Genomic DNA, 72089 nt, shown 5'->3' with positions numbered 1-72089 from the left:
TCTCTGTTAAATTATGAAATAACTTGTTCCTTTACTAAGGTTGTTATTTCGAAGTTTTGTGGCTTTTGGACGGAAAGTAAGATACCTTTACTAAGGCGTCCTAATTCCAGCCGACCTTGTTCAAGAGATGTTTAACTCTTTAAGTAAACAACCGGCCAAATCTTACATATTTATCCATTTAAGGATGATAACTGTAATAGCCCTGTTTTTAAGAACCTTTATTTAAAAGCTAAAAGTGGATAAGACCATAATTCTTAATGGTTAAGAAAGCTTGTGGATAAGCATCATCATTCTTAATGGTTAAGAAAGCTTGTGGATAAGCATCATCATTCTTAATGGTTAAGAAAGCTTGTGGATAAGCATCATCATTCTTAATGGTTAAGAAAGGTCAAAGAAGATAAGAACCATCATTCTTATTGGCTAATAAGGCTTTGGAAACCAATAGATAAGTGAGAAAGTCCTTGAGAGCCTTAAACATCAAGATTATGAAAATCATTGGAGATTGTTTTATCGGGTAGCGATGAACTTCCAGTTAAAGAGCCATTTGGGATTGAATCCGAGCTCAGAACCCAACCAAACTTGATATATGACATTCTTGGGATGTCTTAAGGTTAAAATGGTCATTTATGCCCAATAATTACGTGGGTTAATAAGGTAAATTGCTTACATAGTCAAACCTGGCCAGCTAAAATTACAGCTCAGACCTATGCTCAAAGAAAGCTGCTAAGCAGCTACTTAAATGTCGATCTCTCAAAGACCTTTTTATGTATGAAAGCCAACACCTTCGGCTAACACCTCAAGCAAGAATCACCCAAAAACTCCGATAAACCGACCTTGCCCAGAAGAGGTTTCCCTCCTCCTTGGGTACCGCCAGAACAGCCTATAAAAGACTGTTCTGGATTTTTCGTCTCTTTTCTCTTATTTTTTCCTCTTGGACACCCATTTTTCCTTACATATAACTCTTCTAGACATCCATACAAAGTAGTTCAAGCTTTGGTTCCAATCTTTAGACCTTAAACTCATATAGAAAACCTTCCTGAAAGATCACATAAGTTGCTGTAAGTTCAACAGTTTACACCTCTTGTATTTAAGCTTAGTTTTTCATATCTATAGGCTTGTTGAAACTTCTTTAGCATTTTATACATTCAGGGAACTGTAGAGTAGTTAACCAAGTGGATTAAGGAATTTCGTGGCTTTAAGCATCCTTAGTTAAGGTACACACTTAGTTTAGTTTTAATCTAGAGATTTCCATACCTCTAGTTAGGTGATTGTTTCTTTCTAGTGTAAAGCATGTCTATGAAATGAATTTACTTATGATGTGTATTTATTATGTGTATATTGAGTATGTAACATGGATATAACATGCTAAGGTTCATTAGATGTTTTATTTGACCTACACAACACTTATACACTAAGTAATATGATTATGCTTCTTAATGGAATATGTTTAGTACATGGACTTGTGGAGTGATTGTGATGATTAAGGTGGAGTTGTTATGTTATTGTTGTTGTGGAGTTGTTGTGGTGGTTGTGGTGAAGTTGTTGTGGAGTTGCTATTGTTGTTGTTGCTCTTTTGTAGTAGTGTTGTTGGGTTATTGTTGTTCTGTCATTGTGGTTGTGTTGGAGTTGCTGTAAAGTTGTTGCCTATTGTTGTTGTTGCGCCGTTGTTATGGTTGTTGTTGTAGTTGTGGTGGCTATTGTGGAGTAGTTGTGATGGTTGTGGTGGATTTATTATGTTGTTGTTTTGTTGTTGTGGTGATGTTGTGGTGGATTATAGTTAAAATAGTTTACTAGTTTAGAAGATGAATTAGTTTGGATATGATTAAAAAGGTTACGATGATGTGTCCAGAGCTAGTATCATGTGGTTTATAGTTTAAGTATATATATCCAAAGTATTCAGTGAACAATATGGTTCATCTGTTATTATGATTCAAGAAGTTGGAGTGATAAATTTGGGAATATAATTTACTTAGGTTTGTTATGAACATAGTAGGTGGTGGTTTCTGTTGTTGGTTGTGCTGTTGTATTGTGGTTGTGTTGTTCTGTTATTGTGCTTAATGTTGTATTATTGGTGGTGGAGGTGGTATTATTGTTGTATGTGCTGTTGTTATGTTGTTGTTGTATCGTTCTTATTGGATAGTCATTGTTGATGATGCGAGGGCAGTCCTAATCTTAGAATTGGGAAACTGTTATAATTATTGTAGTTGGAGTTGATATGTATGAAGTCGAGTTATGAGTAATGGGAATGACTTCATTAATTTCTATTTGCGGGATTCAGTTTTATTAGCATAATGGTTGCGTTAGAAGAAGATAATTAGAATAGTTAAGGTTGGTTGTTGATTATTGTTATTGTTATGAGGTGATTATTGGAGGATGATTTTGGAACGGAGTATCATTCGGAATTATGAATGAGATTATAATGTTGGAATTGTATATTGGTTAAGGATTTGAGTGCAACATAGAAATCAGTTTATTGAGTTTATTTACGAGTCGAGCTAGCTTTATATTCTCAATATAATTGTTGGTAGCACAATTAGGTGCTTGATTTAGGTACAGTTGTGAGTTATGTTTAGTTTGTTTAGTTATATAATTTGGAATTATGATTATGAATTGGGATGAAAGTCGATGTAGCTAATATCATCGAAGTTATAGATATTAATTAAGGATTAAGAAAATTAGAATGTTAAAGGTTGATAATTTGTGAATTGGGAATGAGTTTAAGTTTGGTTATTGATCATTGATGTTATCGTGATATGGTTGTTGGAGAATGGCTATGTAGACGTATATAATTCAAGATGATATGGGAAATCAAGTTATGATGCTTGGAGGTTTCGTATACCTGTTATAGATTTGAGGTAACCTTTGGGTTCAGCAAAATATATTTAAATGCTCCCGTGGGCTTTATATTGAATTTTGGATATCATATATCGTTTGTGGTAATGGCCATGATTATAGATACATCTCTGTGAGTTAGTTGTGAATTGCTATTGGATTGTTATAAAAGTATCATTTTGTTCAATTTTCGAAATCGTTCGAAAATACTATATTTCTCAAAATATCATTTGGTATGATAATGAGGAAATGATTCAGATATGAGTTAAGACCAGATAAGGTCGAATATGGTGTTATGTTATGAGTATTGAGGATTCAAGTATGAATCATTAAATATCTTATTTTATAAATATGAAAGTGAGGCATGAATAGGCACCCCGAGTTAGGGCGGGTAGAGTCCCTAGCTGTTGCCTTCCAGGAGGGGCGAATTCCTGGCGTTATAGGACATGTCCGGGTAAGTCTTGCAAGCATAACAATAAAAGGCTGGGTGACGACCCTCAATAGTTTGGAGACAGCTGGTACTGCGTGGTACCCCTCTCCACTCGCGTTCATGCCGAACGATCTGATTTTGTGAAAATATATCAACTAAGTTGAGTGTGATTATCTGCTAGTATAACTATGTGTTAGTTTTCAAAATACACCTAAACTTGTATTTTCTATTACACAGTGTGTACTCAGCTTTGCTGATGGTGTTGTCATTTCTGTGGCTGTCACTTGGTGGGTGGCAGAGTCAAACATTGTTGCAGGTTTGGTGTTGTAAGCTCAGGATTCTGAAGTGAAGCAAGATAAAGATGTCGTCGTAGCTTATGAATTGAGTTTGTATTTTAGATAGTCAATTATGGAATAGTCTCTGATATATTTCATTGTATATAATATTTGGGAATATTAGTCGAGATATCGGTGTAATTGAAGGTTATATAAAGGATTTTGTTTTGTGGGCCAATAACCCACAGGTTCAGGATGGTTTTGTAGGTTATGTTTCCGCTCCGAGTAAATGTTTAATTCGAGGTTTATTGAGCATTAATTGTGATTAGTGAATCTTAAGTGTGTTTACCTAGCAGCTCGGGAAAACGGGCTGTTACAATAACATATTCGGCCGACCTCCTAATGAAAGGTATATTGTCTTTTGCTTTGTTAAATCAATTGACGTTGGACGATAGTATATAACTTTAAACAAATAAATCAAACAAAGTCATAGAGAAGTAGAACTGTATTATATGAAGTTTGCTTGACGAATAGTCAAGATACATGTATACATTCTATTTTTTCTTTGTAATACATTAGTAAAAGATTACAATTTAGCAGGATGCCCTAAACAAAGTATTTCTTCAAAGTGTCAGAATTCCACGTCCTAGGAATGGGACGCCCGTCCAAACCTTCTAGACGAAAGGTGCCATTCTGAACTACTTCGATTATTTTGTAGGGTCCTTCCCAGTTAGGGGTAAGCTTGCCTAACTCTTTGGCTCGGCCGACCGCTTCCATATTTCTTAAGACGAGGTCTCCCAGCTTTAACGGACGCCTTGCAACTCTTTTGTTGAAGTCCCTTGCCATTCTCAACTTGTATAGTTGCATTCTCAGCAAAGCATTGCCCCTGACTTCAGGAACTAAGTCCAAAGCCGTCCTAAGAGCTGCCCAGTTAGCATCTTCTGAGTACATCATTACTCTTAAAGTGGGTTCCTCAACCTCAATAGGAAGGACGACCTCAGAGCCATAGACCATCATAAAAGGAGTCTCTCCTGTGGAATTCTTGGCCATTGTCCTTATTGACCATAAGACCAGCTGCAATTCTTCTACCCAAAGCCCCTTTGCATTGTCCAACTTCTTTTTTATCCCGGCCGAAAGAATCTTGTTGAAAGCCTCAACTTGCCCATTAGCCTGTGGATGAGCTACTGCGGCAAAGTGAGCCTTGATTCCTTGGTCAGCCAACCATTGACGGAGCTTCGGTGTCTCAAATTGTGGCCCATTATCAAAGACGATCGACTGGGGCATCCCAAACCTTGTAATCATGTTCTTCCAGATGAACCCTTTGACGTCATTAGTGGTGATGCCCCTTAATGCTTCAGCTTCAACCCACTTTGCAAAGTAGTCCACAGCTACTATTACGAATTTCTTCTGGCCGACAGCAATAGGAAAAGGCCCAAGAATGTCCATTCTCCATTTAGCAAAGGGAAGAGGAAAGAGAATGGGAGTCAAGTAATTGGACGGCTTTTGATAGATATTACCATGCCTTTGGCAACTATCACATTTCTTGGCGTATAGCAGGGCGTCTTCTTTTAAGGACGGCCAAAAGTAGCCCGTCCTGAGAGCCTTTTCTGCCAAAGCTCTTCCTCCAATGTGGGAAGCACAAGCTCCCTCATGCAACTCCTTTAAAACGTCCAGACCTTCCTTTCGGCTGATGCATTTGAGAAGAGGCCGATTGTAGGATTTCTTGTATAAAGTCTCGTTCCACAACTCAAACCACTTGTCCCTTGCTTTCACATACTTAGCTTCAATTGGGTCAAGAGGTAAACGGCCAGTTTTCTTAAATTCAATGATTGGGCTCATCCACTCATCTTCTCGGCTGAGAAACAGATTTTCTCCGGCCTCAATGCTCTTGGCCGCTTTTACCTCCCAGTAGACGGTTCTATCCCTCAGCCGAGCTGGCCAGCTTAGAAAGGGCATCAGCCTGATGGTTCTCTGATCTGGGCACTTGATCTAGGACGAACCTTCTCAAAGAGTTGATCTCTTCCTTGACTAATTTCATATACTTGCTCATGGACGCTTCCTTGCATTCAAACTCACCATTGACCTGACTGACGACCAGCAGAGAGTCAGTTTTAGCTTCAATTTCCAAGGCTCCAGCCGCTTTGCACATTTTTATGCCCGCTAAGAGAGCTTCATACTCTGCTTCATTGTTGGACGCCTGGAACTTAAACTTCATTGCATATTCAAACCTATCCCCTTCTGGGGACTGAAAGATAATCCCTGCCCCACATCCATTCGCAATTGAGGATCCATCTACCATTAAGGTCCAATGACGCTTTCCCTCTACCGGATCTTGGACGGGTTCTATAGCTGGCCGGGTAAGTTCTACAATGAAATTAGCCAAGGCTTGTCCTTTGATTGCCTTCCGAGGCTCAAATGTTAGATCAAACATATTGAGCTCAACGACCCACTTTAACATCCGGCCAGAAGCATCCAATTTATGCAGTACTTGCTTCAGCGGCTGATCAGTATAAACGAGAATGCTGTGAGCTAGGAAGTAAGGCCTTAACTTCTGGCTCGCCATTAACAGAGCCAGACCGAACTTCTCAATGGACGAATACCTGCTTTCCGCATCCTTCAATACATGGCTCACAAAGTAGACGGATATTTGCACTGCGTCTCTCTCAGCCAAGAGAACATCACTTACCGCGAAAGGTGATACGGCCAGGTATACGTACAATTTTTCTCCTTCGGCCGGACTGATCAATCTAGGCAGCTGCCGAAGATGATCTTTTACTTGCTGAAGCGCCACCTCAGCCTCTTCCGACCACTCAAACTTGGCATTCTTCTTGATAGTTGCAAAGAAATGGTGACATTTGTCCCCTGATTTTGAGAGAAACCGTCCAAAAGCAGCCAAACAGCCCGTCAACCGCTGAACTTCTTTGACTTTGGACGGCGAAGACATATTCATAATGGCTTGAATTTTATCGGGATTTGCCTCAATCCCGCTCTGATCAACCAAGAATCCCAGGAATTTCCCAGCAACTACACCGAACACACATTTCTGCGGATTGAGCTTCAACTTAAATTTCCTCAAAGTGAGGAAGGTTTCCCTCAGATCGTCCAGATGATCTTTCTCTTCTTTACTCTTAACGATCATGTCGTCGATATAGGCTTCCATATTTCGCCCAAGCTGCGGCTGAAACACCGTATTAATGAGCCTCTGAAATGTGGCTGGCGCATTTCTTAGGCTTAAGGGCATTCTGAGCCATCCATACAATCCTTTCTCAGAAATGAAGGAAGTCTTATCTTGATCATCCGGCCACATGGGAATCTGGTGGAAGCCGGAATAGGCGTCCATAAAACTCAACAGGGCATGGCCGGCCGTTGAATCCACCAGAAGATCAATTTTAGGTAACCGGAAGCTGTCCTTAGGACAAGCCTTGTTCAGATCCGTATAATCAACGCACATTCTACAAGTGCCATTCGGCTTTGGAACCATCACAACATTTGCTACCCAATCTGGGTAATATGTTTCCCGGATGAACTTAGACTTGAGCAGCTTTTGGACTTCTTCATCAACGGCCTTATTTCTGGCCGGCCCCAGGTGCCTCTTTTTCTGCCGAATAGGCTTTTACCCCGGCTCAATGTTGAGCTTATGGATGGCCACTTCGGGGTCTATCCGAGGCATCTCCTCTACAGCATAGGCAAACACATCTTCGAATTCTCGCAGCAACGCAACTAAGGCGTCCTGAATCTCTATCTCAAAACTGATCCAATTTTCAATGTCCTTTCCGGACGCTCTTGATTTAAGAAAATCTCTACTGGACTTTCCACCAGTTCTGGACGTTCTAGTCCCAGATTCATTATAGCCATGATCTCTTCTGATGGATGTTTTTCTTCATTGATTGCCAAACACTTTCTCTTCTTGCTGGGCAAAAGCGTGGACGGATTGCTTTCAGGAAGAGGTATCTCTTGGACCTTCTCAACTTCTTGCTTAAGCTCAACAATTTGGCCTTTCACTTTCTCGGTCGGATCATCCTCCTTGTCCTTTGGACGCTCTGCCTTCTCTTTCCATGATGATGGTTTAAGAGTGGTGAGGTAGCATTCTCTAGCAGCTTGCTGATCTCCATAGAGAGATCCAATCTTTCCCCATCACACTCAAACTTCATTAACATTAGATGGGTCACAATGACGGCCTTGATGTGATTCAAGGTAGGTCGTTCGAGAATGACATTATAAGCGGTCAAGTCTCGTACTACCAGAAATTTCACAAAAAGCGTCCTGGCAGCATCTTTTTCCCCTACCCTGACGGGCAGAGTGACAGTCCCCATGGGATGGATGACCCCTCCGCCAAAACCAATTATAGGATGATTTACCGGCATCAACTCATTTTTATCAAACTTCAAGCGAGACAAACAATCAGCACTGATGATATCAGTGGAGCTTCCAGTATCAATCAGAATTCGCCTTACCCTTAGGTTGGCAATCTTCATTTCCACAACTAGTGGATCATCACGCGGCATCCTTATCTTTCTGCGGTCCAGCTCGCTGACCACTATTTTTGGGAAATGATCACACTCGGGCTGGTTAGTGAGCATAACCTGACTGAGCTCCCTTAAATAGTTTTTGTGGCCCCGATTTGTTGGACCTCCAGCCGCAAATCCTCCTGAGATGACCATTACTACATCGTCATCCGTGCTATCTCCGTCCATCTTCCTTCCTTGACGGTTATCTCTTTTCTGGAACTTCCTTCCAGACGAAGGCAGGTAATTGTTCATCTTGCCTTTTCGAGCCAACTCTTCTAGTGCTCTCTCAAGTGTTTGCATTCATTGGTTTCATGCCTACAATCCTTGTGGAAGTGACAATACTTGCTTTTATCCCTGTTACGGTAAGGCGTCTTCATTTCGGCCGGTGCCTTTAGCTCATGCTGATCATTTATTTCCATCAAAATGGAATATTGATCTTTGTTGAACTCTATTGGTTCAACTGAGGCCGCCGACTCGGATCGCTTGCTTCTTTTGGACGAGGTGGTCACAGAAGTCATTGCCCAAGTCTCAGCCTTTTTGGGCGGATTCTTCTTTGGCTGAACAGCTTCCTCAACTTTCTTCACTTCGGGTTGTTTTGCCTCAGCACACACCTCTGTGGCATGAATGAATGCCTCAGCTTCCTTCAAAGCTTCCGTCAAGGTAGTGATTTTCTTCTTTACCAAATCAAACTTAAAACTTCCTGGTCTTAAACCCCTGATAAAGGCGTCAAACGCCACACCTGCATTTAGATCTTGGATCTGCAATGCTTCTAGATTGAATCTCTTCACATAACCTCTTAATGCCTCCTTAGGACCTTGGATGACTTTCCCCAAGTGCATGCTCGTCTTTTGTTCTTGACGATTAGCCACAAAATGACTGTGAATAGAATGCTAAGTTCAGTAAAATTATTCACTGAGTTAGGTGGCAAGTTGTTAAACCATTTTTGCGCTACCCCCTTCAAAGTAGCTGGAAAATTCTTACACCAAGTAGCATCGTCCACTCCTTGGACATACATCTGATGCTTGTAAGCTGATAGGTGATCGTCCGGATCAGTAGTTCCGTCGAAAGGTTCAATGGTCGGGAGCTTAACCTTTGGGAAAGGAGGGGACTCCATAATCCTGACCGAGAAAGGAGTTGGCCAATTGATTTGGAGTGCCGCAACCTGACCCTCAATGGGTATGTGCTCCTGACGGTACTCTTTTTGTACCGGATTAGATGAGGTGTTAGCTAAGGCTTGACGCCTGTACACCATGGGCTGCAAAACTGTCTTTTCCTGCCTTGGCTGAAAAGCTGATGGTCCACGGCTTCGTGCCACTGTTCTGGACGGGAGTCTTAAGGACGGATCCTTCATATACGGCGTGGAGCCAGAGGCTAACGCTGCTGAGCTGCCGCCCTCTTAGCCTCCAAATACTCCCTAGCATCAGTCTCCATCATGTGACTAGTAGGAGGGATATAATCTGCTGAACGGACTACCAGCCTCTAGTCCATCTTCCTCCTAGAATCACTAACAGCTGGCTGTTTTCCTTTGGAAGGCGGCCTAGTCAACTCCGGCCGAAGTGGCCGACTAGGTGCTGGACGACCCTCTTGGGATCGCCCTTTGAGCGGTGCAGCCGTCTCTCCTCCTGGATTCAGCTGAAAGAACAACATGTTGTTCTTGATCTGCTCCTCCATGACAACGGTCATTCTTGTCTGGAAGTCGTTCAACACATTCTCCAAGTGACCAGCTGTCACTGGACGGTCTAGATTCTCCTCGATGACTGGAGTTACAGTCCTACCCTCTAGATGGACGGCAGCATGGCCATGATCTCGTCCACGAGGCGGCCTCTCCTCATCCACAGTGTCTTCCACCTGAATTCTAAAACTTCTGTTCCTTGCGACATTCGATGAATGACAATTCGTCATTGCTGCGTCTCCCCACAGACGGCGCCAAATGTTATGTAGTGTAAAACTTGTGCAGCAATGATTGGCTCGAATCCCGATGCTAACTCCTGACCAGCAACCTACAAAAAGGGACCCACCCTGGAGGTTTGGGTGGTATTTCCCCCTCCGATGCTTAAGTTAGATGTCAGGGATGTAAAGGAACTTTTAGAGAGAGAAAGTAGAGAGAGAGAGAGAAGAATTTATGACAGAGTAACAGTACTATGCTCTGAAAAACGTACCTTTCACCCTGAAATCAAGGACTATTTATACTGTTTGAAATGACTGTTGTACCTTGATGTCACCCTAATTTGGGAGCATCTGATTGGGTAATTAATAATGTGGTGACACGTGGCGGTGACTGATTGGTCAGTACACCTCACTTTCATACAAAGGTGCAGACTATTTTTGCTGGGCCTAAGTACAACTTTTGGGCCATTAAAGGGACTTTTAGTACTCTTCCTTCAGGAAAACGTACTTTTAGCCCTGCAAACTGTTGGCCCTTTGTACTTTGCCTTCACAAACGTATGCCACATGTAGGGGGCTGATGAGGCCACGTGTCAGCTTGATAGCCGTTGATTTTTAGGCTACAACAACTTCTAGTGAAGTCAAGTGAGGAAAGTCACGTATTCAGGGGGAACAAGGTGACTGGGAACAGGTTCCTAGAGGAACAGAGTAAGGATTGTTTTATAATAAGTTGTAATAAATGTTATAAATAGAAGAGCAACGTTTCTTCCTAAAGAATTGTAGAAGAGAACCTTGTTAAAAGGATCTTCGTGTGTTCTTCCTTATTATCTATTATCTTCATTAGCTTTCAATTTTTATTATCCGCAAAAAGTTCGAAAATTTGCACAACTACAATTCACTCTCCCTCTTGTAGTTGATCTAGTGTTTATATTAGACTAACATATAGCATTGACTACTACCATTTAAATTCCATCTATTGGTAGCGGAGTTGTTTTGCTAGCATCACAACCTACCTTAAAACCGTTATTTCAGCAACTTCAGGCCGCCACTTCGCTTTGTGCCTTTTAATTGCCAGCCCAACCAAAAGTTTTGACATCATACCTCATAAACTACGCCTTACTATCGCTTCCATTACGGCATCGTCAGTGTTTATTTTCACCAATATAACGGTTCGGGTTTTCAGCTCGTCATAGAAACCACCACCTGACCTACTCTTTGCCTAAAGCCAGCTGTATCATGCAGCTTATAGTTAACCACTAGGTTTGTAAACACGCCATTCCCATCTCCACACTATGCTGCCACGGCTCATTGAAGACAACAATATTTTGGAAGGCTTATACTTATCTAATATCATTAATTAAAAGTTTTTGATGGCCTAGAATCGCTTTATTTGATACTTGCTCTCTTCTCATTGGTTTTCTCGATAACTCCTTCACAACTTCTATCTTCCTAATAATTTCAACACATCTTCTCTCTAAGTCAATAATAAATGGTTAACTAATTATTTTTTTTTTCTTTCCCAAAACTTCCATCTTTCTAATCAACATGACATACTTATATTACCTTCCTTAAAATTATAATTTTCAGCCATAATATTTGAACATAATTTTAGTTACTTTTTTTCAATATTTTAGATATCTTGTGCAAAATGCACGGGTAGAGACTAGTGGAACCTTATTATAAAGACCGGTAATCTCTTGAACCAACCCGCCTAGGGATTTTGCACGCTAAAAGACGAGGTGTCATTCACTTGTTTAATTTGTATTTTTGCATCAATTTTTTTTTATTATTCAACAAACTGTGGGACCTAGACTTCTCGGTTAACAAGTATGACGGAATGTCATATTTGTTGTACTTGCATCAAGTTTTTTCATTTTTTTTTTTGAAACGGGAGGGGAGTTTATATAGGTATATCATGACCACTAGAGGGTGGTGACCTAGCGATCAAGTGAGCAACTGCATTCCCGACCCATTTAACATGAGAAATAGAAAAAAATTAAAAACTAGAGACAACTGCCAAAATGTCTCTTACCATAAGGTCTCTCCCACATTGTGGGTCTTTATAGCATTGACTACTGCCATAGCTTCACATTTAAATTCCACATGTTGGTAGCCGAGTTATTTTGCAAGCATCACAACCTACCTTACAACCATTAGTTCAGGCGGCCACTTCGCTTTGTGCCTTTTAACTGCCAGCCCAACCAAACGTTTTGACATCATACCTCATAACTACGTCTTGCTATCACTTCCATTACGGGCGTCAGTGTTTATTTTCACCAATATAACGGTCGGGGGTTGTCAGCTCGTCCTAGTAACCACCACCTGACCTACTCTTTGCCTAAAGCCAGCTGCATCATATAGCTTATACTTATCCACTAGGTACGAAAACACGTCATTCCTATCTCCACACTATGCCACAGATCATTGAAAACAACAACATTTTCGAAGGCTTATACTTATCGAATATCATTAATTAAAAGTTTTGTGATGGCCTACATCGCTCTATTTACTATTTGCTCTCTTCTCATTGCTTCTCTCAATAACTCCCTCACAACTTCTATCTTCCTAATTACTTCCACACATCTTCTCTCTCAATCAATAATAAATGGTTAACTAATTAAATTGTTTTTTCTTTCTTATAACTTCCATCTTGTTAATTAACTTGACATACTTTTATTACCTTACGTATAACTGTAATTTTCAAGCATAATATTTGAACATACTTTAGTTTTATGTTGTTTCAATATTTTAGATATCTAGTGCAAAATGCACGGGTAGAGACTAGTGAAGCCTTATTATAAAGACCGGTAATCTCTTGTACCAACCCCAAGGAATTTTGCGCTCTAAAAGATGATGTGTCATTTGCTTGTTTAAATTGTATTTTTGCAATAACAAATTTTGTTACTATTCAACAAAGTGTGGGGCCTAGACTTCTCAATTAATAAGTATGACGGAATGTCATATTTGTTGTATTTGCATCAAGTTTTTTCATTTTTTCTGAAACGGGAGGGGAGTTTATATAGGTAGATCAAGACCATTGAAGGGTGGTAACCTAGCGAATAACTGAGCCACCGCATTCCCCACCCATTTAACATGAGAAATAGAAAAAAATTAAAACTAGAAACAATTGCCAAAATGTCTACTACCATAAGGTCTTTCCCACACTGTGGGTCTTTATAGCATTGACTACTGCCATGGCATCACATTTAAATTCCACCTGTTGGTAGCTGAGTTGTTTTGCTAGCATCATAACCTACCTTACACATTAGTTTAGCAACTTCAGGTCGCCACTTCGATTTGTGCCTTTTAACTGCCAGCCCAACCAAACGTTTTGACATCTTACCTCATCACTACGGCTTACTATCGCTTCCATTAGGGCAACACTAGTGTTTAGTTACACTAATATAACGGTTGGGGGTTGCTAGCTCGTCCTAGAAACCACTACCTGACCTACTCTTTGCCTAAAGCCGGCTGCACTATACAGCTTATAGTTATCCACTAGGTTCAAAAAGACGTCATTTCCATATCCTCACTACGCAATGGCTCATTGAAGACGAAAACATTTTGGAAGGCCTATACTTATCTTATATCAGTAATTAAAAGTTTTGTGATGGCCTGATATCGCTCTATTTACTATTTGCTCGTTTCTCATTGCTTCTCTCAATAACTACCACACAACTTCTATCTTCCTAATTACAACTTACACACATCTTCTCTCTTGATCAATAATAAATGGTTAACTAATTACATTATTTTTTCTTTCTCATAGGCAACTTTACATACTTAGGGGGCGTTTGGTTCGTTGAGAGGAAAGGGAAAGGGTATGAGAAAGGGTTACAAGAGGAATGGAAAGGGTTTCCCTATGATTAAAAATGTTGTTTGGTTCGGAACATCAAAGAAAATGGAAATTTTTTTATTATTATTTAATAATAATAATAATAGATAATAATAAATATTAATAATATAATAATAAATATTAATAAAATAATAAAATAATTATAATAATAACTATAATAATAATAAATAATAAACAATAATATAATTATAATAATAAATAATAAAAATATATAATAATAATAAATAATAATAATAAATAATAATATATAATAATATATAATAATAATAATAAATAGTAATAATAATTATTATTACTATTAAATAATAATAATAATAATTATTATTATTAAATAATAATAATAATAATAATAATAATAATAATAATAATAATATAATAATAATATAATAATAATAATAATAATAATAATAATAATAATAATAATAATAATAATAATAATAATAATAATAATAATAATAATAATAATAATAATAATAATAATAATAATAATAATAATATAATAATAATAATAATAATATAATAATAATAATAATAATAATAATAATAATAATAATAATAATAATAATAATAATAATAATAATAATAATAATAATAATAATAATAATAATAATAATAATAATAATAATAATAATAATAATAATAATAATAATAATAATAATAATAATAATAATAATAATAATAATGTGGTAGAGGGATTTGGGGTAATCCCAAACCTTGGGGGGTAAAATATTGAAAAAATATAAAATTAAATCTATGTTCAAATATTATGGTTGAAAATTATAATTATAAGGAGAGTAATATAAGGGGGCGTTTGGTTGGAGGGTTTCAAGAAAGGGAATTGAGTTCCTTATTTCCCTTTGTGAGTGTTTGGTTAGCGTGTTTTTTCAAACCCTTTACCCCTTTTTCTTAAAAGGAGAGTAATCCTAATAAGAAAAAGGGGTAAAGGGTTTGAAAAAACACGCTAACCAAACACTCACAAAGGGAAACAAGGAACTCAATTCCCTTTTCCTTTCTTGAAACCCTCCAACCAAACGCCCCCTTATATTACTCTCCTTATAATTATAATTTTCAATCATAATATTTGAACATAGTTTTAATTTTATATTTTTTCAATATTTTAGATATCCAGTGCAAAATGCACTACTAAAGACGAGTGAAACCTTATTATAAAGACCGGTAATCTCTTGAACCAACCCCCCAAGGAATTTTGCACTCTAAGAAACGAGGTGTCATTTGCTTGATTAATTTGTATTTTTGCAACACCAATTTTTGTCACTATTCAACAAAGTGTGGGGCCTAGATTTCTCGGTTAACAAGTATGACGGAATATCATATTTGTTGTATTTGCATCAAGTTTTTTCTTTTTCTTTTTTGAAACGGGAGGGGAGTTTATATAGGTAGATTAAGACAACTAGAGGGTGGTAACCTAGCGAATAACTGAGTAACCGCATTCCCGACCGGCCAACCCATTTAACATGAAAAATTGAAAAAAAAAAAATCAAAACTAGAGACAACTGCCAAAATTTCTTCTACCATATGGTCTCTCCCACATTGTGGGTCTTTATTTATAGCATTGACTACTGCCATAGCATCACATTTAAATTCCACCTCTTGGTAGCTGAGTTGTTTTGCTAGCATCACAACCTAGCTTGCAACTTTTAGTTTTGCAACTTCAGGTCGTCACTTCGCTTTGTGCCTTTTAACTGTCAGCCCAACCAAACGTTTTGACATCATACCTCATAACTACGCCTTAGTATCACTTCCATTACGGCAGCGTCAATGTTTATTTTCATAAATACAACGGCGCTGGGTTGTCAGCTCGTCCTAGAAACCATCATCTGACCTACTCTTTGCCTAAAGCCAGCTGCATCATACAGCTTATACTTATCCATTAGGTTCAAAAACACGTCATTTCCATCTCCACACTATGCGACGGCTCATTGAAGACGAAAACATTTTGGATGGCTTAGACTTATTGATATCATAATAAAAGTTCTGTGATGGCCTAGAATCGCTCTATTTACTATTTGCTCTCCTCTCATTGCTTCTCTCAAAAACTCTCTCACAACTTCTATCTTCCTAATAACATCCACACATCTTCTCTCTCAATCAATAATAAATGGTTAACTAATTAAATTGGTTTTTCTTTCTCATAACTTCCATCTTTCTAATCAACTTGACATAATTCTATTACCTTGTAATTATAATTTTCAAGCATAATATTAGAACATTGTTTTAGTTTTATATTTTTTCAATATTTTAGATTACCCGTGCAAAATGCACTGGTAGAGACGTATTATAAAGACCGGTAATCTCTTGAACCAACCCCCCAAGGAATTTTGCATGCTAAAATACGAGGTGTCATTAGTTTGTTTGATTCGTATTTTTGCATCAACAAATTTTTGCTACTATTCAATGAAGTGTGGGGCCTAGACTTCTCGGTTAACAAGTATGACGGAATGTCACATTTTTTGTATTTGCATCAAGTTTTTTCATTTTTTTTTCGAACGGGAGGGGAGTTTATATAGGTAGATCAAGACCATTGAAGGGTGATAACCTAGTGAATAACTGAGCCACCGCATTCCCGGCCCATTTAACATGAGAAATAGAAAAAAAAATTAAAACTAGAAACAATTGCCAAAATGTCTACTACCATAAGGTCTCTCCCACACTGTGGGTCTTTATAGCATTAACTACTGCCATGGCATTACATTTAAATTCCACCTGTTGGTAGCCGAGTTGTTTTGGTAGCATCACAACCAACTATATAACCATTAGTTCTGCAAGTTCAGGCCGCTACTTCGCTTTGTGCCTTTTAACTGTCATCCCAACCAAATGTTTTGACATCATAACTCATAACTACGCCTTACTATCGCTTCCATTATGGTAGCGTCAGTGTTCATTTTCACCAATATAACTGTTGGGGGTTGTCAGGTCGTCCTAGAAACCACCACCTGACCTACTCTTTGCCTAAAGCCAGCTGCAGCATACAACTTAGAGTTATCCATTAGGTTCGAAAACACGTCATTCCCATCTCCACACTATGCGATGGCTCATTGAAGACGAAAATTTTTTGGAAGGCTTATACTTATCTAATATCATTAATTAAAAGTTTTGTGATGGACTAAAATCGCTCTATTTACTATTTGCTCTCTTCTCATTGCTTCTCTCAATAACTCCCTCACAACTTCTATCTTCCTAATAACTTCCACACATCTTATCTCTCAATCAATAATAAATGGTTAACTAATTAATCTGGAATACAACCGAGACGATACTAAATCCGTCCAGTCCTGGGGTCAATCCTGGTTTCCGAGGAAAAGAAACGCCGGGGGAGTAGGATCTGTCGATATTAAGTCTAAAAATAGTCTAAATACTCATACTAGTACTACTAATTGTGTTAAAATTAAGAATGGGTTGCTATTTCGTCGTTTTGTGATTTCGTTTTTTAGTGAATTTGATGTACATCGCTAATATGCTAAGTGAATTTGCTAGTTGTTACAATTCCATGCCAACCTTTTCTACTATTTTATATTAGGATAGTTTATGTTTTGTTTATTTTAAAGGATTTATATTATCTTTATATGTATTAAGTTTAGTTCAACTATCTACTGTTAATACTTTTCACTAAAATTTACCTACATCCTATTATATTTACATTTGTGGGTTTAGTATTGAAGCAATTGCACTAAGTACAAAAAGGACGGGTTTAGTACCGTCTCGATTGTATTCCAGAGTAATTAGATAGCGAAAGGGGAACTGCCGGGTAGGTAATTAATCTCGTCAAAGGATAGTTTAAAACTTCGAAAATAAAAGTCTTGAAATTTATTATAGATTTCAAAATTTATTTTTGATTTCGAAAAGATTGTTTATTATTATTGGATTAATAAGTAAATGAGATTAGTTTTGAAAATTTGAACAGATGTTGAAAACAATTAAAATGAAACACAAATATGAATAATAACTTACTTTGATTGAACTTGAATGAACTTATACAAGGATTGAGTAAGAACTAATTTTTAGCGTGAGACTTTTGTATCTAATTCTTAATTTGCTCTCTATTTTTTGTACTGAAGAAACACACTTGGTTTGCTATGAGAATACATATAGCTATTTATAGAACATAAATTTTGGATTTTTGTGATTCATAGGCGATCAGTGTTGCCGCTTGCAATGAGAAACATATTTTTTTTTTGAGTTTCTCTGATAACTTGAATCTTGGATCTTTTCTTTTCATGATAACTTGTTTCTTGGTTTTATGTTTGAATAGAATATTGGCTTCATATGGAGGAGTATTAATTCATGCTCGGTGGATACTTTTGCATGTTTGGACAATTGTTCATTTGTCTTCTTGTAGTAATTGTAATGTTGTCTTTTTGTGCCTTTGGGTGATGAATTTAAAATTCATCAGATAGTCAAATGGTATACCTGATATTTGATGAGTTATCATAGCAATACCTGCATTGAAAATGTTAGTACAATATGTCCCTTATTTCTGCCTAAGTGTATTCACTTAGCGGGATCTTTTAATGCCCTAACTTTTGTTAGGAAGATCCTGCGGACAATTTTCTAATAATTGAATAAGAGTGTTTCGCCTTCTTGAGATAGAAATTTTGCAGCTCTGAGTTGAGATAAGTAAGGATTCAATGGTTCAGAATGGTTCACACTAGTCTTAAAATACTCTTATAGCCATGTAGGACAAAAACTGTTGTATTTCCGCAATGGAAAAAGTAATTGGATCTTTGTCGTTTTTTCGAATTAATTCTTCAATTTTGCAGATGATGTAGAAAGACCCATATGTTGCTGCTTGAGTAGGATGTAATACGACTAGATCCTTGCAATAAAGATCAAATTTTATTATATTAATGAGTATGAAGTAGTGGGCTGGTTTGATTTTGTCGTTCACCATTTCTATATTGGCGTAAATGATTTCTTCATATATCCATTCTTTCCTTTGAATGGAACATACTATTGAATATATATACTTTTGGAATTTTGTGAACTCTTGAAAAAAATTTGTATCTAGTTCTGGTACTTCGTAAAATTTCCTTATTATGTCATATTTCCATGTTTGAAAATATGGCTCTAATACCAGGACTGACCCCAGGACTGGACGGGTTTAGTACCGCCTCAGTTGTATTCCAGATTAATTAGATAGCGAAAGGGGACTGTCTGGTAGGTAATTAACCTCGTCAAAGGAATGAAAATGATCAAATTATAGAAGAACCTGATGCTCAAGTAATAATAAACGTAGGTACTAATTTTGAAAGGGCTAGACCATCAACCTCTTAGGACAATGCTCGACCTTCATATGAAGACAACTAATCTAATAATCCTCGAATGTCTACTTCTAAAAATTTACATTTTGAAGAATCTTCAAAATTATGCTATAAAAACCCAATACCTGAACCAATAGGAGAATCATCTATTAATTCAAATTCACCCACTTCTTCAGCTATGGAAACACCTACCTTTTCCTCTGTTAATGTTATTAAAAAGGAATTCAATAGACTTAGAATATATTCATAATGACTTTTATACAAAAGAAAATAATGATAAAAAAAACTGGTTTTTTGGATGTTTTGATCAAATTAGTAGAAACCATGTTAGACTAGAATGGATTTTTTAGATGAAGAAATTAGAAATCAACATTCTTTTTTCACCTGATTTTCCACTAATACCATAAAAAATAATGTATTTTACCCTTTCAATAAAAATCAAATAAACATGACAATATTTTGGTTCAAAGTTGGACTTTAAAACATAGAAAAATAATTAAATCTATTCATCCTCCCTTAACCGAAATTCAAGTTAATAATAATGAAGGATCTTTTGTTATGACTTCTTTTATAAGAGGTAGAGAAGATGATAACTCCTCCTCTGCTAGTTTAGGTGACATAAAAAAAATATATCACCAAAGTAATTATTTAAACCAACTTCTCACTACCATTTCAAAACAAATAGAAATATATCGATGCAACTAGAGTCCAAAAAATCTCCTGATATTGATGACATTACATCTAAACTAGGAACATTATCTATAAATAAAAAGGAAACAAAACTTCCCTTTGACATAGCTGCTCCGCATATTAATACTTCAAGTATTAATATATATCGTCAAAAATCTCTTAATTTACCTGAAAAAACAACTCCTTTAATTAGTAAGATTGGAGAAAAATTATCTAACCTAAGTACTTCTAAATTAACTAATAATATTAATGTTTAAGATAAATAAGTTCAAATAAAATAATCAATTCTGATGTAGAAGAAAATGAAATTAATAAAATCAATAATAGTTCTTGGAAAAATGTCTCTACACTAGGGGAAAAAAAGGAAGGGTTGCGCTTTTGATATAAGCGCAGCCCTACTAGTGAAGGGCTCTTTTCTTCAAAAGCGCAGCCCTACATAACAGAAGGGATGCGCTCTTGACAAAAAGCGCAGCCCTTCACTTAGTAGGGCTGCGCTTATAGAAAAAGTGCAGCCCTTCTTACATTCAGAAGGGCTGCGCTTTTTCTACAAGCGCAGCCCTACTAAATGAAGGGTTGCGCTTGTAGAAAAAGAGCAGCCCTTCTGACTTAGTAGGGATGCGCTTGTAAAAAAAAGCGCAGCCCTTCTGTCATGTAGGGTTGCGCTTTTTGTTACAAGCGCAACCCTTCGTTAAATTTTTTTCTGATTGAAATTTAGTGCGCGCATGTACAGTATCCAGTGCAATTTCCCTCTTTCCTTCCCTTAGAGTAATTACGAACGAGAAAATTTCGAGTGCACCACCATTTTTTGCGACCTAATTCCAGTGCACCACCACCACCACCACTGCACATTGCGCGACTTTATTCGAGTGCACCACTACGACAAGCACCACATTGCGCGACCTAATTCGAGTGCACCACCACTGCCGCCCACCACAATTTCGAGCACAGTGGGTTTGCGCGACCTAACTCGACTGCTCCGCCACCACCTTGCGCGCCACCCACCACGTGAAACCCTTCTCTTCTCTTTCTTCTTCTTTCTCCACCATCACCACTACCTTCTTTCTTCTTCTCTTCTCTTCTCTTCTTTTCTCTTCTCCACCATTTGAGTGGTTAATTAGGTATGAATTAATCTTGTTTTTAAGTTACTTTTGTTTTTCTTAATTGAATTAAATGATTAATGTGCAATGTGGGTTTTGTCAATTGTAGGAAGAAGAGGCAAAGGAAGGCAAATAAAGTTCCAAATATCTCTTTTCTCTTCATTGCTCGTCGTTGGTGTTAAGAGGTAACTAGTTTAACATGTAGACAAAGTTGATAATTTATTGATGTATATGTATTTTTTATAATGTATATTATAATTATATTGATATGAGATTGTATGAAAACGCAATGTGATTTAGCTATATATGAAAATTACAAGTTGTTTGAATCATCATCATATGCAGATACCTTCAAGACTTACTCATTAGGATAAGTCTTAATAGTCCCCGGTTTGGGACTGTTCTTGGACGTTTGATCTCACTTAGGTGGTGAATGTGTGTCTTCTTTTCAATTCTAGGAAAATCTTGGCTTATCGTTTCTGTACATTGTTCTGGGTACATATGTAGATAAGCAATTATCTACATTGTGTACTTGGAGAACTGTAGGGAAATGCTGCCCGATTTTCCTTAGAATTGAAAAGTTGGCATATATTCACTAGTGAGATTAGACGTCCAAGGATGGGTTAGGTTGGAGTGATAAGGACCTTGATGCTAATACAATTGAACATGTACTATCTTAGTAAGTGTGTGATTTGAATATGTGAGTGTATGTACTTTAATAATGATTGATGCATTATAATGAATGTTGTGTTTAATTATTAGAGGTGGTCTTCTTGAATGAGATGGATCGTACTTGGATGTATGGTAGTCGTGAATCGATTGAGTTTGTGAATGGGGTCTGGAACTTCTGTAGAAGTGCATTAGAATATCAAACATCCTCTGGAGCAGTCGACTTTTATTGTCCTTGTTTGGATTGTAGAAATGTGAGCAAGGTTAGTAGTATACATGTGGTTAGGGAGCATGTTTTCGCCGTGGGTTTAGGCCTCAATACCAGTATGGTTTGGCATGGTGAGCAGGGGAGGTATATGGGAAGCTCTGGATAAAGAATGATGTATGTGAAGAAAAAAAGAAGGATTGATGAGTTAGGGGATGAGAATTTGGATGATGAATTTGGAGATGATGATAGGGATCGGTAGACGAGATGATACACGAGGTTGAAGATCAGTCGTGTAGACGACCTCGTATTTTTTGAGTCTATGTCTAGGCTGCTGAAAAGCCGTTGTATCCAGGTTGTACAAAGTACACCAAACTTTCCGCGTGGTAACACTGTTCAACATTAAGTCGAACGCTGGTTGGACGGACTCTAGTTTCACATCGTTGTTGGAAGTTTTAGCTGAGATGCTCCCTGAGGAAATGAACTGCCAAAGTCGTACTATTATGCGAAGAAGTTGATGTGTCCTTTGGGTTTAGAGTACGAGCGGATACATGCTTGTCCTAATGATTGTGTGCTTTATCGTAATGAGTATGAGCATTTACATGAGTGTCCACGTTGTGGATTGTCGAGGTACAAGCGTGAAGGAGCTGGAGGTAGTGAAGGACCACCAGCCAAGGTGTTGTGGTATCTACCCATAATACCTAGATTTAAGCGCATGTTCTCAATTAAAGGAGATGCGAAGAATTTGAGGTGGCATGCAGATCGTAGGAAGAAAGACGGTCTGCTCAAGCATCCGGCTGATTCGCCTGAGTGGAAAATATCGACAGGGTGCATAAGTCATTTGGTAATGAGGATAGGAATCTGAGGCTTGGATTATGTACGGATGGCATGAACCCTTTTGGCAATCTCAGCTCAGCATCAGTAGACATGGCCAGTAGTTTTAGTGGTTTACAACTTGCCTCCTTGGTTGTGCATGAAAGCAAGTACATGATGTTCGCTTCTTATATCGGGGCCCAAACAACCTGGAAATGACATAGATGTATACCTTCAGCCGCTTGTTGAAGATTTACAGAAGAGTGGAACGAAGGAGTGTTAGTATTTGATGCGTATGCTAATGAGATGTTCACTCTGCGTGCCATGCTTTTTTGTACTATGAACGATTATCCAGCTTATGGGAACTTATCTGGGTATAAGACTAAAGGAAAACAACCTTGCCCGATTTGTTTAGATGACATGAAATCTACACACCTTAAGGGCTGCAAACATGTGTATATGCGCACACGAAGGCTCCTTAGCCGCGACCATCCCTATCGGTTTAAGAAGAAGGCATTCGATGGGACGGTTGAAGAAGAAGTTCCATAGACCATTAACTGGTACTGAAGTTTATAATCAGGTGAAGGGCATTGAAACAGTCTTTGGTAAACCTGCTAGTGAGGTTGATCGACCAACAGGATTATGGAAAAAACATTCCATTTTTTGGAAACTCCCATATTGGAAATATCTAAAGGTCAGACATTGTTTGGATTTCATGCACATAGAGAAGAATGTTTGTGAAGCTATTCTCGCGACACTTATGAATATTCCGGGAAGACAAAATATGTTAAGGCGTCACGACTTTACATGGAAAAACAGGGGCTTCGACCAGAGTTGTAAATGCTCAGAAAAGTAAAAAGATGGAGGATTCGGAGAAGAATTATTTGCCACCAGCTTGCTACACGATGTCGCGTGCAGAGAAACGGATTTTTTGCGAGTCATTGTATGGCATTAAGGTCCCTACTGGCTACTCATGAATATGAAGCGCTTTGTTACTTAAATGGTGAGTTGAAGTTATCGAGTATGAAATCGCACGATTGTCATGTCATGATGCAAGTATTCTTACCGATTGCAATTCGTGGGATACTTCAAAAGCATGTGAGGCACACCATTACAGAACTGGTTCATTTTTTCATACAATATGCAGCAAAGTCCTAGACCCGTCGACCCTCGATTCCTTGCAGGCCAGAGTAGTTGAAACTCTATGCAAATTTGAGATGTATTCCCCCCCCCCCCCCGCATTCTTTGACATTATGGTCCATCTCATTGTCCATTTAGTTCGAAAAATTAAGCTGTGTGGTCCTGTGTTTTTGAGGTGGTGCTATCCTTTTGAGAGATATATGGGAACTTTGAAGGATAAAGTTCGAATCCTGCACAACCAGAAGGTAGTATAATTCAAGGGATTGTGGGTGAAGAGATCAGTAATTTTGTGGCTGAATATTTTGCTAGTGTTGATCCTGTTGGACTTTCGACATCCCGACACGAGGGCAGACTTGAGGGCAAGGGTACAATTTGTTCAAAATTGATCACGCCTTCCGTAGAAAAGCGTAAACAAGCCCACTTATTTGTATTGCGTCACGTACCAGCTGTCCATCCTTATTTACATGAAGATATATGGAGGAATTACGTGTTAGCAATCCTGGAAAAGGAGTGAGGGCATTGACGCAAATGCATAACAAGACTTTCATTGATTGGTTTCATAAACGAGTACTGAATGATTTGGATGAAAGTGTTTCTGAAACAGTCAAGTGGTTAGCATTTGGTCCTCGTGAAACTATATGCTCTTATGAGGGTTATGATATTAATGGGTATACGTTTTGGACTGAACGTCAAGATCTGAAGTCAAGATCGCAACAAAATAGTGGTGTTTCACTTGTGGCATTGTCTACACAATATGCAAGCTCGAAAGATAAGTCGCCTGTACATGCTGAAAGCAACTATTATGGGTGAATACAAGAAATATGGGAGCTGGACTACTGTACTTTTAATATTTGCCTCTTGTGTTGCAAGTGGGTTGACGATAATCGACGTCATGTAAGAAACGATGATCCTTACGGATTCACTCTTGTTGACCTTAGTCGTCTACGTGAAACTGAGGAGCCATTTGTAATTGCATCACAAGTCAAGCAAGTATTTTTTATAACTGATCCTGCTAATCATAAGTGGTCAATTGTTGTACCTGGTAAAAGGAGTATCCTCGGTATTGGTGATCTTGATAATGAGGAAGAATATGATGCATTTGAGGACCTCCCCCCTTTTACCTATCCTCAAATTAGTGTGGAAGATGATGTGAATATGTCGGAGAACTATATGCGTGTAGATCACACGGAAGGGATACATGTACTTCAGGATCCTAAGAAACGGCGGAAGCTCAATAAATCATGAGATATAAACTCAGGTCCGTGTAATTTCTCCAATTTGTAACTATTGTGTAGAAACGGCTTTCATTTGTTGTTTGTTGCATATCGGGAACGAAAAGGTCAATTTAGGCCTATTTTGGCCTTTTCGCTCCCAAATCGTACTTATCGAGTCATTTAACCCCAAATTTTCTTTGAACATGCTTATATGAGGTATAATATACCTAGTGTGTAGAGTTATAGGTTTTCATTTGTTGTTGGTTGCATTTCGGGCCTATTTTGGCCTTTTCGCTCCCAAATCGTACTTATCGAGTCATTTAACCCCAAATTTTCTTTGAACATGCTTATATGAGGTATAATGTAACTAGTGTGTAGAGTTATAGGCTTTCATTTGTTGTTGGTTGCATTTCGGGAACGAAAAGGCCATTTCGGGCCTATTTTGGCCTTTTCGCTCCCAAATCGTACTTATCGAGTTATTTAACCCCAAATTTTCTTTGAACATGCTTATATGAGGTATAATGTAACTAGTGTGTAGAGTTATAGGCTTTCATTTGTTGTTGGTTGCATTTCGGGAACGAAAAGGCCATTTCGAGCCTATTTTGGCCTTTTCGCTCCCAAATCGTACTTATCGAGTTATTTAACCCCATATTTTCTTTGAACATGCTTATATGACCTATAATATAACTAGTGTGTAGAGTTATAGGCTTTCATTTGTTGTTGGTTGCATTTCGGGAACGAAAAAGCCATTTCGGGCCTATATTGGCCTTTTCGCTCCCAAGTCGTACTTATCGAGTCATTTAACCCCAAATTATCGTTGAACATGCTTATATGAGGTATAAGTTAGTATTGTGTAGAGTTATAGGTTTGCATTTGTTGTTTGTTGCAATTTCGGGAATATAAATTTGATTTTAGGCCTATTTTTCTTTGAACATGCTTATTATATGAGGCATTTGTTGTTTGTTGCATTTGTTGTTTGCTGCCCTCCCCACCCCACACCCCTCCCCACTTCCCTGCACCCCTCCCCTCCTCTGCACCCTGCCCAATTCACAGCCACCTCTCCTCCCCTCCCTGCCCCTGCACACTGCCCTCCCCTCACCTTCCCTCCCCTTCCTGCCCCTGCACACAACCCTCCTCTCACCTCCCCTCCCCTCCCCTGCACACCCCCATCCCCCACTGCCCCCCTCCCCTGCTGCACATAGCCCCCTCACCCCCACTGCCCCCCTCCCTGCTGCACACAGTGCCCCACCCCCACTGCCCCCCTCCCAGCCCCACCCCCACTGCACCCACCACCCACTGACCCACCCCACTGCCCCCCTCCCCTGCTGCACACACTGCCCCCTCCCCACTTCCCCCCCCCCCCCTACATACCCCACTGCACTCCCCTCCCCCCACTGCGTATGTTTGTACAATTTCAATTTTTTTAATTTTTAATTTTTTTTATTAATGCGTATGTTTGTACAATTTCAAGGACATGGTGGAGGTGCATACGGATACGAGTGCCGAACACACTACCGAGGATGAGTCTTTCGATTACCAAAAGGAGCGGGGTAAATTGGTTAGGCTCGCGTGAAGAAAAAGATGCACAAAGGATAAGAAATCTTGGCGACGAAAGAGAGAAAAGGAAGGGGACCTACAAAGTCACTAGGGAAACCCACCCTAATGACTTTGGAGTACGTCATTTGGGGAACCTTGTGGAAAATGGCGTCAAAAGTATGCCATGCAAGTTGGGATTTGCATGCATAAGCTCTCCATTCTCCACTCATGGAAAGAGGTGCCCGAGTCTTTGAAAAAGATGATTTGGGAAGATACTATGGTAAGCTTCGCGTACAATAACGTTTAAATCTTAACACTTTAGTTAAATATACTATGTAATATTTACTAATTTGTGAAATGCGTTTTTTGTAGAATCAATTCAATATTGAAAATGATGAAGCCAAGAAGAATGTGTTTCTATCCGCGGTTGCCCAGAGATTCAGAGACTTCAAGGCCAAGTTAGTGTCGGGGTGGATCACGAAGCGGAGAAAAGTCGTGGGTACAAAGAAGAAGAAAATCTACGGGGGAGAAACACACACCGGTAAGGCTTCACCGGACACATCATTTGAGGCGCCCTCCAAGTTACCATATTAGATATGGAGGCATATCACACCTGAGGAGTGGCAAGCATTTGTTGCACAAAAACAACCCCTGAAGCTGTTGTAAGAATATTTTACTAGCTAAGATTTAATACTCTTAGATCCAGTATTATTGTATAACATCATACCTAACCTTTGTTACTAATTGTGTGTTTCAGGCATCTCGTGAGAAAAATAGCGCGAATGCAAAAGCTAGGAAGTACTATCACCATCTGGGTGCTCAGTCGTACGGTCAGGCAAGAGATACGTGGATGTATAGCCATTACTTCACGATTGGGTCGACAACAGCAACGGGCACCAGTTCTACGACGACAGTTGCACAGCCTCGGCAACCAGATAGAGTGCTCGATTGGTAGTGTTTGATGCATGGGGTTGATGCAAAGGGACAGAGAGTCTTGCCTGATCTCGGAACAAAACAGATATTTAATGCCATTGTAAGTACATATTATATGTTTTTGGTAAGGTACATATAATATAACTTGGGCGCTCACGAGCGTTTCTCTCTTATCCTTACATAGATTGGCTTGAAGGAAAAGGAGGCAGCTGGTGAGTTCACTCCTAAAGGACAAATTGATGCCTTACACGAGACTTTAGGACGGGACCAATATGGACGTGTGAGGGGCGTAGGAGGTGTCCGCCTCGGGGTGAGAAAGGTGTATGGTGATCAATATACCTCTACGTCAAAATCCAGTGCCTCCAGTGTCAATTCGGCAGCTTCCATATATGTGGAGGCTATGAAAGCCCAATTTCGGGAGGAGCTCAGAGCGGAGATGACTCAGAATTTCAACGCCATTTTGGCGCAGATGGGCTTACCGACTTTTGGTGCTTTCCAGCAGGGCAGTGTTCCTACGCAGCCTGATCCAGTTCCGGAGTTCACGGTAATCACTTAATATCGTTACTATTGTTCTTAAATGCATGAAATTCTTACTATATATGTATTCTTTCATAGACTAACTATGAATAGAGTTTTTTTTAAAGGAAGAGCCACCATGTGAGCTATTAGCTTGAGGAGATGGTCATGCCAGTTTCATTGTCGTTGCTTATGGCCAAGTACAACCCCCAAGGGACCGGGTACGATTGGACAACCAGGCAGTCGATGATATTCACTATGTGGTCAGCGTTTCAGAGATTGTGCCCGGTTTCGAAGAATTACCTCTTCCGCTGCCGAATGCAGAAGTTGGTCTACAGTCAGTGACTGATGCCCTTGGCAGTTATGTTCTATGGCCGCGTGCATTGGTGCGGTTACCAGATGAGGTACAATGAATAACATAATATATATATATTATATATTATATTGTTTTCTTTTATAGTTCCTATATATATATATATATGATTGTCAGTAATATCTTTTTAATTTAACTAATTACTAGGGTTCGGGGAAGGCCGACAGGAAGGGAAAGAAGGCATGTTCACCTCAGGAAGGCTGACGTGATGAAGTGGAGAAAGTAAATGTTTCTATGGCAAAATGTCCAGTCATTACAGAGATCGAGGTGGTGCAAGGTGTTAAGAGTAAAACCCACATGTGAGTTAGAAATAATTGTCCCACATTGAAGAATTAGAGAGAGAATGACTAACATATAGATTGGTGGGTTACTCCACCTATCACCAATCGGTTTTAGGATGGAACCCTATCAACCTTGTATGTGGTCACTCTCTCCTCCAACATGGGCTTGTGTGTGGGCCCAATGAAGTTTATTATGGTATCAGAGCGGATGATCTTGGCCCGTTATGAAATGCAAGATGGAAGGTGTTGAAGATCTGTTTGGAGCAAAATAAGCCCAACAGAATTGTAATGGCCCCAAGAAGGGGCCCAGTTGACCTCATGTTGGAAGTCCGGAGAGAACCCAACGAGGATGTTGTGACCTATCCAAATTGCAAGATTAAAGGTGACTCACATGTGAGGGGGAGTGTTAAGAGTAAAACCCACATGTGAGTTAGAAATAATTGTCCCACATTGAAGAATTAGAGAGAGAATGACTAACATATAGATTGGTGGGTTACTCCACCTATCACCAATTGGTTTTAGCATCCGCTCTGATACCATGATAAACTTCATTGGGCCCACACACAAGCCCATGTTGGAGGAGAGAGTGACCACATACAAGGTTGATAGGGTTCCATCCTAAAACCAATTGGTGATAGGTGGAGTAACCCACCAATCTATATGTTAGTCATTCTCTCTCTAATTCTTCAATGTGGGACAATTATTTCTAACTCACATGTGGGTTTTACTCTTAACACTCCCCCTCACATGTGAGTCACCTTTAATCTTGCAATTTGGATAGGTCACAACATCCTCATTGGGTTCTCTCCAGACTTCCAACATGAGGTCAACTGGGCCCCTTCTTGGGGCCATTACAATTCTGTTGGGCTTATTTTGCTCCAAACAGATCTTCAACACCTTGCATCTTGCATTTCATAACGGGCCAAGATCATCTGCTCTGATACCATGATAAACTTCATTGGGCCCACACACAAGCCCATGTTGGAGGAGAGAGTGACCACATACAAGGTTGATAGGGTTCCATCCTAAAACCAATTGGTGATAGGTGGAGTAACCCACCAATCTATATGTTAGTCATTCTCTCTCTAATTCTTCAATGTGGGACAATTATTTCTAACTCACATGTGGGTTTTACTCTTAACACAAGGCCTTACTTCTGCGTGCTTTTGGCTACATGAGTGCGGTAGCAATATAGACGATGAAGCAATGATTGAGATACAGTTGTCGCACCACCAATTCCACTACTTTGAGGATACATCAACCTTCATTTCTAAGGGTGATATTAAAGAATTCATACTTGGGGAAGAGTTGAATGTTTCCATGATACAAACATTCATGAGGTAATACTTTAGTATATAAATTAAATATGCATGTTATATATACATATATATGCCTTAATTAAGTAGTTTTCAATCCAACTAACTTCCATAATAAGTTGTTTGTCACGTAACGAAGCCTACCACTTTGATTCTTTGCGTAAACAAACACCAGGCCCATACTATTCAAATCATTGTTAAATAGGTAGCCTAATCGAAACTCAATATATGCGCACTTATTAATATTAAATATACATCTAATCTTATAATAATGTATTCATGTAGTGTGATGAAGGATGTTAATGCAATAGGACTTCGAGCACCAAAATCTCTTGTTTGGCATTCAGTCGAGGTAACATGACTAATTTTTTTTCCTTACATAGAAACACATATTACACATCTAACATGAATGTCATTTATTGCATCCTTTGGTGAATTTAGTGTCCGCTACAAGAACGTGGACTTGCGTGTGGGTATTTACGTCATGAGGTTCAGATATCGTCAACCGTTGCACACATGTTGATGATCTTCAAAATGTATGTAACTTATTAATTAATTAGTATATGTTAGTTTCTTCCTATTTTTGCCTTTTACGCTTCCAAATCGTATTTATTGATTCATTTAACCGCAAATTCATTTTTAACATGATTATATGAGGCATAATGTAACTATTGTGTAGATTTTTAGGTTTCCAATTCTTGTTGGTTGCATTTCGGAAATGAAAAGGCCATTTCCGGCCTATTTTGGCCTTTTCGCTCCCAAAATGTACTTATCAAGTCATTTAACCCCAAATTCTCTTTGAACATCATCATATGAGGCATAATATAACTAGTATATAGATTCTTAGACTTGCATTTGTTGTTGGTTGCATTTCGGGAACGAAAAGGCCATTTCCGGCCTATTTTGGCCTTTTCGCTCCCAAATCGTACTTATCGAGTCATTTAAACCCAAATTTTCTTTGAACATGACTATGATGTATAATGTAACTATTGTTTAGATTCTTAGGCTTGCATTTGTTGTTGATTGTATATCGGGAACATAAATGTGATTTTAGACCTATTTATGTCTTTTTGCGTCCAATTCCTATTTCTCGAGTCATTTAACTTCATTTTCTTTTTGAATATGATATAATGAGATATATTATAACTAGTGTGTAGACTTTTAGGCTTGCATTTGTTTTTGATTGAATTTCGAGAAAGTACATGTCATTTTTAGAATTACTAACTACGGTAAAATGATTGAATTCTTATATATGTGTTTATTCCTTGGTTGTTTTGCAAGGTTTATAAGAATTCCACACCAAGTTCAAGGAACTTCACCAAAGAAGAAATAGATGAAGTTCGGGATAAGTTGGCGTCCCACATTACCGATGATTGCATATGATACATTTTAGCTCGAATGTACTAGTTTCTATCAATTTTATGTACACTTTCTACATTATTAATATATATTTCAAGTTAATTATTACCTTTCTCCACTTGTCATATATTATTGCATTTGCATTTTTTTTTTGTCCAAGGGAGGTTTTGGGTGGGGTGGGTGGTGGGGGCTGCTGGGTGGGCTGGGGATGGGGGTGCAGGGGTGTGGCAGGGGGCTGTGCAGGGGTGGGCAGAGGGTGTGCAGGGATGGGCTAGGGGCTGTGCAGGGGTGGGCAGGGGTGTGCAGGGGTGGGCAGCAGGTCTGGGTGGGTGTGGGGGTGGGTAGGGATGGGCAGCAGGTCTGGGTGGGTGTGGGGTTGGGCAGAGGCAGGGGGTGTAGGCTGGGGTGGGCAGAGGCAGGGGGTGCGCTAGGTGGGCAGGGGCTGTGGGTGGGATGGGGTATGCAGGCTGTTGGTGGGATGATTTTTATTTTTTTATTTTTTTAAAAAAATAGCAAGAAGGGCTGCGCCTTTTTCAACAAGTGCAGCCGTTATAATAAGAAGGGCTGCACTTGTTGATAAAAGCGCAGCCCTTCATGCTTTAAGGGCTGCGCTTGTTGGAAGAAGCGCATCCTTTCTTTCTAAGAAGGGATGCGCGTCTTTTAAAAGCGCAACCCTTCATAGTAGGAGGGCTAATGGAGGCTGCAACCCTTCAAGCTTAGAAGGGCTACGCTTGTTGAAAAAAGGGCAGCCCTTCAAGCTTAGTAGGGCTGCGCTTTTACCTAAAAAGCACAGCCCTTCTAAGCTTGAATGGCTGCGATTTTTTAAAAAGGCGCAGCCTTTCGTTGTGAAGGGCTGCGCTTGTAAAGCGCAACCCTACTTAATAAGTGAAGGGCTGCTATTGAAAGGGTTGCTGTCAAAAAGCGCAGCCCTAAGGGCCGTTTTTAGCGTAGCCCTTCCTTATTTTTCCACTAGTGCTAGTAGAAATTATTATACTAGACCTAGTCCACCAGATACTCAATATGAAAAAGACATAAATTCAGAGACTCACAATACGATGGAATTGCAGTTTATGAATGGAATGTCGATGGAAAATCAGAATATGAAATATTAAATGTTCTTTCCGAAATGACTGTGGCCATAACTACTTATAGGTCAAGGAATTATCAAGAACATACTATTATAGATTTTCTCACAATTGGTTTTACCGGTCAATTAAGAAATTGGTGGGACAATAGTATTAATATGGAAACTAAAGTTCAAATATTTAATCACGTCAAAATAGAAAATGAATAACAAGCTTTAAATGGAAGCTTGATTCTTATTAATATGATTGCCATGCATTTTATTGGTAATCCAAAAGAAGAAATGTCAACAAATCAAGTAGCCCTTACTAATCTTAGGTGTCCTACAATTGATGATTATCATTGGTATAAAGATTTATTCCTAAGTAATATTTTCAGATTAGGTGATTGCAGTCAATCTTTTTGGAAAGAAAGGTTTATATCTGGTCTTCCATCTCTATTTTCCCAAAGAATGTTCCGAAAATTAAGAGAAAGTGCAGGTCAAGATGAAATTCAATATGATAGTATGACTTATGGACAAATAGTTTCCTTTGTTAAAAAAGAAGCAATTGCTTTGTGTCAAGAATTAGCAATTCAAACTAAATATTCTTCTGTAAAAAGGGAAAGACGTAGAAAATTTGGAAGTTTTTGTGCTGCATTTGGATTAATCAAAATTCAACCTCATTCTGCCATCAATAAAAAGAGATATAGAGTAAATTTCGACCAGCTAGAAAAATTATTAACAACGACCCATATTATAAAAAGACCTTTAAGGCACCCACCAGACCACCAAAGAAAATTATAGATTCCAAAAAACCAATTTATTGTTATAAGTGTGGACGAGTAGGTCATAAGGCTAACGAATGTGACTTAAAACAAAAGGTCAATGAATTATGTGGTCATGATCTAGACCTTCAACAAAAAAAAAATAGCCTTATATTCACTAGAAACTTCCTCAAAACATAACCTTACTGACCATAGTGAAGATAATTTACTTCAAATAAAATTAGATAATGACTCAACCTCTTGTTGTTCAAAAGAGTCAGCCCCTTTTTGTCAAAAAGGATGTTCTAATAATATTTGTTCAATTTCAAAAGATTTATTCTCCTAAATATTACTTTTTATTAATTAAAATTATTTTCCAATCATATTTACTCATTTAATTATTTCAGATGCAGAAAACTCAATCATCTTCTAATTACAAGATAAAAAACCTATACCTTACACAAAAAAGAAGAATTCATACTCAAGGGATTCAAGATCTACTCAAAAAACTTTCCCCCACCACAAAAAGACTTATCAAACAACCTAACTCAAACAGCCAAAAACCCATACTTTATCTCAATACATAAAACAATTTCCAAACTCTTCATATTTGAACTCATCATTCAAATATACCAGCTTCCAACCGATATGCAGGAAATCATCATCAACAAAGTAAAGCAAGAAATTTCATCACATGGTATATCAATTTTCTAACATCAGAAAAAATATCTCCCTACAGCTTTTGGCGAACATGGGGACGATCTATATTAATATTGTCATATTACCAAACTGGAGGATTTTTCCTATCCACTAGAGATATTCAGAAGACTGATCCATATTTTCAAACATGCACCTATGGTTTGATAAGAAAATTTTACGAACTACCAGAACCAGAAACAAAAATTTTTAAAGAGTTCACAAAATTCCAACAATATATATTTTCAATAGTATATATGTTCCATTCAAAGGAAAGAATGGGTATATGAAGAAATCATTGGCGCCAATATAGAAATGGTGAACAGAAAAATGACACCAGTCCACTACTTCATAGTCATTAATATAATAAAATGTGATCTTTATTTCAAGGATCCCACCGTCTTACATCCTACTCAAGCAAGAGGATATGGGTTTTTCTACATCATCCGCAAAATTGAAGAATTAATCCGAAAAACCGACAACGATTTAGATACTTTTATCCAATGCGGAAATACAACAATTGTTTTTCCTACATGGCTACAAGAGTATTTTATTATTGTTGTTCACCACTCCGAACACTTAAATCAATACTTATCTCAACTCAGAGCTGGAAAATTTGTATCTCAAGAAGACAAAACACTCTTATTCAAATTATTAGAAAATTATCCGCAGGATCTTCCTGGCCAAAGTGAGGGCATTAAAAGATCCCGCTAAGTGAATATCACTTAGGCAAATATAAGGGACATATTTTACTAACATTTTAAAAGCAGGTATTTCTATGATGACTCATAAAATATCAGGTATACCACCTAACTATCTGATGAATTCTAAATTCATCACCCAAAGACACAAAAGGACAACATTACAATTACTACAAGAAGACAAATGAACAATTGTCCAAACATGAAAAAGCATCCACCGAGCATGAAATACATACTCCTCCATATGAAGCCATATGAAGTCAAGATTCTAATCAAACATAAATCCAAGAAACAAGTTCTCAGGAAAAAAAAAAGATCCAAAATTCACGTAATCAGAGAAACTCAAAAGAAAATCTATTTCTCATTGCAAGCGGCAACACTTATCGCCTATATTTCACAAAAATCCAAAATTCATGTACTATAAATAGCTATATGTATTCTCATAGCAAACCAAGTGTGTTTATTCAGTACAAAAAATAGAGAGTAAATTATGTATCAGATACAAAAGCTTCTCGCTCAAAATTAGTTGTTACTCAATCCTTGTATAAGTTCATTCAAGTTCAATCAAAGTAAGTTATTATTCTTTTTTGTGTTTCATTTCAATTGTTTTCAACATCTGTTCGAATTTTCAAAACTGATTTCAAATTTACTTATTAATCCTATAATAATAAATGATCTTTTCGAAATCAAAAATTAATTTCTAAATCAAGAATAAATTTCATTACTTTTATTTTCCAAGTTTTAGATTATCCTTTGACGATATTAATTAGCTATCAGATAGTCCCCCTTTCGCTATCTAATTAAACATGAATACAACCGAGACGGTAATAACCTCGTCCAGTCCTAGGGTTAAACCTTGTATCAGAGCCATATTTTCAAACATGGAAATATGGCTTGATTAGAAAATTTTACGAAGTACCAGAATTAGAGCTGGAAAATTTCTAACTCAAGAAGGCAAAACACTCGTATTCAAATTATTAGAAAATTGTCCGCAGGATCTCCCTGGCAAAAGTTAGGGCATTAAAAGATCCCGCTAAGTGAATATCACCTAGGCAAAAATAAGGAACAAATTTTACTAACATTTTCAATGCAGTTATTTCTATGATGACTCATCAAATATCAGGTATACCATATGACTATCTGATGAATTCTAAATTCATCACCCAAAGGTACAAAAGAATAACATTACAATTACTACAAGAAGACAAATGAACAATTCTCCAAACATGCAAAAGCATCCACTGAGCGTGAAATACATACTCCTCCATATGAAGCCATATGAAGCCGTATGAAGTCAAGAATCTATTCAAACATAAATCCAAGAAACAAGTTATATTATCAGGAAAAGAAAAGATCCAAAATTCAAGTTATCACATAAACTCAAAAGAAAATATGTTTCTCATTGCAAGCGGCAAGACTTATCGCTTATATTTCACCAAAATCTAAATTTCATGTACTATAAATAGCTATTTGTATTCTCATAGCAAACCAAGTGTGTTTCTTCAGTAAAAAAAAAAAAATAGAGAGCAAATTAAGAATCAGATGCAAAAGCCTCGCGCTCAAAATTAGTTGTTACTCAATCCTTGTATAAGTTCAATCAAAGTAAGTTATTATTCTTATATGTGTTTCATTTTAATTATTTTCAACATCTGTTCAATCAAAGTAAATTTTCAAAACTGATTTCATTTACTTATTAATCCGATAATAATAAACAATCTTTTCGAAATCAAAAATAAATTTCAAAATAAATAATAAATTCCAATACATTTATTTTCAAATTTTTGTCGATATTAATTACCTATCGGATAGTCCCCCTTTCGCTATCTACTGGGGTTAATCCTGGTATCAAAGCCATATTTTCAAACATGGAAATATGGCTTGATAAGAAAATTTTACGAAGTACTACAACAAGTCACATAATATTTCAAGAGTTTACAAAATTCCAACAATATATATTTTCAATAATATGTTCCATTCAAAGGAAAGAATGGATATATGAAGAAATCATTTGCGCCAATATAAAAATGGTGAACGGAAAAATCAAACCAGCCCACTACTTCATAATCATTAATATAATAAAATGTGATCTATATTGCAAGGATCCCGCCGTCTTACACCCTACTCAAGCAAGAGCATATGGGTTTTTCTACATCATCCGCAAAATTGAAGAATTAATCCGAAAAAACGACAAAGATTCAGTTACTTTTATCCATTGCGGAAATAGAACATTTACTTTTCCTACATGGCTACAAGAGTATTTTATTACTGGTGTTAACCACTCTGAACAATTAAATCCATACTTATCTCAACTTAGAGCTGGAAAATTTCTATCTCAAGAAGGCAAAACCCTCTAATTCAAATTATTAGAAAATTGTCCGCACGATCTTTCTGGCAAAAGTTAGAGCATTAAACGATCCCGCTAAGTGAATATCACTTAGGCAAAAATAAGGGACATATTTTACTAATAGTTTCAATGCAGGTATTTCTATGATGACTCATCAAATATCAGGTATAGCACCTGACTATCTGATGAATTCTAAATTCATCACCCAAAGGTACAAAAGGACAACATTACAATTAATACAAGAAGACAAATGAACAATTGTCCAAACATGGAAAAGCATCCACCGAGCATGAAATACATACTCCTCCATATGAAGCCATATGAAGCAATATGAAGACAAGATTCTATTCAAACATAAATCCAAGAAACAAGTTATCAGGAAAAGAAAAAAGTGTGGGCCTAGACTTCTTGGTTAACAAGTATGACGGAATGTCATATTCTTTGTATTTTCATCAAGTTTTTTCATTTTTTTTGAAATGGGTGGGGAGTTTATATGGGTAAATCAAGACCACTATAGGGTGGTAACCAAGCGAATAACTTAGCAACCGCATTCCCGACCATTTAACATGAGAAATACAAAAAAAAAGTATAAAACTAGAGACAATTGCCAAAATATTTCCTACCTTAAGCTCTCTTCCACATTGTGGATCTTTATAGCATTGACTACTGCCATAACATTACATTTAAATTCCACTTGTTAGTAGCCGAGTTGTCTTGCTAGCATCCCAACCTACCTTACAACTATTAGTTCAGCAAATTCAGGCCACCACTTCGCTTTGTGCCTTTTAAGTGCCAGTCCAACCCAACATTTTGACATCATACCTCATAACTACGCCTTACTATCGCTTCCATTACGGCAGCGTCAATGTTTATTTTCACCAATACAATGGTTGGGGGTTCTCAGCTCGTCCTACAAACCACCACCTGGCGTACTTTTTGCCTAAAGCCAGCTGCATCATACAACTTATAGTCATCCACTAGGTTCGAAAACACGCCATTTCCATCTCCACACTATGTCATGGCTCATTGAAGGCAAAAATATTTTGGAAGGCTTATACTTATCTAATTTCATTAACTAAAAGTTTTGTGATGGTCTAGAATCGCTCTATTTACTATTTGCTCTCTTCTCATTGCTTCTCACAATAACTCCCTCACAACTTCTATCTTCCTAATAACTTCCACACATCTTCTCTCTCAATCAATAACAAATGGTTAACTAATTCAATTATTTTTTCTTTGTCAAAACTTCCATCTTTTTAATCTACTTGACATACTTATATTAGCTTTCTTATAATTATAATTTTCCATCTCCACACTATGTCGTGGCCCAAGGAATGTCATATTTGTTGTATTTACATCAAGTTTTTTCTTTTTTTTTTTTTGAAATGGGAAGGGAGTTTATATAGGTAAATCAAGACCACTAGAGGGTGGTAACCTAGCGAATAACTGAGCAACCGCATTCCCGACCAATTTAACATGAGAAATACAAAAAAAAAAATTAAAACTAGAGACAACTACCAAAATGTCTCCTACCATAAGGTCTCTCCCACATTGTGGGTCTTTATAGCATTGAGTACTGCCATAACATGCATCACATTTAAATTCCACCCGTTGGTAGCCGAGTTGTTTTGCTAGCTTTGTGCCTTCTTACTGCCAGTCCAACCAAACGTTTTGACAACGTACCTCATAACTACACCTTACTATCGCTTCCATTACGGCAGTGTCAAGGTTTATTTTCACCAATAGAAAGGTTGGGGGTTCTCATCTCGTCCTAGAAACCACCACCTGACGTACTCTTTGCCTAAAGCCAGCTGCATCATACAACTTATAGTTATCCGCAAGGTTGAAAACACATCGTTCCCATCTCCACACTATGTCACGGCTTATTGAAGACAAAAATTTTCTGGAAGGCCTATACTTATCTAATATCATTAATTAAAAGTTTGTGATGGCCTAGAATCGCTCTATTTACTATTTGCTCTCTTCTCATTGCTTCTCTCAATAACTCCCTCACAACTTCTATCTTCCTAATAACTTCCACATATCTTCTCTCTCAATCAATAATAAATGGTTAACTAATTAAATTATTTTTTCTTTCTCATAACCTCCATCTTTCTAATCAACTTGACATACTTATATTACCTTCCTTATAATTATAATTTTCCAGCATAATATTCGAACATAATTTTAGTTTTATATTTTTTCAATATTTTAGATATCCCGTGCAAGATGCACGGGTAGAGACGAGTAAAACCTTATTATAAAGACCAGTATTCTCTTGTACCAACCCCCAAAAGGAATTTTGCAGGCTAAAAGACAAGGTATCATTTGCTTGTTTAATTTGTATTTTTGCATCAACAAATTTTTGTTACTATTTTACAAAGTGTGGGATCTAGACTTCTCGGTTAACAAGTATGATGGAATATAATATTTGCTGTATGTGCATCAAGTTTTTTCTTTTTTTTATTGAAACGGAAGGGGAGTTTATATACGTAGATCAAGACCATTGTAAGGTGGTAACCTAGCAAATAAGTGAGCAATCATATTCCCGACCCGTTTAACATGAGAAATAGAAAAAAAAAAATTAAAACTAGAGACAACTGCCAAAATGTCTCCTACCATAAGGTCTCTCCCACATTGTGGGTCTTTATAGCATTGAATACTGCCATAGCATCACATTTAAATTCCACTTGTTGGTAGCCGATCGACTTGTTTTGCTAGCATCACAACCAACCTTCCAACCATTAGTTCAACAAGTCCAGGCCGCCACTTCGCTTTGTGCATTTTAACCACCAATCCAACCAAACTTTTTGACATCATACCTTATAACGATGCCTTACTATCGCTTCCATTACGACATCGTCGGTGTTTATTTTAACCAATACAACGGTTGGGGGTTATCAGCTCGTCCTATAAACCACCACCTGGCCTACTCTTTGCCTAAAGCCAGCTGCATCATACAACCTATAGTTATCCACTAGGTTTGAAAAAACGTCGTTCCTATCTCCACACTATGCCACAGCTCATTGAAGACAAAACATTTGGAAGGCTTATACTTATCTAATATCATTAATTAAAAGTTTTGTGATGGCCTAGAATCGCTTTGTTTACTATTTGCTCTCTTCTCATTGCTTCTCTCAATAACTCCCTCACAACTTCTATCTTTCTCATAATTTCCACACATCTTCTCCCTTAATCAATAATAAATTGTTAACTAATTAAATTATTTTTTCTTTCTCATAACTTCCATCTTTCTAATCAACTTGACATACTTATATTACCTTCCTCATAATTATAATTTTCAAGCATAATATTTGAACATAATTTTAGTTTTATATTTTTTCAATATTTTAGATATCCCGTGCAAAATGCACGGGTAAAGACTAGTGAAACCTTATTATAAAGACCAGTAATCTCTTATACCAAACCCCCAAGGAATTTTGCACGCTAAAAGACGAGGTGTCATTTGCTTATTTGTTTTGTATTTTTGCATCAACAAATTTTTGTTACTATTCAACAAAGTGTAGGGCCTACACTTCTCGGTTAACAAGTATGACGGAATGTCATATTTGTTGTATTTGCATTAAATTTTTTCAATTTTTTTGAAACAGGAGGGGAGTTTGTATAGGTAGATCAAGACCACTGGATGGTGGAAACCTAGCGAATAAGTGAGCAACCGCATTCCCAACCCATTAAATATTCGGAATAGAAAAAAAAAACTAAAGACAACTGCCAAAATATCTCCTACCATAAGGTCTCTCCCACATTGTTGGTCTTTATAGAATTGACTACTGCCATAGCTTCACATTTAAATTCCACATGTTGGTAGCCGAGTTATTTTGCAAGCATCACAACCTACCTTACAACCATTAGTTTAGCAAGTTCAGGCCGCCACTTCTCTTTGTGCCTTTCAACTGCTAGTCCAACTAAACGTTTGGACATCATACCTCATAACTATGCCTTACTATCGATTCCATTACGGCAGCGTCAATGTTTCTTTTCACCAATACAATGGTTGGGGGTTGTCAGCTCGTCCTAGAAACCACCACCTGACGTACTCTTTGCCTAAAGCCAGTTGCATCATATAGCTTATAGTTAGCCATTAGGTTCGAAAACACGTCTTTCCCATCTCCACAATATGCCACGGCTCATTGAAGACGACAACATTTTGGAAAGCTTATGCTGCACACGCCATAGTGGCGAAGTTGAGGAGGTCCTCCTTGTTTAGCATCGAGACCTTTCTTCTAAAACAATCAAAGAAAGTGTTTTTTGGAGCATCCATTATATAACATGCAAAGGAGGAGGAACTCTAGACATTGTTTACCTTGGGGCATCTGTAACAGCCCGATTCCCGAGCTGCTAGCCAAATACACTTAAGATTCACTAATCACAATCAACGCTTAATAAACCTCGAATAAAATATGAATTTCCAAAATATAATTAACTTAGTAAATATATTTAATGTTTAAATATACGCTCTTAAAAACCAGGGCTATTACATACTACGACCACTTAAAATAAGTTTCGTCCTCGAAACTTGAAAATAATAATTTCAATAAAACCAAAATCACAAATTTGTAAGATATTAGTCATCCAACCTCAATTCTACCATCAGCTTCTGTATCTCCACTTCAACTCAATATCAGAATTGAGGAGCAAAGAAAAGAAAAGGGGCAAATTTTTCGATATAAGATTCCAGACATCTCATTCGTAGAGATCTCGTTTGAAATTAATTTATTTAAGCAAATCATACAATTTTTCTCAAATAGCACATATATGAAATCAAATAGCACACACAAAAGATCAAACACTTATATACTCAAGCTTCAACATTCCTAATTCACGATCATCAATTCTCAAGCACTAATAATCCCAAATCGATTTCAAACTATCCCAAGAATCTTTTACCCTCGTTAGGTAGCTAACTAGGCATACGGTCACAAGGTGCTCTGATACCATTTGTAACAGCCCAATTCTCGAGCTGCTAGCTAAACACACTTAAGATTCACTAATCACAATCAACGCTTAATAAACCTCGAATTAAATATTTACTCACAGCGGAAACATAATCTATAAAACGATCCTGGACCTGTGGGTTATGGGCCCACAAAATAAAATCCTTCATATAAGACTTCAATTACATAGTCATTCGATCTAAAATTCCATGGCAAAAGATTAATCTATATTGTAAGAAATTCTACATAAACTCCTTTATATACAAACTTAATCCATAACCTTCGACGACATTATAATCTTGCTTCACTTCCATTTCCGGGCTCACAACACCAAAATGAGTTGAAAACTCGTAACCTTTACTTCAGCCCGTTCTAAACATTTTATTTCTCAAATCATTTTCATCTCGTTACAACGCTAGCATAGCTCACTCTCTTAAACAAATCATTGGCAAGTACTGGCTTTGGACAAAGGACAAACGCTGCCTCCAAGCTTCGCTATGGAGCCCAGCAATACTACCCCCAAAGTTCGCAATGGAGCATAACCGATCTTATCAGGTCAAAAGAGTAACCATCCTCCATCCATACCTTGCCCACTTTCGATTTTCAGTTCATAAACTAAGCCAGTAAAACAGTTGCGTATTCATATTCATCGAATAAGATTTCTAGAATCAAGTCACAACATCACATTCATAACTATGGCCATAGTACGAACTTAAGTATTATAAAAACAAAACAGAGATCCACACACATGGACATGAGTAAATGATTTTACTGAACATAAAAGTTATTTGAACCGCAATCCAATTCCTTAATCTCCGAATAGTACTCCACTCCATGATTATCCTCCAACAATCACCTCACAACGACAACAGTAATCAATAACCGAACTTAGACTAATCTAAACTAGAAAACATAATCATAACTAATTCCTAATTTAGAAATTATCAACCTTTAACATTCTAATTCCATAATCCTTAATTCATAATGAGAAGTCTAATTATAAAACCAAACTAACTAACCTTAACTCACAACTTTCACCTAAATCAAGAACAACAACAACGCACTGCCACAGCAACAACAACGCAAACAACGCACTGTCACAACAGCAACAACAACGCACAAACAACGAACAATAACAACAGCAACCCAATAACATCCACCACAACCACCACAACAACTCCACAACAGCCACCACAACTACAACAATAATTCAATACAACATCAATCACACCAACAATCATAACAGCAATAACACCACACCTCCACAACACACAGAACAACTAATAACAACTCTCTAATAATTCAATACAACAACAACAACAACGTAACAACACCCACTACATACAACCACCACCCAACAACAGTGGCAAAACAACACCCCCCCACAACAACGCATCACCACAACACGGGGACGAAAAACAGAATATGACACCAACACAGTAGCAACAACAACACAACAAGAGCAACAACATAATAACAATTGCAACTTGGGCTTGAATTACGAATAAAAGGGTCTGAATTAAGAAGAAAAGAGATGAGTATACCTCTGCTCACAAGAGCCGCGAAGAACAAAGGATGAAAAGGGTTTTTGAAGCTTCAGCAGCGGAGCTTCGGCAAGGTTGGCAGCCTGTCTGGTGAGGCGGCGCAAGCTAGCGGTGCGACACGAGCAGCAGCGAACAAGAACAACAACATAGTAGAAGAGAGAGAGAGAGAAACAGGGCAACAACAACAACAGCGTCGAATAACAACAGTGGTGTGGTGGCTTGCTAACAACACCACACACACATCTCCAACGAGCAACAAGAATGTCGGCGAGGCAATGGTAGAGGAGAAATAGCGAAGCAGGGGAGCAATAATTGGGGGTTTTTGGGGTTTCGGGTTTCTTTTATGGGGGTTGGGGTTCTCTTTTGGGGTTTGGGAGATTAGAAGACACGGGAGAGAGAGAAAAGAATGAGGGATAGATTTTGGATGAAAATGCCGACCAAAAGGAACAAGGTGGGGGGGTGGGGGGTTATTACCTCATTAACCGACTTAAATTAATGAAAGGAAGGAAAACCAACTTTGGTGTTCTATTTGGGCCAAATACCGCTCAGCTTAAACTTAGAATCCATAATATACATTAATAATAACTTCATAAAATTACAAAAATAAATATATTACAAACACCACAATAAAATTCATACTTCACAACTCAAATAAAATATGAATTTACCACACCAAATTCCATACAATCTACGAGCTTTTTCTGCAGTTGTCCTCTAATTATTGTTCCCACCTTCGGACATGACAAAGACGACCAAGCCAATAGCCTGTCTTCGTGGAGAAGGTTACATCCGCAGCTGACCACCCGTAACGGACATCAGTAGGGCCTCGACTACTTAGTGGCACATCATGTATCAACTCAATATCCTCCGCAAAAAAGTATTCTTGCAAAGAATTCCCATTCCATGAGCTCGTCTCTGGGTCGATAAGGTTGGAATCACGGAGGTCACCCATACTGTTCATATTCGTAGTTGGCACTCTATGGGACTTTTTTATTTTGGAAATCATGGATCTTCCCAGACATTGATGTTCACACCATTTACCACTCTGCATTTTTGACCTTCAAGCAAGAGAGGTCTATCCCCTAGATGCTCCTCCAAGTAAATCTTGGAGCATAACTTCTAGAGATTCAATGGAATCGAAGTGCTTGAAATATCTTTCTTTCAAAACATGATGGACAAGTGACTCGCCATCCTACAATCACCTCCAACCTTCTTTTGCTATGAGAGCAAGGTTAAAAGTCACAAGACATTTTTTTATTCTTCGTACCGGTCTTTTACCCCCTTCTTTGGTTGTTTTTCATTCTTCTCCTTATTTATTTCTCTCATATCGTTCCTTTTCACAGATTTTGTAATCGTCTTTTAGAAGAGTATAATTATATTCTTTCGAAATAAGTTGTGTAAAATGGATGTTATGGTTGTGTATAAACAATTCAAAATATATATGTATATATATATAATTATTCCATTAGTATAAATATTACGATATAATTAGTAATATTATTTTCGCAAGTTTATTTAGCACGCGAGCTTTATTTTAATGGCGACGTGTGTACAAATATTACACAAAGCACTTTAGTCCTGTATTTCCGGTTATGCTATCAAAGGGGAAGGGAGCGAATATGAAGGGACTTTAATCAAATTTTTCTTAAGCTTGTAACATTAAGAAGGGCCAAGAGTCATGCCCCTTCATTATCCCATCATTACCTATTAAACACCACTTTTAATCCCTCCTTAAAACTCTTGCTTAAGGGAATAACTTGACCAGAATTTTACTACACTCCCTCCCTCCATTTCATACGCCTATCTCCTAATAAAAGGAGATGAATTTCTCTTGTTCTAGCGAAAATCAAGAAGTTTGTGCTCCGTTTTCAAGCTTGATTTCAAGGTTCCAAGGCTAAGTTCAAGATTTTTGTGCATGTGTTCTAGGCTACGAAGAGGGTGAAGAACCACTACTCGAGGTGATCGAGGTAACTAACGACTTTCCTAGCGCGATAGGATAAGAAGTGTAGTTTAAGTACCGTTAGTTTAGTCATTAGATAATAGTGCCATGTTAGGAAGTCTAGAGTTTATATACATATGAATTAATTTATGCTTGTTGTGAGTTTGTGAGCAATCGAAATGCGTAATTTATCCTTGGTCGTTTTCATATTATAGTAAGCATGTTATAGCCTTTGGTATACAAATGTTGGAAGCATGTTAGATGGTAAATTATCAGTTTTTAATCTTATAAGTTATGATAATTCTTCGTTTGGAATTGTTATTCAAGAGGGATTTGCTTGGTTTGGGTTGTTATCTAGTTACATGAAGAATTAGTATGTTGTTGGGTGAATTGATGAGCATTTATGGGTTCTAAGTCCTCGGGAAATTTTTGTGTGTCGAGAGAAACGTACGACCAGGCGTAAAGTCGCTACTCGCAAAGTGTCGGTCGCGGCCCACGACCTGGGCTTTGCTTCTCGTCGGTGTTGTTGTTGCTTTTTGTCTCAATTGTTTACAGCTTGATGTTATGTTAATTAATATCTCTAGAACGCTCTTCTTGAACAAGCGTTTGATAAGCCGTATCCAAAGTTGTCGGGGTGAATGAGATAGGAGATTTGAGCGAATGGTACCATATAGATCGTCATCCAAACCAATAAAAAATTGGTGCAATATTTCCTCCTCTCGGGCCGCGGCTAATTTACCGTTGACATCACAAAGACATTGCGAGCACCCACATGAAGGTGAGGGAAGAAGACGATTAAGTTCGTCATAAAGTGCCATAAGCCGAGTGTAATATTCTTCAATAGACATCTGTTGGTGTTGTGTGCAAGAGACAATTGCGGCTCGCAATTGTTGTAGTCGAGGGCCATTAGCCACACAATAACGCTTTTCGAGGTAATCTCATAAGCGTTTAACCTCCTCATAAAGAGGAATAGAAGCAGCCACACGCGGTTCCATGCTACGTAGTAGCCACGAAACTAGCATAGAGTTCACCGTCTCCCAGTCGAGAAGGCGAGCAAGTTCCGTGGGTTTGGTTATCGTGCCGTCAACGAAACCAAATTTCCGGCGTGCTTTGAGAGAAATAGTTATGGCTCGTGCCCAAGTGACGTAGTTGTCACCGTTGAGGACGATATGGCTTATCAAATTGCCTACACTACTAGAAAAAGAGTGTTTTCTCAACGCTTTTCCTCAATATTCTAGACGGAAAAATGCGTTGAGAAATTGATTCTCAACGCTTTGTAAAAGCGTCGAGATTTTAGGCGTGGAGAATTCTCGACGCTTTCTTGCGTTGAGATTCTCAACGCAGAGACGCGTCCAGTATGACTTGCGACGCTTTTTTGTGTTGAGTTTCTCAACGCTTTTCTGCGACTTGAAATGTGTGTGACGCTGTTTTGTGTTGGGTTTCTCAACGCTTTTTTGCGTCGCGCAATATGATCTAGACACATTCTAGCGTCATGATTATTTTACCTCCACAAATAAATTTTTAGAGCCAAAATAACTCTTAACACGAAAAAGTGTCGAGATTTTAGCCTAGAAAAAACATCTAATAATAATAACCATTATTTAATTGGATATGGATCAAATATAATATATTATAAGCGATTTTCCAATAAAAAATACTTAAGTAGAAATGACCAATAATATATATAATAATATTAATATCTGTCTTAATTAAGTAATACACACTAAAATATTTTGTTCGATCACAAATAAGTCAATTAGATAATGTCTACTATATATCAACTTCTTAAAACCTTACAAAAAAAACATAACAAAAGTAATATATCTTTTACAAGACCTTTTCAAATCATTAATAACTTTACGAGTTGTACTAATTTAATGGATCCTTGGCTTCTTTTCCTTCACCATCATCTTGATCCTTGAAAAAAAATAAAGAATGACATAATAAGTAATCTTATATAATGTGATATATTATAGTGATGGTCAATTATAAAAGATGTAAAAAAGTGAGTTAATGACAAAAGAAAATAATACGTAACTAGATGGTGCAACTTGATTTTGATAATTCAAGTGAAACAATGAATGATAATATTATAACAATACCTCTGTAGTAATCAAATGCATAGCTGACTTTGCAGCATCTATAAGTTGAGCAGAAGCTTTTCCATCACGCACCGCATCCAACACCAGAGAAAAATGTGTAGCAACGGTCTTCATCATCTTAGTATGCTCATCAAACTTGTTAGTCATCTCTTTGTTTTGTTTTTCAAGTTCCTCATTTCTCTTCTTCAATAAAGATGTTTCCACAATGTTTTCAAGTTCCACATGTCTCCTTTTAAGTTTTCCATAACCTTCTTTTCTAAGTTCACCACGCACCCCATGAATATCACTTTTTTTCACCCCAAATCCATATCCCTGGGGTCGTTCAGGTACTTCATCTCCATTCATGACAGCTTGAAAGGCTTCATTCTCAACGTCAACACGAGACATAGTAGGATTACAAACTTTAATGAATCAACCTTTGCCTTTGCATCCTCCTGCACAATTTTTTAGGGAATAAATTATGTAAATCTGATGATAAAATAGAATGCAAAGATAGACTAATGTGTTAGACCAAGTACCAAAAAGTCTGAAGTGTCTGTGCCTTCAAGATAGGTTCCATCCTTCCTCTTATGAGTTGCTTCCCAAAGTTCAATCAAGCTCATTTCTTCTCCATGCTCATCTTCCTATAAATAATTAGTTACCTTGTAGTAAGTCTAAAATAAGCATGCAACTTAATACTATAGTTCTCGTTAATCTAAAATTTAGGCAGACACAAAAATAAACAATTACCAAAGACTATGAATAGCATAAACAATCTACGAATATTATTCCCTACGCCACCTTCATCTCCTAATAGTAAATTTCTTCATCATCCATGTTTTCTGCAATATGATTCTCCATTTAACAATTACTCTCTTTTTATTGAACCCTGAGCCTCTGTCTGCATATCCATCATTGTTTGACATAAAGCAGAATAATAGTGTGACTGGCAAAAGTCCATTTGTCACCGCCTCATTCAGAGTTCTATTTCAGTTTGTCTGGTAAGGAGCTAAGTTCTCAGCTCATTAGCCCCACTGTCAAGTAGAAGAATGCACACTAAAAAAAAAAAAGACCATGAAAAGCCAGATTCAAATCAAGCATATGCAATAAGCTCCATGACTGATGCGGATTTCATAATACAGATACAAACGTTTTGATAACGAATCTTGATCACTAAAGATAAAATAAACTTGATTTTGAAACTTTGAGTGAAAATTTATTCCTTACATAATCAGCTCGTATATTAGCGTAACTAGTAGAACCCAATGTATGAACTTGATTTTGAGATGCTCGTGCCGCTTTTCCAAGTTGAGACAATTGCTACACTCGCAATGGAAGTTTTAGTTAATATTGTAGAAGTAAGATGTATCACACATTATAATAATAAATCGAAAAAAAGAGAAGTACCTGTCCTTTGTGTGAGAACCAATACTGAACCAATGGTTTCCATTCAGAACGAGTATGTCCACTAGGCACAATATCATAATGTTCTTCCTCTGTGAGCTTATCGGGTTTGAAGAATGTCAATTTAAGTGAGTGTTTATAGTGCCTCCAACATTTGTCAACACGTTGCAGAGCTAATGTATTATAGACCTCATCCTCAGGAATCACAAAATGTTCCTTCAACGTAAAAATAAAAAAATAATAATGCAAGATCAATAAGACATAGCTAATAAGAAACATATATATATTTATAACAATTTTAGTTTGAACTTGTATGCATACTCTCATCTTCATAACAATCTTAGTTTTGAGTTTCACGTCAACATGATGCCAATTCTTTTCTCCAATTGGACAATAGGTCCCATCCTTTGCTACACTTCCTAGAAATCGCACCAAGATATGCCCACCTTTCCTAATTGGTTGGTTGAACTCATTAAACTGCACATGGTACCTAACACCACGACTGTGCCAAACGTCTATGGGCTGAATTGAACCGCTCATCAATTGAAGTTCACACTTAGAATCTGCCAAAGAAAATATGAAACCATGAAAAATGGGATAAAGGAGTCAATTCTTTTATAAGCTATGCCTTAATTGAAGCTTTAACATAGTCATAATTGGTTACATATTCTCGTATACAAGCTAAATTTGATTAACTATTTTCTACCTGCTTGCAACATTATTAGTTTACACACATAGAAAGAGTTGATAAATTAAACATATAGCTATGCAATTCTGCCTTAGTAGAGAACATGAAAGATAGGATCAGAGATAAGGTTAATACAGCTATACGACAGTTTATCCTCCCTGAAAAGAGTCACTTGTAAGTAACAATCATTTTCCAGATCCTGTACAAGGGAATTAGGAACACCATGATGCTCAAATTTTAGTTCAAAATGCAGTGCCTTATTCTTTTCCTCATTTTCTTTTTCATTTTCTGTTTGGGAAGGGGGGCTCTAGCACATGATCTGGAAAATTCTTTTATAAGCATCTTTTGTAAAAGAAAAGCATACACTTCACATAAATGCAGCTTATCATCTCGTCAAATATAACAAAATATTCTATCATATTTAAGCTCACATCATTAATAAGAACTTCGATTGAACAACATTGGAGCAGGACATTTAAGGAAAACATATCACCTTGAAATGGAGAAGACATAATAACAAAACCAGCATAAAAGGGGAAAATGCCTCAGAGAAAACTATGAGACCAGAACTAAAAAGTTAATGGCAAGTGGGAGGGATGACCGATATATTTGCTCTATGTTATGTGCACTCTCGCGTGATATAATGCACGAAAACTTGTCAACCGACAATGAAATTGTTTCAAGCACTTGGCACTGTTTGATTTGTGCTATGATTTGATGGTTAGTAGGTTGAATATATATACCCATAGCTATAATCTAGATACATATCACTACTGCATTTGTTCTTCTGTAAAATTTAATGAGTTGATCTGGCAAAGTTCATCAAACAAAAAATAGTTTCATCTATTTGTCTACACCTTTTGCTATCAACACAGCTCATTTACCAGACTAACTTCACCTTAAATGCAGATCCTGGTGATTTTTTGTGGGCCTCAGCTGGTCAAGGTGAACACAATACGTGGAATTGGAGCTCAGATTGTTAACAAAGAAAGTTTGAACACAATAGGTGGAGGGGGCATCAGCTAGCAGGGTTGGCAGAAAGAGGGAAGGGAGGTACAAACAGAGGGCAGTACCTAGGAGAGGGGGTGGTAGTAGCCATAACACTACTCTATTCAAATGATATGAGAAGCCAAAACACCATAACTTGATGAGAGTCATTGATAGAAAAGAGGGAGGGGAGGTACTTGCCTTGTTTGTTCTGATTTAAGATAGCTAAACCAGGTTGTAATTGCTATTCCCAAATTAGGTGATCCAATATGATTTTTCTCTATAGTTTAAATAGGCCAAGTGAAAAAGTTGTAAGTAGCAGGATACCACTGAGTACTTAATATGCCATTGGTATCCTACATTTCACTTTAAGAACTTATTGCACCTGTACATTCTCTAGCAAAAATTCACTGACATGTTAAATCAATTCTTCTATAAGCATCTTTTGTAAAATAAAAGCATACACTTCACATAAATGCAGCTGCTCAGCTTAGTAACGTAGGCCAATTACATGCTCAGCTGGTAATCTGTACCTGGATTAAGCTCCTCCACTGGATTAAGGGGGCAGTATAATCAAAATAGAGTTTATAATTGTCTTCTTGCTTTTTAAATCCTTATAAACTTAATTAGGTTTGATTATAACATGTTTAATTATAAGCTTAATGTGTATATAGTATGGGCAGGTTGGCAGTAGCTAGGGGTTGGCATAAAGGGGGAGGGGGGCAGCAGCTAGCAGGGTTGGCAGAAAGAGGGAGGGGAGGTACAGGGGGAGGGTAGTACCTAGGAGAGGGGGTGGCAGTAGCCATAACACTACTCTATTCAGATGACATGAGAATCCAAAACTCCATAACTTGATGAGAATCATTGATAGAAAAGAGTCACATAATAAAATTCATGAGTTCATACCTGTGATTAGAACCTCCTCCTTTGCATCAAATTTTACATTGGTTGGTCATCCCGAGTCTGAATTGGGAAGTCGAGATTTAGCCGAATTTGTTTTGTTTGAAATATTATGGATACTCCTTTTTTGCTCCACATGCTTGTTTTGATCAAGCTCAGTATTCTTATTCTTTTTTTCCCTTGACAAGCTTTCAGTTTGAACATCATCGTGTTCGTTTGAGTGATTCACAACTGGATCGTGTTTAGGTAGTTGTCTCTCAGCTCTAACACTAGCCTTGTTCACATCTTTAGCATTAGGACGATGAAGTTGTTGTGATGACTCAGATTGCAAGTTTTTATGCGGAAGAAAGATAGGAGGGGTTTTCCATATCCCACTATCACCACTTACTTTTGTTGAAGGTTTTGGTAATGTTGCACTAGTTGGCGGACCAAATGGTCCCCATTTACTTGGATTTTGAGATGTTGATGATGGTCTTATAAGTGAAGGGTTTGAAGGAAGCTCTGATGCATTGGTACCTTGTGCTCTATTATGACCCATGGGGTTCATTTTAGGTACCTTACTAGTAGTCTTTGACTGTAGAATAATAAGAGGATGAGTCTTTTTTGCAGCTTGTGGGGTATTCGAACCCATGGGTTTTAGTGGAGGTAACATGTCACATGCTAAAGGATCTTTCTGAGGTAGAGTAGAAGCTGCTCCTCTTGACTGTGGAATCATGGCAGCAGATGATAAAAGTTTTTGCTGAGATATAGTATAAGTTGTAGCTCTTGACTGTGGAATCGTAGCTGGAGAAAATGAAGCAGATGCTGAAGGTTTGTGTTGAGGTAGTAGTAGTTGTACTTGAATGTGGAATAATAGGGGTTTTGTCCTTCTTGTGAGTTATTCAAACCCATGGGCTTCATCTCAGGTATCATGGCAGGAGAACGTGAAGTAGTTGCTGCAGCGGCATCTGAAGCAACATCATTAGATGCCGAAGCAGCAGCAACTCGTGTCCTTTTGCTACGATATGTCATAATAACACTGTCACAATTCCTACAAAACAAAAACATGTAAATACTTTTCGGTCACATGAAAAAAGCCAAAGTACACAGATTTTAAATCCATCTTACACAGATTCGATGATATTACTTCTCTTACGAATCTATTATTTTGATATACCAGAACCAGAGATGCAGAACAGGAAGATATTGGAAAAGAAAACATCACTCTAAGCATCACAATAAAAAGGCCACTGTCCCCTCAAAAAAAAAATGGCCACTGGAAAATTCTTCCCAAGGCAACAATGTTAAAAAGTAACAACAAATCCCTTGACTTTATTTATCGGATTCCGATTACTGGTGGCAGCTCATTTGTTTTGCAGAAGAAGAGGTTAGAACTTGTTGCATCTATGTGCTAATGGACGATCCTTATAGTCACTCTCATTTTTATTTGATGATGTTGCAGCTATCTAGCTTCCTATAGTAGAGCATAACACATATGACATAAATTACTTATTATTATATGAGGAACTTGTGCATAAAATAGTTTTATCTTGTAGATATTAACACTGGGGATACTGATCCGAAAAATTTCAATGGAGTTTCTTTTGTTGTCTTTGGTGCTATTAGATGTAGGTACTAACTTGAGTTTGCATAGTGTTTGAATTTGTCAAGTACAATGTATACATAAAAAATGCTGATTAAAATAGAATCATCAAACACATTACAGTTTACGAGTTTTAGATGACCTTACGAGTGCTTCACCACCTCATATGGTATTGCTGCCTCCTTAAGGCTTGAAGCAAAAAGTTGACTGGAATCTGCAAACATGAATACAATTAAGTTTACTATTTAAGGCAACACGATATACGTTACAAATTTTACCATACATATTTTTCTAAATTCTGTTAATAACAAGAATCAGACTTTTTCAAAAATATGCCCGATTGGGTATCTGATATTTCGAATTGAATCGACCGGATCAAAAAATTTGAACAGCCGGAAGGCTAAGAGTAATGATGAAGAAAAATGAAAAAGGGTGGACAGAGTAAAATCAAGGCGCTATATATGTAATGAATTAGGATTTTGTGCCTGTTCCTATCTTCAAATAATGATACCTAAACTATTCAATTTTTTTACCAAAACCCTCTATATTTTTCTCATTGATGCATTCCCTTTCCAATACTTGATTGGGAAAAAGATTATCCATCTGTTAAAGAAAGTAGAGAGGATCTCTTTCTATATATAGCGGGTGATTACTGCTTTGACAGAGAACACTCCTAAAAAGTACTATTCTTCTAGCATCAAATACTGTCGTACTGATCATAGAGCCACCAAATACCGTGCCACTGAGCCACCAAATACCGGAACGTCATAATTATAGTAGAATGTCATTTACCTGCACACTTGCTGCTGTGACTGTGTCCAATATTGTATTTCTAGTATAACTGTTTGACATTAGCCTTATGCGCTTCGATTCAATGTCCACTGCCATTTTCGCCCAAAATGCAAATATATAGGAATCCAAGACCTAATAATGAAAGCAAACATAGGCTTTAAAGAACATGTCTATAAGAAATCTTCAGTAATTAACATTAAAGCAACCATCCTACCTCCCATCTTGTCACTGTCTCAAAAGGATAAATTCTCAGCGTCCGACCTGTAGCAGGATCAAGCATTCGAATCCCATCCAAACCAATCTGTTTTACCATGTAAACCAAATTGTCACAAAAGCAAAACCTATATATTAATGAATCCAAAGCAAAATGGCTAACACATGAAAGCAAAAGGACATCGTTCTATGGTTATCTTTTTGTTTCTATTTCTTCAAATAGAAGACATTCTAGCTGGAACATTATTCAAAATCATTACACTTCACTGCTTCATTTCCCAGCAACATCATTCACATTGGTGTGCTATAAGAGAATGTTACAGCTACGAGGATACCCTTTAGGAAAATCCATATTATTATAAGATGACCCTGTATTCTAGGTGTGCTATGAGAGAATGTTACAGCTATGAGAGAATGTTACTGCCATATATGTAAAGGATGCTCCCCATATTCATCGAGTTATGTTGTCATAGTCACATATCTTTTTCAAATAGCTAAACCTCATATCTAACATGGGCCCATATGGAAGAATGCAACAGTCAGCCATGCGTAACAGAATTATCAATAGCATCATAAGCTTCTAGAGCAAGGAATTTGATGCAGATACTAGCAGTCATACCTAAATATGCTAAGCTACAACTAGTTCTCATTTGTTGAGTTTATGGATCTTTATAGCAAGTTTCTAATTACGCAATCTAGCTTATTTCTTCAATTTAATTTTTCTTCTAGAAAGCTCAATGAAAGCAAAAAAAAAAAAAACAATCCTACTGCCAGAAATCAAAATAGGTAGTTTTGAAAGATGGCATGTAAAAAATATAATGGTACGTACAATTAACTAAGAGCAATAGCACTTTTATAAACACTTCTCGATCACATGAAAAAGCCAAAGTACACAGAATCTAGGTTTTGGTATGATAGAAAAATTTGCGAACTCTACTAGAAAAACATAACAGCAAACTAATTAAGTCCATCATAGCCTACTTCAAACAAGTCCCTAGGCTTGGTTCTAATAACATGAAACCATCCTTTTTGCATCTCATCCTCAACATAAAATACTTTTTGCTTGAGATGAGAAAAATAAATGGATCGTCATACAAATATCGACCAGTATGCATCAACTTAGAGAAGTTCACACACACACTTCCATTTGCATTTGTCTTTAAACCCCTGTGGATGTCTACCCAATCACAACGAAATATTACAACCTTGTAGGAACCATAGTAATTCAACTCATAAATTGCTTTCAGCTTTCCAAAGTACTCTTGGCCTTCAGCTTCAACCATAATTCCAGAATTTTGTGTCTTTCGATGTCGTTCACGATCCATGACATCAAATTTACAGCCACTAATTAGAAAACCTTTCACCCTTTTCACACGATTTAATGGACCACGTGCTAAAGCTCTTCTCACCTTTCCTTGTATACTACTATCATCTATATTGTGAACCTATGAATAAAAATAGTATAGGTTAAATGATGTAGGTCATAACTTAAAAAAGGAATACAATGATCAAATTTAGAAGGCTTAAAACCTGGTTTTGCAACCATTCTGAGAATTCATAGATTATCCATTCATTTTGAATGGTGTCGTTCGACTGATTTTCTGTAATTTGAGTCTCTTCTCGCTTTTGACGTAAAATTCACTAAAACAAGCCAAAATGCAATGTTATCTGACGATTTTTATGAATTTGATGAACTCTTATAATATAACTCATGGTGCTACTTACTGAATGACAGGTTTCATCTCATCTGAGTGAAGCAAGACATAACGATGTGCTTGCCTTAAACTTCTATCATCAAGACGAACATTTTGTGTCATCCCAATAACACGACCCCAGAGTTATAAAGATATGCATCCAAGTCTAGAATGCCATCATCATTCCTTTTAGGTCTATTTAATATGGTCTCCACACCTTCCAAGTATCTCGAACAAAATGTAAGAGTCTCCCTCAGCAAGTATCCTTCAGCAATTGACCCTCAGGCTGGGCCTTATTACTTACGTGAGATTTCAGATAGGCTAAGTACCTTCAAGTAATGTAATTATGTTACTGTAACAAGGAAAAAAATTATGTAAAAACAATTTTTGAAAATACTAACTTTCTATGGGATAAATCCATCTATAATGAACGAGTCCACCGAGTTTGACCTCTTCAACCAAATGAATTAGTAGATGAACCATTATTGTGAAAAAAGTTGGCAAAAACTCCTTCTCCATCTTACAAAGAGTAAGTTCTACCTTCGATTGAACGACATCTAATTCGTCTGGATCAAGCACATTGGAGCATAATTTCTTGAAGAAGTAAGATAACTCGTCAAGCAAATCGATCACTTTTGTAGCCTTTGCTGCTCTTAAAGCAACGGAAGGATATCTTGCATCATGACATGATTGTCATGACTTTTCATATTAATAAGCTTCCGTTGTTTCACATTGACACACCTTTACAAGTTTGATCCATATCCGTCAGGAACTTCAGCTTTTTCAGAACTCTTAAAAATCGATCTTTCTCTATTAAAGACATGGTGTATGAAGCAGGGGGCATATACGATACTCTATTCGCATGAGGTTGAAGCCAAAGATGTGGCCTTATCCCCAACTCTTTAAGAGCTTTTCTAGCATTTTCATCATCTCTCCTCTTATCCATGTCTAAAAGAGTTCCCAATAGATTATCACACACATTCTTTTCAATATGCATGACATCTAAGCTATGCCTTAAAAGAGTGTGCTCCCAATACTCCAAGTCAAAAAATGTGCTTCTTTTACTCCAAAGAACTTCATTAACATCATCCTCACAAGGACCATCGTTAACTTCATCAGCAGACGCACCAACTTGTCCTCTCCCTCTTTTTTTCCCACTCTTCTTAGAAGATATGTTAGTCTTTCCGTAAACATGTATGATCCCTTCTTGTTGCTTCAAGACCTCTGATCCACTTTCACGAACTGGAGCAATACCATATTCCGGTTTACCATCAAATAAAGCAGCTTCACTGCGATAAGGATGATCAAAGGTAACCATTTTCGAAACCCGGGTAACAAATCTTACCTCCAAATCTATATGAGTTAGTAGAATGGGTGCATATAGGGCAAGCCTTATAACCTTTTGTACTCCATCCAGATAACATGGCATATGCCGGAAAGTCACTAATAGTAGAGTGCAGGCTGCTCGGAGCTTAAAATTTTGCCCACTATAAGCATCAAAAGCATCAACACCTTCCCATAACATTTTTAACTCATGAATTAATGGCTCAGGTACACATCAATATCTATCCCCGGACCAGATTTCCCAGGAATTATTAAAGATAAAATAAAAGATGATGGTTTCATACAAAGCCATGGGGTAGATTATAGGAATCAAGACCACCGGCCATGTGCTATGATTGGTATTCATTAAACGATAAGGGTTAAAACCATCACTTGCTAAACCCAATCTAACACTACGAGGATCTCCGGCGAATTCATGATATTTTTCATCAAATTTTTTCCAGGCCAAAGCATCTGCTGGGTGCCTTAACATACCATCACTGTCACGATCATCTTTGTGCCATCTCATGTCTTTTGCTTTTTTTGATGACATGTAAATTCTCTTTAACCTAGGAATAAGAGGAAAATATCGCGTAACCTTAGCTGGCTCACCTTTTTTACAGGCTTCTTTACCTTTATCACTTATATCACCCTCCTTACCTTTAGCCGCCTTCCACCTTGACGTATGACAGATTTGACACTCATCTTTTTCCGCTGAGTCACCCCAATACAACATGCAATTATTAGGACAAGCATCAATTTTCTCATAACCTAGACCCAAATCCTTAATTACCTTCTTCCCCTCATAATAGGATGACGGAAACTCCATTATTTGAGGAAATGCATCTATCAAAAGTTCAAGCAATTTTGTGACTGACTCGGCAGACCAATGGAACATACACTTAAGATGAAATAGATGCAAAAGAAATGATAGTTTTGAAAATGTAGTACACCCCTCATAAAGAACCTCATTAGAAGCTTCAATTAGTCTTTTATATTTGATTTCTTCTTCTTTGGTATTGAAGGATGGAATTTCAGTATCTACCTCAGAAGGGAAATCATCCTCCTCATGCATGTCGCCTAATACTTCCTCCTCCAAATGTGGTTCTTCAAAAGATTGATCTTGAGTTTGAGAAGTGGATGGTGGAATGCTAACACTAAATGCATCATTTAGCAAGGCCCGAATATCGTCTCGACCTACTATCGTTTCTTGGCTACTAAGAGGTCCTTGGGTACTACTTGTTTCATCATTTTTACGGTGAAAGATCCAATTCCTATACTCCTTGTGAAAACCATTAAACAAAATATGTCCCCCTACATCATCCGCGGTATACCATTTACGCAACTTGCACTTACTACATGGACATCGAGTTTTTTCTTCTACAAGAGTATCTTTAGCTAGCTCAATGAAATTCATGCAACCTTTATAAAAAGCCGGATCATCATTTCGTAAATTAATCCAATTCGTATCCATGGCTACACAAAACAATAATATGAAGAATCATAAAAACGAAAAGTTCATGTTAGATTAAATACTATCATCATTTTGAAGGTGTGAGCTTATCCCCTATCTTTTATACCACTATATTATACATCAATTCTAACTCTAGTTATATATAAGCTTTGTCATAGGTATGTCTACATTAAAAAAAACAAGGGGAAAAAATATTAGATATTAAAAAAAACAAGGGGAAAAAAATATTAGATATTAAAAAAAACGAGGGGAAAAAATATTAGATTGTCTATTCAATGCAAACTGAAACTATCATACAAGAATGTAGTTCCCATTCATAACTACGAGGGCAACAAAAAGTACCATTGTATACTCATGAATAATATGGTTACAAACTATCAAGAATTTCATAGAGAGTACAATCAAAATCATACATAGAATAACTTTATCATAGAGTTATTGAATATATGTAATCATGTTCGTAAGAGTACCCGGCCACAACAAGATTTATAATTCAACATGTGTAAGTATTTAAGTGCCTAGAATCAAATATTATAATATACTACACATGTAAATATAACATCATATGTTAAGAGTAAAAAGATGCACTCACCTCGCACAATCACACAAACATCAATGAAATATAGCACTCGCGAGCAATCAACACCTATGAGGCCATGTCACTCTTGGAACACTGAACAAATTAAAGACATGATTAGATACAATAAGATGGTTAGTAATAAAAGTCAATCACGTGGCACTTACCCAGCAGTAAAGATAAACTTAACACGTAATTTTTGCATAGAGGCCAGCTGCATTATTAGCAGATAAAACTACTTTAAAAAATAATTGAGTTCAGTTTGACATTTCATATTTTGCAAATAACAGTTAAAGGCAAGCAAAGTGCAAATCCTTCTTGCCAATTCAAATTAAGATCTTTATCTGCATATAACCTGCTCTCCTCCTCCCCACCTACTGCATATAACCTGCTCTCCTCCTCCCCACCTACTGCATATAACCTGCTGAAAGTGCTTAAAGAACCTATTATCTCCCTCTGCTCTCCTCCTCCCCACCTACTGCATATAACCTGCTCTCCTCCTCCCCACCTACTGCATATAACCTGCTGAAAGTGCTTAAAGAACCTATTATCTCCCTCTGCTCTCCTCCTCCCCACCTACTGCATATAACCTGCTGAAAGGGCTTAAAGAACCTACTGGAGGCTCAAAAGTCAAAACTGTTCTAATGGACAGAACAGAACATGAACTCTATATTCATTTTTATTGTATTGATTTGGAACTTAATAGCGAAATATACGAGATTGATAACCTTATCGTTCCTATCCATAATTCTCAATGGATGCTCCTTGTATGATAGACAATAGATTATCATCCACTTCTAAGGATTTATGTTGTAGTACGTGCGTCGGGTACTTCAAGGGTCGTGATACATATATGAAACAGATTGTGCAATGTGAATACTGATTCATATGCAACTTCCCTATGGTGGTTGAGCTGTGGTATTTTCTGACTTCCCTATGGTGGTCACACATGCATCATGTAATTCTCTTGCAAGAAATTAGTAGATATACAACATATTGCTAGTTTCTGTAAGGGGATTAGTGAAGGATCCTTTCATGTTTGAGCCGGAGACTCCCATGAGTTGACTTTGTTTCCTTTTGGAATGTTTCTTATACGTCTGCAGCGTGTCTTGTCTTTTACAGGTTATGATTTACAAAATACAGGATTTATTACAAGTTTAAGCTGTTTTCTTCCTCAGATCAGGCTGCCCTTGAAGCCGAGGCAAGAATTATTCCTTTGATAAGCGAGAAGAAAAGGTTGTTCAATGACTTGTTGACAACCAAAGGTATTCATAATCTCTGTGAGTTATCCATCACTGACATGGCCTTCCTTCCCTTACATTTTCTTTTGTGTCATACTTTCCAAAAGCATGACATATTTTCAGATATTATGGTCATTGGACAGTGTAGGCTTGTTATTTTATGGAAAGTATAAGCAAGGTATCTTCGATTTTTCTGCTAAATATTAACAGGGGTAGCTTTATGCAGAAAAAACGTAAAGGTATTTTGTCGCACTAGACCATTGTTTGAAAATGAAGGCCAATCTGTTGTTGAATTTCCTGATGACTACACTGTCCGTGTTAATACTGGTGATGAGACATTGACCAATCCTTAAAAGGATTTTGAACTTGACCGGGTGTATGGACCTCATGTTGGACAATGTAAGCTGGATATAAACTAGGTTACTGTATATGGGGAAGAGGCCTATATGTTCCTGAAAATTTCATATAAACTCTAGAGGTAAGGCTAATTCATATGCAACTTCCCTTATTCAGCTCAAAATTTCATATGGACAAATATATTTTGGGCTCAATTTCCTTCTTCCAGATTAAATCAAAGACCACGTAAGAACTATCGCATTGATCCGCCAAGTGCTGCAGATTTCTCAAACTCATGTCCTACATCCTGTGTGAAGCAAGGATGCTTGTATTCTTTATCAAATGCAGACAAACTTCCGTAAAAGAGAGTCAAAGAATGTGAAGAAATTGATGAATCCCAACAGCAACCTTTGGCTTTGCATTAACAATTAAGTAGAGAAATGGAATGAAAAGCAAATCAAGATACACGGAATGCAAAAAAAGCTCGGCATAAAGGTTCAATTTGAAATTTCATCTCTTTTATGTTATTACCCCGCATCCTTGTGACAGCGGCATAAAGGTTCAGTTCACAAAGAAAGGTACAAATAGACACTAATTGAACTAGGATACATCAGTTCACAAAGAAAGGTACAAATAGACACTAATTTTAATTCATGTATAACATGTACACATCTATGATTTTATATAGTGCAGTATTCTTCCTATCTAGCTACTTAGATAAGAACATCTGTTTTATTTTTTTAGGAGTACATAGTAATCAATATTTTTCAGACAAATTTTGTTAAAAGAAGACAAATGTGCCCTAGTTTTTAAAACTGCAAGAATAACTTAAAAAAAATACCACTCACTGTAGCCTAGGGCTCAGTTACAAAGCATGACAATAATAGAACAGAACGATCAGCTCTGACATAACAATTCCTAATTATGTTTGCCGATATGTGCCTCTGGAGAAGATCTCAGGTATGGTTTATATTCCAATTATCAGAATTTATACAGAGATAGTTCATCTAATGTCATAAATTTTGAGCAAAATACAGCATTTATCTACACCTAAAGTAATTCTTGTATTTGGACTTCATACATATTAACAATCACAAACAATTATCCTCTGCAACTCTTCCCCTCTTCAGTAAGATACCCAAGAAACTGACTTAAGTACCCACAAACCTATGGAATTTGAAAAGTAGTGCAAATACAACCTAGAAAACAAAAAATAACATAAATTCACAGAAAGCAAAATTAGCGAATTTAACAAAATTCAACAAAATTCCCAAGAATTTCACTTAGGTGTTGCGTGGACAAAAGAACATATGTAAATTAGCAAATTTACGACTTCGTCGGAACTAATTGAATGAGATTTTGGATTAATTTGGAACTTTTTTCGTTTCATAAACAGCAAAGAATGAAGAATTTGCTCAAAATCACTGACCTTGAGTAATTTGCAGAAGAAATCAACCGAGTATGGAGTTTGCGTCAATTAGCAGCTTCAATTTACAAAATTTGTCACCTGTAATTTGCAGAATTTGTGTCAAATAGCAGTTTCAATTAACCTTGAATATGAAGAATTTGCTCGTAAAGCATTCACCTTGAATATGAAGTTCAAGAACGCTGCAAACTCTGAGATTACGGTTGAGATTTGCGTGAGTATTCCACTACTATTAGGTGGTTAGTGGTTACGCCTAATAATACGCGGTTAAGAGAGCTGATGATTATTATTTTTTCATCAAAAATTTGAAAATAGCGGGTTTAGTATGTTTTTGTCGCCCAAAAAAAAAGAAGCGGGGTTTAGGTTGACATGTGTGGGCACGTGGCAATAATTCTCGACGCTTTTCTGTGATGAGAAATCTGCAACACATAAGAGCGTTGAGAAAATAAGCGCTTTATTGATTGTATTTGACACTTAAGTAAAGTGTTGAGACAATTGCGTTGAGAAAATACTCTATTTCTAGTAGTGCTAGTTGATCACCGGAGCCAAGGTAGTAGGGAGAGGAATAAGGATTGATTTTTGGTGTTTCAGTAGAGATAGTGGTCAACATTGTGTGACGACGGAGCAGCAACCACCCACGCTGGTGATTTACTTTTGACGTCGGGAAGAAGAAGGGGAAGAGAAACAAATTTGGTCTTGACGGCTATAGCTCCGATACCATGATAGATTAGGGTAAATGATTGTGTTAATTTCATTAAACGTAGACAATGAGTATAAACATCCTAATTAGAGTAGGTAATCACAAGACCCACACAAGTTTAGCCCACAAAAAACATCATTAAGAATATACACACTAATGAAATACACTAAACACACATCGCATGGCCCAATACAAATAAATTCTTGAAAACATTTTCAAAGATTAGTAAGAGGAGATCAAGGGGGACAAAAATCTAAAACGTCTAGAAAACGTTTATGAAAATCTATATCTACTACACTAACATTTAAAAATGTATGGAGAAGGAAAGTGATTCAAGAGTCACATAATTACCGAACTCTCATTACGAATTGGGACAAAAATTTAAACACACCACACCATGTGCCATGAACACAAACTGAACCGCGTAAATTGACTTTTAATTTTTTTTTTATGTGAAACTTACAATTGCAGATTAGTGGAGCATGGGTGGTGGGAGGTGATTGGAATACTGTGCTTCTGCTGAATGACAGGGTTGGTTCTACCATTACATTTGAGGAGGTGTTTGATTTTAGATAATGCTTGCGTAGTTGTCAATTGCAGGAACAGAAAAACTCTGGGTCATTCTTTACATGGTCAAACAAGCAAGAGGGAGATGGTACGATTTTCTCTCGGATTGATAGAGTTGTGGTTAATGAAGTTATTCCCTGAATCTGAAACACTTTTTTTATCTGATCACTGTCCTTGTCTTATCAAACTAGAGAAAAAAATTGTTGCTAAACCTAAACCATTTAGGTTTTTTAACATGTGGGTGAAAGCTGATAGGTTTCTAGATAGAGTTCAAGAGGTGTGGCAGGAAGATATTCAGGGTGTCCCCATGTTCAGAATTGTGAAGAAATTGAAGAAGTTGAAAGGTTCCTTGAAAGAGTTGAATAAGGAAAAAAATTTAGACATAGAGAAGAGAGCTGATGAATCATATCATAAGTTGATTCAAATTCAGCAGCAGGTGCATTTGGATCCTTCAAATCAGGCACTATATGTACTAGAAGATGTAGCTAAGCAAGATTACATTGCTTTGAACAAAGCAAGGCTAAACTTCCTGCATCAGAAAGTGAAGCTTGAGTGGCTGAAGAAAGGAGACTCAAACACTAGATATTTTCATGTTGCTCTCAAACAAAGAAGAAATCAGAATAAAGTTTCTAGAATTAGGAACTTAGATGGAGTTTGGATGGAAGAAACATGAGATATTGAAGAAGCCTTCTTGAAGTTTTATAAGAAACTGTTGGGGACAACTCACCCTACTCTCATGTTAGCAGTATTATCATAAAGGAGGGTCCTGTTCAGTCCAGGTTACAACAGAATGGTCTAGAGTTGCCTTTTACTGGAGAAGATGTGAAACGAGCCATTTTTGATATTGGAGATAATAAAGCACCAGGACCAGATTAATATACTAGCTGCTTCTTCAAAGAAACGTGGCCTTGTATAGGAGAATAGGTTATAGAGGTTGCACTGAATTTCTTCTAGTCTGGCAAGCTACTAAAGCAGGTAAATGCTACCACACTTTGCCTCATTCCTAAAGTTGAACAGCCCACTGATGTGTCCCGATTCCGGCCAATTGCATGCTGCAATGTAATTTACAAAGTCGTTTCTAAAATGCTTTGTAGTAGGCTTAAGAAGGTTTTGCCTAGCTTGATTGACCAGGTCCAGAGTGCCTTTGTGGAAAATAGGATTATATTACATAACATATTCATCTGTCAGGATCTGTTAAATGGTTATAAAAGGAAGAATCTCCCTGCTAGGGGCAATCTCAAAGTAGATTTAAAGAAAGCTTATGATTCTTTAAATTGGGAATTTAACATGGAACTATTGATTGGTTTGAATTTTCCTCAAGTGTTCACTAATTGGGTAATGGGGTGTATTAGTACACCTGATTATTCCCTGAATATAAATGGAGGTTTATTTGGTCTTTTTCAAGGAAAGAGGGGAATCAGACAAGGAGATCCAATTTCTCCCCTTATTTTTGTGTTGGCTATGGAATAATATTTTACAAGGTTGATGAAAAAGATGAGTAAGAGAGCTGAGTTTGGGTTCCATCAAAGATGTGCTCAGTTAAAAGTACATCACCTTATCTTTGCAGATGACCTTATGCTATTTAGCAAATGAAATGTTCAGTCTGTTGTACTGTTGGTGAGAACACTCAAGGCATTTGCTGATGTGTCTGATTTGAAGGCAAGCCCAGAGAAGACTGCCATTTACTTTGGTAATGTAAAAGAGGAAGATCAGCTCAGAATTCTACAACTTACTGGGTTCAAGAAAGATGCATTCCCTTTTAGATACTTAGGTGTCTCTATTACATCTAAGAGATTGACAAGGGCTGACTGTGAAGTGATCATTGATAAAATTATGCATAGAATTATGTGCTGGAGTTCTAGGGACTTATCTTATGCTACTAGAACCACTTTAGTCAATGTTGTCCTGCTGAGCTTGCACTCCTATTGGGCTCAAATTTTTCTACTGCCCAAATGTGTTCTAAACAGGATCACATAAGTATGCAGAGCTTTTCTGTGGGAGGGAACAGTTGTATTGCAAAAAACACCCCTAGTAGCTTGGGATTGGGTCTGTAGACCAAAAAAGAATGGGGGTTTGGGTGTCAAGGAATGTGTTAAATGTAATATGGCAGCTAATGGAAAATTCATCTGGTAGATTGCACAAAAGCAAGACCTCTTATGGATAAAGTGGATTAATGGTGTGTATTTGAGGGATCATGACTGGTGGGAGTATGAGGCTCCTAGTAATAGTGGAGTGTGGAGAATTTTATGTAAAATTAAGTCTGTGCTTATAGGTGCCTATACTAGTAACTTGTGGCTCAATGACACTCAAGAATACTCAGTCAAAGAAGGTTATAAATGGTTGCAAGGAAACTATGAAACTGTTCCTTGGCATTACTGGGTTTGGAATTCAACTAATATTCCTAAAAACTCCTTTGTTTCATGGCTGGCTGTTTTGGATAAACTCAGGACAAGAACATCTCTAGCAAGAGCCAGATTATGTAATAACACTGAATGTCTTCTATGTGATTCTGGAGAAGATTCTTGCCAGCACTTATTTTTTCAGTGCACATATAGTGACAAAGTTCGAAGATTTATCTTGGTATGGCTGGGGCTGGGTATCACTCAGCAGGACAGATTGAGTACAGCATGGAGAAAATGAGGTAGGCAGTTCACTAGCAAACAAAGGAGGAAGGTGTGCTATACTACTGTGGCTGCTATGGTCTATCAACTGTGGAAGGCTAGAAATTTCTCTCTATGGAATGCAGCTGTTATTCATCCACATGTTACTAGTAAAAGAGTGCAACTTGATGTTTGTGGCAGATTCAAAAGCTTTGTGGAGCTTAATTGGTCTGATGATGATACATACTGGTTTCAGCAACTAGCGAGTAATTGTCTTAGTTAGTGTAGTACTTGGATGAGGTGTTATTGATGCACACTCTTGTTGTCTTTGGCTGGTGTCTGTAATTTGGTTGTTTTGAGTTGTAGTTGTTGTGGTTGTGTGTCGATGTAGTTTCTTGTAATGCTTTAGGGTGTAATGGTGAAGCATTTAGTGCTATATTGGTAATACACTTACATTTTACCAAAAAAAAAACAATTGCAAAACAGTCACAATTTCCGACACAATACTTATAAGTTGATGGGAGATAAGGTGATCAGATATCAATTGATCCTAACTCACAAAGAAACTCTATCTATTCAGATTAAATATTGAAAATTTTGTCCAAAAGTGTAACCACAGCTCTCCAGCTTTTAGAGGCTCAACATGTATTTGCTTAAGTTTATTTACTTTAATTTTTATCTTTTTCTAATTCACTTTCTAGATATCTTAATGAATTCATTTTACAACCTTGTCCCCTTTCTTCTTTATTTTTATATTTTTTTTTTAAAAGATACGAGTAAAGTTTGCTAGATTTCCTATTTGTCGATCCAGCTGGACATCAATCTGTCGAGTTAGATTTTGAATGCCATGTCTCATCTTGGAAAGATAGCCAACTACACGATTTGCTTCTCGATATACATGAGTGATAATGTTCGTTATAAAGGAGGTCATGAGTTGAGATTTATCTTCAATAAGGGTTTGAATAAACGTGGGTGCGCGAAATTGTCTGCGGATGATGTTGATGATAACTTGATTATCGCCTTGGATTATGATGGCTTGGATTTGAAAATCTTGAGCTCAAAGTAGTCCATCCTAAGGGCAAATGTTTCAACAATTAGAGGGTTATAGTGATCCAATTTTATAGACTGAAGCATCTAACACATGACATATGGCATTTTGAAGGATAGTGATTGTCGTAGCGGATTGGGAGTACTTGCATGGGGTGGGGGTTGGTAATTAGAGTGGATTTCCTTGTTTTTCCTAACAATCCATTCAAGGTATGCGTATTTTATGCGAAAGAAAATTCGATCTGGTGAAAAGATTTCATATTGAATATTATATAGTTATGTTCTTTCCAAATACTCCATAAAGTTAATAGGAGTCCTTAAAGGATTTTCGTGGAATTTTCTTTGATATTTTTGTAAGCACGAGTGCATATTTATGATATCTATGACTTTACCTAGGAAGGCCATGACAAGGGGACATCTACAAAAATTACGAATTAGAGGATATGTCAGAAAGAAATGGTTTACTGACTCATTTTGGTGATGGCAGAAACGATAGAGGGTTTAGACAGGGATGTGTCGAATTGTTAGATGGTCTCATGTCGGAAGACTATTTTGAAGCATTTACCAAGTAAATATTTTAATTTTAGGTGGAATATTTGATTTTCATAGATATGAATTCGTCATTTTGGCGAATATAAAGAAGGTTAATCCTAAACATGGGGTGTTTGGTTAAGGAGTAGACGGGAGGGAAATTCATGCAATTCGTTAACGAAAATGGATGGGTAGGAAGGATTTCAAATGTTGTAAATTCCATGTCATGTTTGGGTTCATCACTTATGCAACTTTTGAACCGAGATGAAAAATACATGTTGGGTCTAGTTGTAGATATTCGATACGACTTGTGTGGACACACCCGTTATCATAAATAAAAATTGTCCGAACCTATTTTTCATCGGATGCCTCGTCTGAGAAGGTGGCGAGTATGAAGAATGTCATGCCATATTTGGGAGTTGGTAGCCTTGTGAATGTATTCAAAAAAAGGAAGTATTTTTCAGATACTTTTGTCGCATAAGTTTACTCCACGGTTATTTGGGTCTAAGAGGATTTTCTATCAAACTTTTTTAGATTGTTTCGGTTCATGTGTTTGGTGTTATGGAGCCCCAGTCCTCTAAGTGTGTTTGGACGACAAATTTTATCCCATTGGAAGACCATTAACTTCTTTAGATTTTTGCCAAAAGAAATCCCTATTGATCGAGTCGAGTTTTTTTGGTTAGGAAGGCTGGGACTTTTGACGTGGATATTGTGTAGGTCGGAATTGCTTCAAGGTTGCTTTCAATTAGAGTCACACGACCAACTTTTTATAAAAACGAAGATTTTCAAGAGTTCATGAATTTATCAGTTCTGGTAATTAGAGCATCAAAATTTGTGGCATTGCTTTTATATGAAAAGAAATGGTGTCTCAAGTAGCCCCCTAATGAGGATTTTGGGATCATATTAAAATTTCCAACAATAAGGGATTTGCCAGAGGTTTGTTTAGAGAAAACAATAGATTAATTGTGATAGTTGTTTATCCGTCCAGATAATTGGCATAAATTATCTAATTTTATGATTTCGACTAGAGGATGGTGCAGCTTTACCAAAAACTAGGCAGTCGTCTGCAGAGAATAAACCTGATGCTTTTTGCGTATTAGGGCATAATTTAACCCGAATTCAAGATTTGGGATTTGAAGCTGCAAATGCAAGTTAACGAGCTAATACTTCCATACATATTATAAATAAATAAGGTGATATAAGGTTGCCTTGTCTAAGTCCTCGAGTTAGGGAGAAAAGCTGAGATATATAGTCATTAAGAGTGGCCAAGTATGAGACAGTTGTAACACAAAAACAAATCCAACTTATCCATTTGTGATGAAACCCCAACTGTAGGGATTTGATTAGAAAATCTCATTCGATCATACGCTTTTTTCATATCTAGTTTGAGTGCAAACCATCCTTTCTTATTTTGTGATTTATGGAAGGTATTAAACATCTCTTGGGCAATTAAGATATTGTCATGTATTTCCCGTCCTAGCATCAAGGCGGCAATTTATTAGGTAATCCAGGGAGTACCTAGAGCTACGTACTCTCAACACACAATTTTATTATTTTAGTCATTAGTTTGTTATGGTCCCATTAAGGAAAATAATAATAAAATTGTCTCTTTGGGTGTACATAGTTCTATGTACTCCAACTCTCCAAGTTGTACCTTATAAGTGCTCAATGAAGGCGCTTTGGAATGGGTTTATGATTTTCTCCAAAACTGATATTAGCCTATTGACTAGAATTTTGGATATAATTTTGTATAAAGTAGTGCATGAGCTAATTGGTCTGAAATGATGTAGTCGCTCTTCCTATATATTTTTTGTGTTTGTTTTAGGATACTTAATTATTTGAATATTGAATATGCAACTTTTATAACTTTTCTTTTTTTATTTGACAACGTCAACTATTTTTTATGATGTTGGGTATTTTTGTAACATGTTAATTAGAATTGTTTAAACATCTTTTACTTAAAACTAGTTATTAGGCCCGGGCTACGCCTCGGGTAAGGAAAATTTTCATTTATTAATATTATAATGTAAGATGATAACACTAAATATTATTTGGTCTAGTGGTTAAGACTTTAGTGTATGTTCTAGAGGTTCCGGGATCAAACCTTACACTATGCAATTTCTAATTTTTTTATTGTTTTGGATTACATGAAGTAAAACTCCCTTATGAAGAGCGCCACGTGGCACCGTTTTCTAACTTAGGCACGCCTTTTAATATATTAGTATAGATTATTTGCCTAACAATCTGTCTTAGATAACTTGCTTCTTCAAGAATCTCTCTATGGAATTAGACAATAGCCTTTTGTGTAATTTTATAAATACATTTTGTAACGGAAATTTTATAAAAAATTTCCGAACTAGAATCTCCATAAAATAGTCTTTCTAGAAGTTGATTAACAAAATTCCCCAACAAACACTAATCTATTATCTATATAGTGCAATTTCTTTTTATTACCCTTCACGGTAATGTTTTTTTTTCTTTTGTAGAATAAAGATGTTTATTCAACTTTTATACAAACTCTAATAAATTATTGAACATTCCTTAAAAAGCATTATTGTGAATTCATTTTCATTCCAAACTAGGCACAAAATCAAGTATCCCAATAATAGTATTTAGTGATTATGTATGTTACAAATTACTGAAAGACAAATCCCATTTGATTTTATTCTAATTATGCCACATTGTATCATAAACAGGCTCTTTTTTTGTTTAAGTTTTGTTTAATTAGAAACAAACAGTTATATTTTTAAAACTGTGAAATAGTGGAAACTCCTTCACACCCACCAGGCCACCATCTTCACCACTCTCCCTCTTTCACACATAAACTCCCTTCTTCTAGGCTATATTTGCTCTCCCTCTCTTCTTCAACTTTTTTCTTTATTTTTTCTAATTATAAAACAGTTAAATAATCACTAAGAAAAATGGCACAAAATTTCCTCAAAAGTTACAAGAAAAACCTACCAAAACCAACAGTTCTGTCACATTCTCGCAGCATTTCCACCATTACAAACCATCACAAGAGTATTAGTTTCATGCCCAAATTTCTTCTTAAGACCCTCCATAGGAGGAAGTTAAGCCACCACCGGTCACTTTCGAACTCCAGCATTATCAATGCCAACAAAAACTTCAAAGATCTCGGTACAAAAAACGACGAAAAAAAGATAGAAAACATTAAGAAGATTGACAAACAGTTTCAAAGAAATAATATATAAACTCATGCAGCTTATACCTCTTCCTAGAAGAGTAACTTCCATGATGTCTATCTTATTTCGGAACAATAAACAACACGATCAAGAGCGGTGTAAGGATCATAAACCGCGAGATGTGGCCAAGCGAGGCTCGAAAAAATCAAGATCAAATGAGGTTCCTCGTGATAGTTCTACTAGTAGTAGTATAAACTGCAAGTTTGGTGCTGGTAATGTTGTGAATCTTACAGTAAATGGAGGAAAAATTAGTAGGGTGAAATCTGTAAGGGACATCGAGGAGCATTCAGAGGCAAAAGGAGGGTTGAAGATCAAGAGGATTATAAAGATTAAAAGTAGAGAAAGAGAGAAGGAGAAGCGATTCGAGCTTTGCAAGAAGAAGATATTGATGGGAGAGAAGTGTAAACCTCTTCATGGCAGCCTTCATTATGACAAAAATGGTGTTTTGGTTCCTGAGGATTTTACCTGAGTAAAAGAATTAGTATCATATTTAGTCATAGTTTAGGGTAAATTACTTGGCTTTGCTTTTATAAATGCATAATTATGTTTTCTATAAACTGAAATATTGTCTTCATTTGTTTGAAGCTGCTTTTGTTTAGTCTTAATTATCGTCAATAGGAAATCACAAAAACAAAAATTGTCCAACTTCACAGCTTTAATGCATCATAACACAAAGACAATCAGATCTTGGTCTCGGTAGTCAAATCATATGAGCGCAATTTGAGGATGAAACTGCTTAAGTCAGGAAACTTGGTGAAGTTTTTGTGAAACAGTAAACTGTGAAATTATTACTAGAGTCTCAAAGAATGTAGATTCCTCAATAACATAATATCAGAGGCAATTTGTAATACTTGATGAGCTGACAGGAAAACATCATCAGAAGATGTTTTTTTTTTTTTTTTTTTTTTTTTTAGAGATACGAGTTAAGTATAAGGGAATTTTCTCTCAAGAGTTAAACCCTAAACTATCTTGGAAGAGATTATACAGCACACATTTAGATGGAAGTTGGTGAAATAGAATCATACACATATTTGAGAGATGGGTTATACACCTTTGGCCGGATACATTATACTTCAGCATAGAAAACACAGAAAGTACATAATCCTGACCATAACAGAAAAAAAAAAAAAAAAAAAAAAAAACAATCAAAATGCAACCACATGAATTTATATGAATCTATAACTTTAATGGTTTTAACCCAAGTTTTGCACGAAGTTTGTTTGCTTCAGCAATTTCTGGATCAGGATGGTCGGTTCCATCACCCTTCTTCTCCTTTTCTTTCTTCTTCTTCTTTGTCTCCTCACGTGCACCATTGTCCTCATCTCCGTGCCTTCTGGGACTGAGACTTCTACCATGCCTCTTACGGTCACCATCACAATCCTTGCTATCCTTACTCCTACTCTGGCTTCTAGAGCGACTCCTTCGCCTGCGATCTCTGTCACGCCTATCCCATTCTCTACCTTCTCTGTCTCTATCACAGCCATACTCCTCTTCTCTGATGCGATAACGGT

At 37.1% G+C, this 72089-nt stretch overlaps 4 protein-coding genes across 5 annotated transcripts in view; 1 reads left to right on the top strand and 3 right to left on the bottom strand.

Moving 5' to 3' along the window:
• Positions 1–46870: 46870 nt before the first annotated feature.
• Positions 46871–62227, bottom strand: LOC104893377 (uncharacterized). 2 transcript variants are annotated; one of them, XM_048644653.2, is made up of 8 exons: positions 62090–62227; positions 61934–62011; positions 49019–49260; positions 48701–48913; positions 48521–48613; positions 47833–47937; positions 47315–47748; positions 46871–47129 (listed from the first exon to the last, which is right to left on the bottom strand). In XM_048644653.2, exons 3-7 carry the CDS (start codon positions 49235–49237, stop codon positions 47656–47658), a joined length of 723 nt encoding a protein of 240 aa, XP_048500610.2. In that variant the 5' UTR covers positions 49238–49260; positions 61934–62011; positions 62090–62227; the 3' UTR covers positions 46871–47129; positions 47315–47655. The 2 variants fall into 2 exon arrangements, with proteins under 2 accessions (XP_048500610.2, XP_010677778.3); XM_010679476.4 differs by lacking the exons at positions 61934–62011; positions 62090–62227 and adding an exon at positions 50906–50972.
• LOC104893423 (uncharacterized) lies at positions 57112–58350 on the bottom strand. The gene has a single exon (XM_010679531.3). The coding sequence runs from the start codon at positions 58348–58350 to the stop codon at positions 57112–57114; it is 1239 nt and encodes a 412-aa protein (XP_010677833.3).
• On the top strand, positions 61441–63870 carry LOC104893424 (uncharacterized). Its single transcript, XM_010679532.1, has 5 exons — positions 61441–61464; positions 62025–62144; positions 63102–63188; positions 63231–63285; positions 63389–63870. The coding sequence occupies exons 1-5, from the start codon at positions 61441–61443 to the stop codon at positions 63868–63870; spliced, it is 768 nt and encodes a 255-aa protein (XP_010677834.1).
• Positions 63871–71209: 7339 nt separating this feature from the next.
• Positions 71210–72089, bottom strand: part of LOC104893425 (pre-mRNA-splicing factor 38) — a gene marked incomplete at its 5' end in the record, with an annotated part of 1618 nt that continues 738 nt past the window's right edge. The window contains one exon of the mRNA XM_019249373.3: positions 71210–72089. This exon is cut by the window's right edge and continues 128 nt beyond it. Coding sequence (XP_019104918.2) covers positions 71755–72089 — 335 coding nt within the window.

The sequence above is a fragment of the Beta vulgaris genome, chromosome 5, assembly GCF_026745355.1.
Source record: "Beta vulgaris subsp. vulgaris cultivar EL10 chromosome 5, EL10.2, whole genome shotgun sequence".
In the NCBI taxonomy this organism is placed as follows: domain Eukaryota; kingdom Viridiplantae; phylum Streptophyta; class Magnoliopsida; order Caryophyllales; family Amaranthaceae; genus Beta; species Beta vulgaris.
The sequence above is the reverse complement of the archived record's forward strand: the minus strand, read 5'-3'. Positions and strand labels throughout refer to the sequence as shown.

What these genes read in the sequence shown, in the direction of transcription:
- LOC104893377 (XM_048644653.2), bottom strand. Translation starts at nt 49,237, where the DNA reads ATGAGCGGTTCAATTCAGCCCATAGACGTTTGGCACAGTCGTGGTGTT. An exon ending in AGATTGTTATGAAGATGAGA is followed by an intron (nt 48,914 to 49,018) that starts GTATGCATACAA and finishes TTTACGTTGAAG; the next exon opens with GAACATTTTGTGATTCCTGA. An exon ending in CTAATATACGAGCTGATTAT is followed by an intron (nt 47,938 to 48,520) that starts GTAAGGAATAAA and finishes AATTATTTATAG; the next exon opens with GAAGATGAGCATGGAGAAGA.
- LOC104893423 (XM_010679531.3), bottom strand. Translation starts at nt 58,350, where the DNA reads ATGGATACGAATTGGATTAATTTACGAAATGATGATCCGGCTTTTTAT.
- LOC104893424 (XM_010679532.1), top strand. Translation starts at nt 61,441, where the DNA reads ATGTGCCTCTGGAGAAGATCTCAG. An exon ending in GCCTCTGGAGAAGATCTCAG is followed by an intron (nt 61,465 to 62,024) that starts GTATGGTTTATA and finishes TGTAATTTGCAG; the next exon opens with AATTTGTGTCAAATAGCAGT. An exon ending in AGATTACGGTTGAGATTTGC is followed by an intron (nt 62,145 to 63,101) that starts GTGAGTATTCCA and finishes TTACAATTGCAG; the next exon opens with ATTAGTGGAGCATGGGTGGT.